We start from the raw sequence: 72,089 nt of genomic DNA, 5'->3' as shown, positions 1-72,089 counted from the left end.
AAAATACAAACTGAAATTTAAAAAACAAGAACACAAGAACAGAGACCCAGAAAATTAGACCCAACAACATGAATTCAAAATTAAACCCATTGAATCAACTTCCTTTCCCACTTAAAATCAAATCAATAATGCTGAAAACCCATCAATTTTTCTGGTTCTTCCCCAAAGATTCATAGCCAAAATCATAAAATCAAAGAAACCCAGAAATCTCAAACACTCAAAAACCCAGAAACCCTAAAACTCAAGGATTAAGTGTGAAACCCTCCACTGTCACCACCATGAAGCTGCAGATGCACTGATACCCATAACAAAAATTCAAAGCAAAACCAAAACTTACATCCAATTTGAGAGAGAGAATCAGAACACCCAAAGACCCATTGCCACCAAATCGCCACCCACATCAGTATCAACCTCCCTAAACCCATAGTGAACCCATCCCCACAAACAACACAACAATCCTCCACTGCCGCCACCATGAATCTTGCATCAATACACACAACAAAAATTCAAAGAAAAACCAAAACCCACATCCAATCTGAGAGAGAGAATCGAAGTGAGAGAGAGAGGATTAGAATGAGAGAGAGAGAGAGAGAGAGAGAGAATCCACCATCGCCGCCGCTCCAAAACACCACACCGTTGCTGCCGATCTCCAAAACACCACCATGAATCTTGCATCAATACCCACAACAAAAATTCAAAGAAAAACCAAAACCCACATCCAATTTGAGAGAGAGAATCGAAGTGAGAGAGAGAGGAACGGAATGAGAGAAAGAGAGAGAATCCACCATCGCCGCCGCTCCAAACCACCACGCCGTCGTCGCCGATCTCCAAAACACCATGCTATTGTCGCTGATCTTCCAGTCCATGCTGCTGATTTCGATCTCCAGTCCATGCCGATCTGAGAGAGACACTGAATCAGAGAGAGGGGAGAGAGAAAGGCAGATGAGAAATGAGAGAGAGGAGTCACCATGTGATTCAAAGAAGAGAGAGAAAGAAGTGATATTTTAATTGAATTTGTGTGATTGAATTCGTGTGATTGGTCTTATTTTCTGTGTCTATGTTCTTGTGTTCTTGTTTTTTAAATTTGAGTTTGTATTTTTAAATTTTCTTTTTTTATTTAGTTAAAATTTACAAATTATTTACCAAAAAAAATAGATGCTAACGTGTCAGGGTGATGTGGCATTTTTTATAGTATTTTAATTCTTCCGGTTGCCACTTCAGCAATTTCCGTCGGTTGATTGACGGAAAGGACCAAAATGGAACGTGTAAATTGGTTTTAAGGACTAAAAGTGGAAAAAATAAAATGTAGGGACTAAAATGGAAAAAAGCCAAAACATAGGGACTAAAAGTGCATTTACGCCTAGATTTTAAGGGTATTTTATGTGGTAGCTATATGCCCATATGCGTTGCATCTACTCTCTCACATATTGGAAGTTGTAACTTGTAGGGCTTACAACTTTTAAGGCTCACAAGTTGAGAGTGGTGGAATACATATAATCGTTGCATGGGATAATTTTCTCACACATCTCAAGTTCAAACTTCAAACTACAATCACTTGGCAATAAGGCCAAAGCTCACAATTTTAATTTCTCAAGCTAGAAAAACAACAATTATAATTTGGAAAATTAACTCAGTGTTTGATTATATTAAGGTTGTCTAGCATCTGACCAGGCCTGATAAACCCTCTCGACCCAAAGTCATCCGACCTGTAATGCATCTAATCCAAGCGATGGATTGATCGACGACGGGTACAATCTTCCAATCTGATCAAGATCAGGTCGAGTGGTAGTTCTCCCCACCCATATATCAACTATGACCAACCCGCCATATACATTCGTAGTTCTTCCATCTCTAGTGATTCACAACTCATTATAATGATGAAACCCACAAATTCAATGAAGATCTCCACAATGTCGAGATCTCCACCAGATTCAATAAGATCTCCATCGATCTGAGAAGATTTGGTGCGATCTACCTTAGATTCCCATAAATCTCTGCCACGCATCACGATCTCGAGGAGGAGGATGTGGCAACTTCGACCAATCTAACTATTGCAAATGTGAAGCTTTTGTGGTCGACGACTTGTGATTCTATCAGTCGGCGAGGTGTTTGTGATTTTGAAACTTGATTTAGTTGGGTCGAGTATGGATTGATGGACAATCCGACCAAACCCAATCCATGAACACCCTTAGTTATATGCAATTTAGTCAAATAGAACTCCAAGTGATGGGGCTGACTATTGATATGTAGGGAAAAAATAACGGATTACTCAATGTTTAGATAATGAAATATTTAAAAGAAAAAAAAAGTATTGGTAGGTGGCTACTAGCTATGTGGCAGCTTAGATAAGACTGGGGGAAAAAATACAGATAGAACAACATTCTGGGGTTTATGGTTGTAATCCCAAATTTACACTTGGTTTTCTCTTCGATTTGGGGAGATTGATTTGAGGTGGGCCCGGATGCAAAACCGTTGGGTCCTCTCTTTTCTCTCTTGTAAACAACATGAGTTTCTCTCCACTTGTCTGATGTCTCTCATGTATTTTCCATTCCTTCAGTTTTCACTCTAATCAAATGGATTCTTAGATTGATAATATAAAAAGATAACATAGATTTGGTTCATAATGACGGGGTTGGACTGCCACTGGCATGGCAAATGGCTTTATTATTATAATTATTAATTAATATTAAGTTGTGCACCCATCCATGCAATTTGATTTTTATTATTATTTTTAAATGTTAAAAAAATGGCTCGATTAGGTTTACCTGTAAAATAAATAAATAAAAGAGGTTGAGTCACAGGTCAACCTATTTTTACTCTGTATCAAAAAAAATATGGGTTCAAGTTATGTCTTTTCTTCCAAGTTTGGGTCAAGTTGTTGGGTCATAACTCATTTTGCCATGCTTATGCTCACCTGTCATTATGGTCGCCATCAATGGTTAGCACATTTTCTATTAGTCTTTTGTTGATTAAAGACCGTTTGAAATATAGATCATGTGCGTGTGTAGGGTTCAGAACGGAATGGAAATGGTGATTGGTGAGTGAGTGTTAAGTTTTTAGCTCAACTATTGCTTTAGTCTGTAAGGGAGAGAAAATGTTGTTAATGGGTCCAAGTTGATGTGGACAACATTTTGTTGTGAGGTCCATAGTCTTCATAAAAATTAGGGTAATATACTATTTTGACCCTTAAATTTCAACAAAAGTTTGTTTTTCGTCCCTAAATTTTAAAAAGTTTTTTTTTTTTTTTCCATCCCTAAACTTTGTAAATAGCTTTTTCAATAGTTTAGAGACAAAAATATGGATGAAAAAAAAAATTCAATAGTGTAGAGATGAAAAACAAACTTTGAGTAAAATTTATGGATATAAAAAAAAAAATCAATAATTTAGGGACGAAATATGAACTTTTCAATAATTTAGGGACCAAAAATGAACTTCTTAAAAGTTTAGGAATGAAAAACAAATTTTTAGTAAAGTTTAGGGACCAAAATAGTATTTTACCTTAAAAATTATCCTATAGCCAACCAATTTAGTTATTTATTTATTTATTTATTTTTTGACAAAACTCCCAAGATAAGAAAATTGGATTGCATATAGTGAAATGTGAAGCAGATTTTCCTAGACTCCAATTGATAAATTTTAATCCAAATTACCAACTTAATTAATTAGATCAATAATTATACAGTGGACTTCAATTTTTTTAATCCAAAATTTGTACCATGATTAGAGAGATCTGATTGGCATGGCTGTTGCTTCAGATCAACACGGCATGCATTAGAAAATGACAGATTCAGATTTTCTAGAGTTTCTAAGGTACTTTACCAAATAGATTTCTTTAAAATTCTGTAACATTAGCATTCCACTGAAAATACTCTTAAAATAATAAAATAATATTGCAAAAAAAAAAAAAAAAACCCTTCCCTCCCCATGGAGATCTGCCAATTTGGTTTCCACCTCCAACAAAATTATAGACGATTTTTCCTTCTTCGGCAACTTTTATATGTGCTTCGTGCTCAACCCCTCACCTAAAAAGTTCCAATTTTTAATGTCAACTGTAATCTCTTTCCCCCTAAATTCTAGATTCTTTCTTTCTTTTGGTTTTGAAAACCCTTTCTTTTGGTTTTGAAAACCTTTTCTTTTGATTTCTTTTAAACACAGTTGTTTGTTTCTCATTTTAAGATTTTCTGGTTTGGAAAATGAAATCAACCTACCACATTCAATATCGTTTGTTCTCTTGGGACCAAACAGGGGGATTGGTTTGTAACGTTTGTTCCTATTAATTTTAAGTTTTATTGTACTGAACAAAACAATCTCAATGGATCTGAATCATCTGATAAAGAGTGATGGTTTTTTCTTTTCTGAGAAACAAACACACACAAGGGAGAGGAAGAGGGATGGGAGAGGAAGAGGGAAAGAAGTTCTAATACAAATGCACATCACAAACTTCACTAAAAAATCTTGATAACTTTTAAACGAGTGTAAGGCAAGTTATACTATACATTGATTGGGATAAAATAAACTTTCTTTGATTATGGGTTCTTTATATATATATACACACACACACTAGCCTCATTACATGCGCTTTGCACGTGTGATAAGAGGTTTTTTTTTTTTTTTTTTTTTTTAGTGGTCCTATTTTGTAGAAAAAAAAAACTTGTGTTTTTATTTTATATATATATATATATATATATTTTGAGAATCTAATTTATAAGTGAATAAAACAATTTGAAAATTAATGGGCCTTATTTTTTAGGTCATGTTTTACAATTTTAGTAGGAGTTAGAATTGTATTTTTACCGGATTATCCTTTAATTTTATCTCGAACTAAAGAGTGTAGAGTCATTTTTGAACAAAAAAATGAAGCATTTTTAAACATAATAGTGTGTGTGTGTGTGTGTGTATATATATATATATATATATCTTGTGTGATAAATATCTTAAAGGGAAATTTGTTAAAACAAGTTGACTCCGTTTTTTTTTTTTTGGAGATCGTAGTCTTCAAAAATGTAATTTTTTGAGATGGAGTTTGGTGATTAATATTATTTTGTTTGTAATATTATTTTATTATTTTAAGAGAATAGTTAGTGAAACGTTGATATATCAAAATTTAAACCTTTAAATCATACCCAAAAAAAAAAAAAAAAAAATTGGTTAGGATTGTGGAAATTTATTCGGTGGATTACCCCGAAAACGACACACCGCTTCTATAAATGGACAATGAAGATTGAAGGCAGTCTTTGTCGTTGTGGATAAAGCCTACACGCATCCCAAGGACAAATCACACCAAACCCAAAAATAAAATATAAAACCAAAGCCAAAATCTCAGACCCATCACCGTCCCATTTCGATAAACCAAAAAAAAAAAAAAAAAAAAAAATGGAGTGGTCCGAATCGGAAAAGCTTATACTGGTAAAACGCGAACCGAACGGGATCGCATACGTGACGATAAACCGTCCAAAGTCACTGAACTCGTTGACCAAGTCGATGATGACGGACATGGCCCAAGCGTTCAAGTCCCTGGACCGTGACGGCTCGGTCCGGGTCATAATTCTATCCGGGTCGGGTCGAGCTTTCTGTTCTGGCGTGGACTTGACATCGGCAGAGGACGTTTTCAAGGGGGACGTGAAGGATTTAGAGTCCAACCCGGTGGCCCAGATGGAGCGGGCCCGTAAGCCCATAATTGGAGCCATTGGTGGGTTCGCAGTCACTGCTGGGTTCGAAATCGCGCTCGCTTGTGATATTGTGGTCGCTGCTAAAGGTACCAAGTTCATTGACACGCATGCAAGGTTAGTATTATTAGCTCAACCTCAGCTTTTCCTTTTCTTTTTCTTTTTTTGAAAATTTGTGATTCGAATCCGTATGTGTTTAGGGACGTTTGACGCTTATAATGTATCCTTACATTATTTAAAAAGGTTATGAGATTAAGAAATTAAGATTACGTTATATATTTTGTAATTTTAAATTATGATAATGTTAAAAAAGAATAAAATAAATAAAAAATCTTAATCTCACATCAGCACATAAACAAATGCTCCCTTAGTGTTTTGTTATAAGGTTTGGGATCCCGCTATACTAAAAACCGATTGATATTTTGGTTTAATGATAAAGGGTAGAAGCGACGCATAAAACTTTAATTAAAAAAAAAAATTCTGTACTAAATCTAACGAAGGTCTACTAGATTTTATGTTTCAATTAAATCTCAGCTTGCCACGTTAGCAATTCTGAAAAAAGATTGTGAAAACTTTTGTGTCATAAGAGTTTAGAATAAAATGCTATTTTGCCTTCTTAAACTTCACCAAAAGTTTGTTTTTCATACATAAAATTAAAAAGTTCTTTTTTTCATCCTTAAATTTTGTAAAGAGATTTTTTAATGGTTTAGTGACAAAAATAGGGACGAAAAATAAATTTTTGGTAAAGTTTAAGGACGGAAAGTATAACATTTTTTATAGTTTAGGAATGAAACACGAACTTTTCAATAGTTTAGGAATGGAAAATGAACTTTTAAAAGTTTAGGATAAAAAACAAACTTTTGGTAAAGTTTAGGGACTAAAATAGGGTTTTACAATAGATTTTATTGCTCAAAAAGGCTTAAGAGTCAAGACAACATTTTTCATAATTGCTAACATAGGTCCGTGTTATTTTTATCAAGTAAGGATCATAGTGGCATGTTGTGTTAGCAATTGTGAAAATAGTTGTGGAAATATATGTATCAATAGATATAAGGATAGAGAACATTTCTGTACTACTAAAATGGCCTATTATGAGTAGTGCATAATAAAAGTGGTGTTAGTAGTTGACCCAGATGAAACTGATGTTACTCTAATCACAATAGTAGTTGTGAAAAAAATTTGTCTTCCAACCATTATTACTCTTTATATTTATTGAATTATAGTAGCTAGGTAAAAGAGCACACTATATATGAAGGGACTTGGTGTTGACATTTGCAGTTGATATGATTCCACAAAATCCATTTTCTGATGAATTTTATTGGACATGATTTGCTTATTTGCTTGGTAGAGTTGATGTTTGAGTATATTCTTTTTGTTATATACAGTATTTCTTTTTGTTATGCTTGATTTTGGATATATTAGATCATATGGGTTGCTATCTCAAGTGGTACGCCAGTACCAAAAGCAAAAAATGATAACGCAAGAAACAATTGTGTAATTACGATGAATATAGTCCAATGACAATTTCCTTTATAGTAGGTGCTGCTAGTGCATTGTATTGATTGTAAGGGACTCAAGCCCTTGTTGATTGAGAGGAAATAATAACTGAATAAGCCCCTTGGGCCTCGGCTACTAATGTTATAATAAAAGGCACTTCATTCTCAAAGACAAAATTTGTGCTTCTGGGAAATGGGATACCTAGATATGATTTTTTTTTTTTTTTTAAATTATTATAAATGAGATACTTAGATATGTAAATGAATGTGTACATGCAAAATTGTTCCTTGCAGGTTTGGAATATTTCCTTCATGGGGTCTCTCTCAGAAGCTTTCGCGCATAATTGGTCCCAACAAAGCGCGTGAGGTTTCCCTAACAGCAACACCACTAACTGCAGAAGTAGCTGAGAGGTTGGGCTTTGTCAACTATGTTGTTGAAGAAGGTGAATTGTTGAAGAAAGCCAGAGAAATTGGTGAAGGCATTTTAAAAAATAATCAAGACTTCGTGTTGAGGTATAAATCAGTCATAAATGATGGCCTCAAGCTGGATTTGGGTCACGCTCTTGCATTGGAAAAGGTAATATGTCTATTTTATTGGTATACGTTTAAGAATGATATTATATAATGCATTAATATGAAATTGGTGTTATCCTTATGATGATTTACATGGCTCCTATCTAGCCTCTCTCTCTCCTTGTTCCATTTTCCTTTCTATACTAATAAACTGTTTTTGAAATTGATGATCTTAAAGTTGTTTTAATAGTTGGAGGCTTTCACCAAAATTTTCTAAGGTGCTGAGGTCTGCCTTTACCCTGTTCTGAAGCATGGGCTTAATTACATGCATTTTCTGTGTACTGTATTTTAAAAGATCACGTTTCTTGTAACGTACTTCTTTTTTAGTGGTGTGTGCGTGCATATCAAATTTGTGTTGGTGTAGCTATTTCAGGCTAATAGATGTTTTGTATGGAGCTCATGTTTCTTGTGACATCAATTTTTCTCTGTGGCGTCTACAAGAATATCAAAACAGTGTCAGACTAATAGATGATATGTACGGAGCCCATATTGCTTGGAACATCACTTTTTCATGGCTGTGAGCATTTCAAGTTTGCATTATTTTAGGTGGAATGACCAACCATTGCAATAATTAGAAGAAGAGCCTCTTCAGCTCTGGCTTTGTATTTAGCTAAGCAAGAGAGATGTACTCAGTTTCAGTATGTCATTATTTTCTGTTCTGCACGACTATATTGAAAAATTCTTATGTTTCTGTCTTCCTTGTTCGTGACTAGTTGGAATGTTGTATCTGTTAAGAACCTAGTTTGCAATTTATTATTTCTCCTACTGTTTTATAACTAATTTGTGTGCACCACTGCTATTTTCAGGAGAGGGCTTATGACTATTACAACGGAATGACCAAGGAGCAGTTTGAGAAGATGCAGCAATTCATAGCAGGTCGGAGCTCAAAGAAACCTTCTTCAAAGCTGTAGATTTTCTGATGTGCACATCCTCTGTTGCAAAATAACTCCCAAAAGGTGGGAAATTATGCAAGGTGGGAAATTATGAATCCTTAATTGCAGTTTCTTTTCCTCCAAATTCTTGGAACTTCAAAGTTTTTTGTATCAATAAATGTTTGGTCCAATTGTGAACTTCAATATATGATGTGCACAAAGCTGACCTACCCTATTCAAAAAATAGGAAATAAGAAAAAGAAGGGCAGTATAAGGGATGTTTGGTACATGCACTTAAAAACTAAAAATATGTGTTTAAAAATATGTGTGAAAATACACATAATGTTGTTTAAAAACTAGAAACATGTGTTTGAGTGGGTGTACCAAACGGGGCTTAACTCTTTAGAAAGAAGAAAAGAGATGGTACAACTATGTAAGTAAACTAGTGGTGTTTATTGTTAATAAAATTGTTCAAATCTACGGCTATTATTTTTTGCTCAGTAGTTTGACAACTATTATTATTACTTGTTGGGGGAAATCGGATGGTATATACCAAAATTAAAACTTATTGAAAATTTGATGCAAAAAAGTCGTAACATATATTAAATTCATTTCCTTTTTCTTTTTTTCTTATTTTTTTTGGGGGGAAGACTATCAATATTATTCAGAAATAGGAAATGAAATTACATCATGGAGAATTTTCTTAAAATATATATATATATATATATCATCATCATCATCATTATCATTATCATCGTGGAGAAGAGTTTATTCTAGAAAACAATGACTTTCTTCAATCAAAGATGGGCAAGTTTGTTGTCTTGACTATGAACATGGGGAAATTCATCTCTACGATAATCATGTAATGTGGATAGCATGCCATGGATAACTAGGGCCACAAATGAAGAAGGTGGGGATTGTTATCTTATATATATATATATATATATATTATATAACTGAAACTTCTAAAATTTCCACAATTTTTCACATCAGCATAATATTAAAAAAAAAAAAAATGTAATAAAACTTTTCTAAGCCCGATGCTCTGCCTTTCCCTTTCACGATGTTCTGCCTTCTCTTCTCTACATTCCTCTACTAGCTCCTCCTCAATCAGACCCACAGAAAACCAACAGCAAAGCATTGCATTGCATAAAGACTCACAGATTCCTCAATCAAAACCCACCATTACCCCCATACCCACAAACCAACAACCATCTTCTTCCTTAGAACAGAGGTTGATCTCCTTTCTCAGAACACCCATTTGCCATAAACCATCCACATCCAACTTCTACAACCCAAAAACAACGCCCCATTTGTTGTGGGTCTCGTCCAGCCCATGGCCACAGATTCCTCAATCAAAACCCACCAATGGAGCTTACAGTCCCATACAAACCAAACCCACTTTTATTTTCTTCAGCTCCACTCACACACAACTCTCACTCTTCTCAAGCTCCCTAAGAACCCCAAGTCCAAAAATTCCCACCACTGACCTAATTTTCGTGTTCTAGCTTCTGTAAACTCAAATGGGTCTGATGGGTTTTCATGGATGTCTGACTCGATCAATCCGGCGTGGCTCTATTGTAGGGAAAAGAAAAGAAAATTTTTTAAAAATGGAAAAGATAGGAAGGCGATACGGAGTGACAGCTAGAGAAAAACTTCTAGCAACGTGTATGTAAATACCATTCCAACTGTCTCCCAATAGTCTTAATAAAATATGTATGTGTTTTTTTTTTTTTTTTTGGGCGAAAAATGTGTTATTTATTTATAACTTCTACTCGAACAATAACTCTTAACCCCAATGTGACTCTATTTAGTATATTTTTTTTTCCTTTCTTTTATCTCCAACAACAACTCTAACCCCAACGTGATTCTATTTAGTATTTTTCTTTTTTTTTTTAAATATTTTATTTCAAAAAAAAATTGTTTTTACAATTACTTGAATTTGGTGTGGTTTAATTTCTAGACATTTTCACTATTTAACCCAAAAAAAAAAACCAACTTACAATAAAAGAACTGCCCAAACTGTTGGAAATTTAGATGACATTTCATTTTTCAATAGGCACATTTTCAGTCAAAAGACACCTTTTGATATATCTAGTATGAAGAGTTATGATATTTCAATAAGAATCTTTTGTAGGTACTTTTTTATTCAATAAACACATTTCCATTCAATAGTCACATTTTCGACCAATAGACATTTCTTCGATTAACAGGCACATTTTCAGCCAGTAGACACTTTTTGGCATATATAATATAACCTATCTTTTATATACCTATATATACAACATTTTGTCTCTTATTCCTTCTCACAAAAAAACTAATAAATAAAACAACATTACTTTCTTCTACTTAACTAATAAAACTTTATGCTATTTCTTTCAATATTAATTTTTTTTTTTAATTTCACACATTTTTACTTACTACTCCAACTCAAAAATTATGGTTTTTATTTTTTTTCCTTGAAACTCATTCAGTAGTTATTCCCGTGTATTGCATAGGTTAGCAACTAGTAGCATCTAAAAGCTAAAGCGTAATATTTATTATTATTACACTCTTGTTAAGCCACATCAACGGTCACATTATCTACACATTTTCAACATTCTCTCTTATATTTTAAACTCTTTTATTTTCTTATTAACGTCCAAACTTATTGTTATATTTTCTCTTTCTTTTTACATTTTCATCTTCCCACTACTATCTACCTTAATATCACTTTTCCACTATCCCTTTTATCATTCTTTATTTTTTGCTTTTCTTATTCCCCTCCTCTTATTATAAATTTACAATTCTCTTTTCCATTCTATACATAGTTTTCCCAAACACAAAAGATTATTTCTCTCTCTCTCTCTCTCTCTCTCTCTCTCTCTCTCTCTCTTTTGGGTTTTTTTTTTTTCTTGTCTCTCTACTTTAGTTTGATGAATTTTTGTATTATTTGGAACTTTACTTTAGGTTGATGTGATTAAGTTTAGTGTTTTAAAGTTGTTATCTTTTTTACTCTGTTTGATTTTATAGATGTTATAATATTGCATTATAGAGACAGTATGTATTAGATTTTCCTAAAAAAAAAGTATATAATAATATAGTTATTTTATTACATAATATGACTTGAACAATTTGATGTTTATTACTTTTTTTTTTCTTCTCATATTATTTTCTATAAATTTCTTATTATTCTTTCTCACATTCTCTTGAAAAAGTGGTTAATCTCTCTCTTAATTTTTTATTCTTTCTTGCAACTCTACTTTATATTGATGAATCATTGTGATTTTTAAAACTCTACTTGTAGATGGGAATAGGACCAATGTGGACCAAATAAAACCAATGTGAACCGGATGGACTAAAGTGGACCAAATATAACTTTAGTGGACAAAATGGACTAAATAGGGCCAAATTGGACTAAAAATGACAAAATTGACCAAATAGAACTAATGTGGACCGAATAAGACTATTGAATATTTATCATTTTTATTGCACTTTTAGGGTTCATATTTCTAATTTCTAATGACTATTTTCTTTGTATTTTTTAACTCAAAAATAAAGAGTTTAGCTCAAATATAATAAAATTACAAATTTTTCAACCCAAAAATTAAGAAAAAAAATTGAAATTTTGTGCTGAACTTGAAAAGAAAACCTACAAAAGAATCAACTCAACGCCTAATTAGTCTAAAATGGAATGAAGGGACCAAAATTGACCAAGTGGACCGAATTGAACCTAGTGGAGCAAATTGGACCGAAGTAGACTTAATTGGACCAAATAAAAATAGTTTAATTTTTAAGAAGGACAAATTATCTTTAACAAATTTTAGAGAAAAATTATATATTTTATTATAGTACAAAATAATTATTTAATCCTAAGCATTGTTTGGGTTTGCCACTAGTGGGAAATAAACAACAAGTCTCACCTACCAAAAAAGAATTGAATTATAAAAAAGAAAAATGTTGTGAAAATACACCCACTAGTGCAAGATTAAAGAAAGAGAGAAGAAAAATAGACACAAGGAATTTATGTGCACTGGTAGTGACAGAGAAAGTTTCACCATAAAATAAAGAGATTACAATAGTAACACAAAAACACTCTCACAAGACCCAAGCTCTCACACAAATAATAAAGCATCCTATTGTATTTTCACTTGTCTTGTAGTGCTACACTTTCTCACACACAATATAATTAAATAAAATTGTAGCATAGTATATATATATATATACTAACCAAGTCGAGCAATCGATCCTAATGTAGGGTCACGTTTTGTGGCCCAAGTCCAAAATGTAAGAAATGTTGGCTCAGTGAGCCCAGCACAATAAATTTGTAGAGAATGGGTCAAAGAACTAGGCCTTAATGAATTTGACAATGGTTAGTATGGGTTCAAAAAATGATCAAGCAAGAACGAAGAACATAGAACTGAATGAATTCACTGTCCGAGGAGGTAAATCTCCCTACGAATCAATTAAAATGAATACAAATATAACTTTGATTGTTACAGTATTCTTTCTTTCTTTTTCTAATCCCTCTCTCATAAAGGGTCTCTACATTATATAGATCCCCTTGGACCATCTTAATCCTACACTTATTGATCATTTCAACCCTTACTTGAGTGTCTGTCCCATCAGACACCCTCTTTGACTTTTTGTGAGTTGTGGTAACCAAGGCAATACTGTTTAGATGTTTTCTCCACATAAATGCTGCCAAAAAAAGCTGCAGTGCATTTAATGCGGTGGTAGTAACTTTCCTTTAGATATTTTTGGGTTTCCTTCTTTCTCATATGTTCATAGGGCCCATCCCTATCACTGGAGCTTCTTAAAGGATCACTCTAAGCGCTGGAATACATACTTGAGCTGTGTTCATCATATCCGAGGAAGTGTTCTTCCTCGGACCGTCTTCCATTCATTCCTCACTTATGAGATTATAAACTGGAATCCCTCATAACTATTTATTCATCCTCGGACCATTCACGTTCTCGGCCAAGGCCCAAGCCCCAATATATAATTTGGGCCCTTAACCCTACACCTAATAGATACAACTAGGACTTGATTTCTTACATTGCTAGCCACGAAACCAAAACCAAGTAGGACTTGATTTCCTTGCTTTCCACGGCTGAAACAATCCTAACATAATTACATAAATAGGATTCGGTCACCACCGACTCAACAACAACAACAATAATAATAATAATAGGTGTAACTGACCAATATATATATATATATATATATATAGTTTTGGTCGTGGTGATGTCCTTACTCCGAAGGACACTTTGGAGGCAGTTTAAACATAGTATAATTCTAATTATTAGGTCATTGCACTGCCAAAAACAAAACAAATCTTATCTGATCCTATCCCATATATAAGAATAAGATGAGGAAGGACGAATTCTCTCCCATATATAAGAATATATGTGAGGAAGGACGAATTTTAGGTTGAGAACGGGTTTTAGCCTTACAAAAGAAAGTGCAGGAGAGCAAACATTTTGAGGAAAGGCATAATATAATATCTTCAGGTATGTGATTTCTAAGTTTTCATTAAACTCTTTGAATCCATTGGATGCTTATTGTTATATTATAACCTGTAAAGATGATTAAAACTGAGTTAGCTGAATATGCATGGTAGAAGAGACTTCTGCCTCTCCGAAATTGTGGTCCATGTAAATCTTAAAAAAAAAAAACAAGTTTCAACCTTAACTAGGCCTTGCAGTATATACTATATATGCAGTGTCTGTGTATGCTTTTCCTTTGAAATAACTGAGATTAACTAGTCTGTGTGTGCGTTCTGTATTTTTAATATAATTTTTACAGCTGGATTTTTTCTTTGGTTGTTGGTGAAAAATACATATATATATATATATATCTTCATCCAATGAAAAACAATTTACATATACTTTGTTGCTATAGAGAATGGAATTTATCGTGCTATTAATAAAACTGCATAATTAGTATTGACCACACTTTGATGTAACAAACAATTTACTAATTTATTCTTTGATTGGCCTTTTAATTTTTTTTATTTCTGTATCTTAAAATCATAAGGGTACGGTCGTTCACAAAAATTGAAAACCAAATAATTATCTTTTTCTTCTATCTCAATTAATTAACAATATCAGGAAATATTAAAGAGGCAGCTGCCACTGCTAACGCTATCAAGGAAGCATCAGCAGAGAGAATGAAAGAGTTCAAACAATTTGACATTGTCTTAGACTATTCGGATCATTACTTTGCCTCCTCAAATTTCAGCTTGTTTGGCAAGAAGAAAGACTGCGTCACAAATGCTAATTGAAGCGTCCTCAAGAGGATCATGCAAGAATGGAAAATCCTAGAGAACAATCTGCCAGAAACTATCTATGTTCGAGTCTATGACCAAAGAATGGATTTGCTACGAGCAGTTATTGTTGGGGCTGCTGGAACACCCTATCATGATGGCCTTTTCTTCTTCGACTTTTCGTTTCCTTCTGACTACCCCAATAGCCCTCCAAATGCATTATCATGCACATGGCATGAGGCTGAATCCAAATCTGTATAGCAATGGAAAAGTTTGTTTGAGCCTCCTCAACACATGGATTGGTGAGAAGGAAGCTAGGTGGAACCCTCGTAGTTCCACAATTCTCCAGGTTCTGGTGTCACTCCAAGGACTTGTTCTTAATAGGAAACCCTTCCACAATGAGCCGGGTCGTCCTAGATTTCCTAATGAAAAGCTATCAAGGAGTTATAACAACAAGATTTTTCTTTTATCTTGTAAGACAATGTTGGTCTTGTTAAAAAAACCTCCAAAGAGTTTTGAGGGTTTTGTCCATCAACATTTTTGCACTAGTGCAAACTTTATATTACAAGCTTGCAAGGCATATATGGAGGGTCGTGCAATAGTTGGCTACTATCGAGATTATGGATCTCATTCCTCCTCTACCATTGAAGATTCGGCAGAATTTAAGGCACAAATGGTAAAACTCTATCCGGACCTTAAAACCGCCTTGACATCAGTGATCACTACATGGGCTTTGATCACTAATGACATGAAGATTGCAGCTGTAGTCTTTTACAAGGATTTTTTGTGGGGAATCGGGCTGAGTACTATGATTTGTTTGGCAATTAGACTTTTAAGATTCTATGAACCAGGTTTCATAGCAAATGTTCTTGACGCAGCTAGCAAGTGGTTTTTGGGACACTAGCTAGAGGGTGGTTGAATAATTTAGCGGATTATGATGACATATTCAGGTCTAGAACCTTTTTTAGAGGATTATGATGACATAATTTAGAGGATTGTTTTCTTTTGATTTTGTTTGTTTGTTTGTTTTTTTTTTTTTTTAATTATTATTATTATTATAATTGAATAGTTGGAGAAAATGGGCTTTTGCCATTTTTATAAAAAAAAAAAATTTGGGGTTAGCTACTCCTATTTTTCTTTTATTTATTTATTTTATTATAGCATATATTAAGAATTCTATAATTACAGCAATGACATTGTCCCATATTGTTAATATCTTTTAGTTACTCTCTCTCTCTCTTTTTTTTTTTGTTGATAATTCAATAATAACCAAGAGGAATTTCGATTGTTATTTAGTAATTTTTCAATATTGCTCCAGTAACCCTTGTTCTTGTCATTGCAATAGGTTTCAACCTTCTTGGACGTTTGACTTGATCTCTTCCTTATATTAACTAAAAGTGAAAAAGTATNGGTTGGGACATGATAGAGATAGAAGTATATAAGGAAAAGAAGGAGCATTGAGAAAGGGATTGAAACATAGGTATCAAAAAGACATAAGCAGAAAAGGGAAGAAGAAGAAGAAGAAGAGAGAGAAAGGAGAGTGAATAGTATAACTACATGTACAAACTTAGCCTCCTCGGGCGAGCTTGTGGAGGGATATATATCCCTTTATTTTATAAGATTAACATTTTTTTCTCTATCTTGATCCTCGGGCAGAGTCCCCTCTTGTTGTTTGTTTCCCTCTCTTACAAATCCTATTTATTTGGGCTAAAGTTTAACTGTGCAACTCACTGTTCTAAGTGGGCTTGGGCCACAAGATTTTTTGGTCCTTACAATTGGTGCCGTTTATGGAAATAACAAGTTGTGGTGGATCCGTCCTGAGTACTCATGGCTAACGTAGGCCAAGATAGGGAGGAGTTAGTTGGCTCCCTGAGGGAGAACCCGTTTGTTAACCTAGAGCGAAGAAGAGATAGGCAACATACCTCAAGCGTTATGGTGGAGTCTTACCACACTGAACATACTGAGCAGAGTCATTCAAAGTCTAGGAGTTATGCCTTTCATGATCTGGAGACGCAAAGGTTACAGTAGTAAATAGATTGCATGTGTAGCATGTTGAGGCGTAGGGAACGTAAAAGGAGAAGCCCCTCTCCCCCACCAAATGATGGTTCTAGAGGAAGTAGGGATAGTTCTTACCACTGTAGGTCGGGAACTCCTTCTAGTGCGTCCTATTTAGCTTTTTCGCGTGAGGATAGATGGGAGAAGAGTAGTCATGACTGTAAGAAAAGGGCTTCCCACCATGGCGTGGGGAATGATGCAATGAGTAAGGCCCTACAGCAGATCTCTAAATCACCCTTTGTCAGAAGGATTAACAGGACTAGGCTCCCTCATCGATTTTCTTAGCTGACGTTTGCCATTTACAATGGAAAGACTGATCCCATGGAGCATGTCAGCCACTTTAATCAAAAGATGGCAGTTTATGCCAACGATGAGGCCCTAATGTGCAAAGTTTTCCCCTCCAATCTGGCTATGCATTGGTTTGACGCCTTAGAGGAAGGATTGATGGGATCTTTTGAGGAGCTGACGAGAGCTTTCAAGGCTAGATTCATAACATGTAGTAGGGTCCCCAAACCTGTAGATTCTTTACTGTTTATGGCGATGAGGGAGGGAGAAACCCTTAAAACTTACTCGGACAGATACTGGGAAACCTACAATGAGATTGATGGAAACTTTGAGAACATGGTTGTGAGGACCTTCAAGGTCGGGCTACCTGTCGAGCACGAGCTAAGGAAGTCATTAACAATGAAGTCTGCCTTGAACATGCGCCAACTAATGGATCACATAGATAAGTATAAGCGAGTAGAGGAGGACCTGATACAGGGAAAGGGCAAGGTTAAAATGGTCCTCGAGAGGAGGGATCCTCGAAGAGGAGGATACCAGGGCAATCACCCCCGAGGGGAGTTCCCTAATCAAGCGCCATCCACAGGAGCTCAGTTGGTCAACTCATTGTTTAAAGAGGCAGTATATCACATACAAGAGAAAATTAAGAATGAGCTTTATTTCAAATGGCCCAATAAGATGGGTGGGGACCCGTCTAGAAGAAACCAAAGCCTCTATTGCCATTACCACTATTGGAAAATTTAGACTCCGGTTGATAGAATTTATAAGTTTTAAACCCAAGTTGTTAATTAAATTTATTATGAATAAACTTTGTTAAATCAAACTAACATTAATATCATGTCAATATCATGCAGTGGAAAAAGAAGAAGAAGAAGAAGAAGAAGAAGAAGAAGAAGAAGAAGATATGATGACCTAGGAAAACCAATGAAACAAACTAGTTTCATAGTAAAACAATTGGGGGTATACCTTCCCGTAAAGCAATCCACTATAGTAAAAAGAAGTTTCAGATCTAGTACAAAACTTTTGTCTCTAGACTCTACAATCCCTGTAGATGAAATTACAGTAGAAACCTTCTACTGCTTCAGAACCTCTAAACTCTTCAATATATGAATGCCACCCTTTTGCACGGATCTCAGTACATGACTAACCAAAAGATGCATGGCTCCCAGTATGTCCCGAAATTTTTTCAAAGTGGAATAGGAACACCCTGAACAAAATTCCTGAAGTCGCCACTGCTGTCGAGCCTCATTAAACCTCGATAGATAGCTATCTGTCGAGCAGCTATTGATATATCTATTAGCAGCTGTCGAGATATCTATCCAACTTTAATGAATAACTTCTCTTTACTTGTTTTTTGGTCCAATCATCATGGCTTTAATACTAGATTTGAACAACATATTTCTTGAAGTACTAAACTCATCCTAGATATACCAAATTGCAAGTAAAGTGCGTTTTGTCAAAGGATTAGCCAATTACATAAAATATATCCTTAACAACCACCAAGACCGAGGGCATACTACGAAGGATTGTAAAAGTCTGCGAGATCACCTGAGCCAGTTGGCGAGGGCAGGGAAGCTCAACCGGTTTCTACATCAGCCTACAAGGCAGTTCGGTCACTTAGGAGCTGAATTTCACAAAGGTAGCTCCCTTCTGCCAATACGAGGCGCCATTAATGTGATCCTCACTAAGCCAGGGAATAATGGGACCTCAAGCACTAGGGTTATGTCAGTAGGTGTGGGTTGTGACATGGAGGCCAATGATCAGGCTCCCAAAAGAGCAAGGGTGATGGTTACCCCTACCCTGGGTTTTTTCGAGGAGGATAAGCAAGGAACTCTCCAACCACATGGTGATGCTCTAGTGGTTACTATTAGGATTGGGGGCTACGATGTGAAAAGAGTGCTAGTTGACTAGGGAAGTGGAGCAGAGATCATGTACCCAGATTTATACTGGGGGCTAAACTTGAGGCTCGAGGACCTAGATAGGTATAATTCACCGCTAATGGGTTTTGATGGCAAAATGGTGGTCCCCTATGGAATGATAAGACTGCTGGTACAAGTTAGGGATGTGGAGGTCTAGGTTAACTTTATAGTAGTAAAAGCGTTCTCCCCTTACATAGTTATCTTGGCTAGACCCTGGCTTCACGCCATAGGTGTCGTGCCCTCAACATTACATCTGGAGGTCAAATACCCTACTTAAGGGAAAGTGGGAGAGTTGATGGCTGATTAGGCCACGGCTAGGCAGTGCGTGGTGTCAGCAATAATGTGGCGGCCTTCAGGTCTTGTTGCGGTGATTAAAGATCCAGTCCTATAGCAACTAAAGGGGCCTGCAAGGGGGCAGCAGATCGAGACATTAGGAGAATTATCAGAGGAGTTAGAAAAGGTGATAATAGGGTTGGATCGGGAGCAATATTTTCAAGTGGGATCTCAATTGCCACCCTTAGAAAAGGGAGAGTTGGTGAAGTTCCTGAAGGTAAACATTGATATTTTTGCATGGAATGCTTACGACGTTCCAGGAATTGATCCTGGATTGGCGTGTCATCAGCTAAATGTAAATCCCAAGGTGGTGCTGCGTAAACACTGTAGTGGTTAAAAAGAAAAACAGGAAATAGCGAGTGTGTGTGGACTTCACTGACTTGAACAAAGTCTTCCCAAAAGACCCCTTCCTCATTCCTAGAATTGACCAACTGGTGGACGCCACAATGGGGCATCCTCGGATGAGTTTCTTGGATGCCTTTCAGGGTTACCATAGATACCTTTGTCATTGTCTGACGAGGAGAAAACGGCCTTTCGTATTTCCAATGGGAACTATTATTATCGAGTGATGCCCTTTGGCTTTAAAAATGCAGGATCCACGTATCAAAGAATGGTGATGCATATGTTTGAGTCATAGATTGGGAGGAACATGGAAGCATACATTGATGACATGGTAGTTAAGAGCAGGTTGGTATGAGAGCATTTGGCCGACTTGGGGGAGAATTTCTCGATTTTGAGAGAGTATAAACTACGCCTAAACGCATCTACGTGTTTTTTTGGTGTCAGTTCGGGCAAATTTTTTGGATTATATGATTACTCACCGCAAAATTAAAGTCAACCTAGAACAGATTAAGACTATTAACAGTTTGCATCCTCCTCGAAATCCCAAGGAGGTGCAGAGGTTGACTGGGATGGCAGTAGCCTTAAATAGGTTCATCTCTCGATCTACGGACATGTGTCATCCTTTTTTCGAGCTACTTCACAAGTGGAAGGATTTTCGATGGACCTAAAAGTGTGTAAAGGCTTTCGAGGACCTCGAACAGTACTTGTCCAATCCACTAATACTTTCCAGGCCTGATAAGGAGGAAGTGTTGCATGCATACTTAGCAGTCACAGACTACGTTGTTAGCCTCATCCTAGTCAGAAACAAGGATGAAATTTAGAGGCTCGTTTACTAAGTTAGCAAATCCCTGCAGGAGGGTAAGACACGTTATCTTCCCATGGAAAAGGTAGTGTTGGCCGTAGTGCATGCCATTAGGAAGCTTCCTTATTACTTCCAAGCCCATACCATTTTGGTGCTTTCCCAGCTCCCTTTACAAGCTCTATTGAAGAAATTGGATTATAGTGGCAGGATTGCTAAATGGGAAACCAAGCTGGGAGCCAATGATGTCAAGTACATGCCTCGGACTGCCATAAAAGGACAGATCCTAGCAGACTTTGTAGCAGAGTTCACCGAAGGTGCCCTTGAGAAGGAGGAGGCAGTTATAGGGGTATTAATCACGTTAGCCACTGTTGTTCCTCCATGGAAAGTTTATAAGGATGGAGCTTCCAATCAAAAGGGGGCCTTGTTAGTAGGAATAACTATGGTCAGACAGCTGGGAGGAGAAATGGTTGAGTTGTACTCGGATTCTAAAATGGTTGTGGGCCAAGTCAATGGAGATTTTGAAGCTCGAGATCAGAGGATGCAAGGGTACCTTGCTAAAGTGCAGAATGCCTGGGCTCAGTATAAGGGTTTTATATTGAAGCAAATCCCTAGGGGACAGAACTCTTATGCAAATTCTCTAGCAATATTGGCCACTTCGCTAGAGTCAAGTTTTCCTCGGGTTGTTATTGTCAAGGAGATGGATAGCTTAAGTCTTGCAAGGGTACCTTTGGTAAGGGTGTACAACCTCCATGTGGGGCTGAGCTGGATGGACGCTATAGTAACTTTTTTGAAGCAGGGATTGTTGCCTGAAGACAAGTGTAAGGCAAAGAAGGTATGTAAAAGTGCCCCTCGCTACTAGCTGTCTAAGGAGTTGAAGTTTCACAAACGCTCTTACTTAGAACCATATTTGTTGTGCATACATCCAGAAGCGGTGAAACCTTTTTTGGAAGAGTTGCATGAAGGCATATGTGAGAGTCATATAGGAGGAAGGTCTTTAGCACATAGGGCCCTCACCCAGGGGTACTGGTGGCCTAGCATGTGAAAAACCTTTCAGGATTATGCGAAGGATTGTGACCAATGTCAAAGGTATGCCCCAAATATTTATAAGCCAGGGGGAATATTGAATCCATTGTCTAGCCTTTAGCCGTTCGCTTAGTGGGGCTTAGATATAGTGGGACCCTTTCCCCGAGCTATAGGGAATTGAAGATGGCTCTTCGTCGACACGGACTACTTTACCAAGTGGGTGGAAGCCGAACCCCTTGCCAATATTAGGGACGTGGATGCTAAGAGGTTCATCTAGACGAACATTGTCACCAGTTTTGGAGTTCTTCACACACTGATCTCAGATAATGGTCTTCAATTTGACAGTAAAGCCTTCTAAAGATATTGCAGGAAGTTAGAGATTAGGAACGGCTATTCTATGCCTGCTTATCCTTATGGGAATGGGTAGGCTGAGGCCACCAATAAGGTTATAGTGTCTGGCCTGAAGAAAAGGTTGGATGACGCTAAAGGAAAATGGGTGGATGAACTGCCTCACTTGTTGTGGACTTATCATACCACACCCCAAAGATCAACGGAGGAGACCCCTTTTTTAATGACTTATGGGGTAGAGGCAGTAATTCCTCTTGAATCTAGATTTCCAACTCTGAGAACTAATTAGTTCAATGTTTAAAAGAACAACCGTTTACTCCTAGATAGCCTGGATATGGCCGAGGAAAGAAGAGAGGTGGCAACGGTAAAGATGGCATATTACCAACATAAACTTAAGCAGAGGTAGATAAGGGGGTGAAGTTCAGGCCATTGGCTCCTAGAGACCTAGTCTTCAGGAAAGTGGTGGAGACGGCCAAGAACCCTGCTTGGAGCACGCTGTGGGCCCTAACTGGGAAGGGCCATATAGGATCACTTCCATTGATGGCATTGAGGCCTACTACTTGGAAGATTTGGATGAAAATGTAATTCCCCACCCTTGAAATGTAAACAATCTACGACGTTATTATTATTAATAATTTTTGTTACCCTTCATATCTTGCTTGGTTATATCTTATTATGGATGTGTTTGCTAAGACAATTGGTTCATTAAATATTCTAAGTGTTAAACAGAACTTAGACTTTCTTTGGCTCCTCAGGTCATAAGCCTATGGTAAATTAATATTGTAGAAAATATTCTAAGTGTTAAACAGAACGTAGGCCTTGTCTTGCTCCTCGGGTCATAAGCCCAGGGTAAATTAACATTACAGAAAATATTTTAAGTAAATTAACATCGCAAAAAATATTCTAAGTGTTAAACAGAACCTAGACCTTGTTTGGCTCATCGGGTCATAAGCCTAGGGTAAATTAACATTGCAGAAAATATTCTAAGTGTTAAACGGAACTTAGGCCTTGTCTGACTCCTCAAGTCACAAGTCTAGGGTAATTAACATTGCAGAAAATAGTCTAAGTGTTAAACAGAACTTAGGCCTTGTCTGGCTCCTTAGGTCACAAGCCTAGGGTAAATTAACATTGCAGAAAATATTCTTAGTGTTAAATAGAACCTAGGCATTGTCTAGCTCCTCGGGTTACAAGCCTAGGGTAAATTAACTTTGTATGAAATATTCTAAGTGTTGGATAGAGTTTGAATCTGACGTAGCTCCTAAGGTCACAAATAGGGAACTGAGTCGGCCTTGAAAAAGGTTGCTTGAAGGAACAGAAAAATAAATGTTGTGGGCATTTCCTCAAGTTTCTGAAGTAGTGCCAGCAAGTTTTCAAGTGTTGATTGATAAAATTGCTTAAGACCCATTGGTTAATTTACTCTTTATGTTATGATAAAGTAGAAAATTTTTCATGGTGTGATTGTTATAAAGGAAGGAAGGTAACATAGTACGTAAAATGACTAGCATAAAGTAAACAGTAAAAAAAAAAATGTACAAGTGTAAAAGATAAACGAGCAAGGTTAACTTCAAACTTTTTTCATTAAAGATAAGTGAACTGTGATACAATGAAAAAGGGAAAAAAGGGGCACTTGCTATACAACAACCCATTACAAAACTACCTAAGTATCTCCTAAACTAAGGCTAAGCTAGGTAGTTGGCTCCTTCTTCTTGGTTCCCTTTTTCTCTTGCTCTTTTTCCTTCTTTTTCCTTTTCAATTGCGCCACCTCGGCCACTTCCTCTTTGGTCTCCACGTCCTGCACATCAGCAAGAGGTGGCAATTATTTTTTCTTTTCTTTGCCCTTGGCCGAAGTGAGAGAGGGAACGTGATCGGGCTGAGTCGAGGAAAAAGGGGGAGCAGAGCTGGGGTCTGCTAGAGGTTGAGGGAGAGTGGGCACTAAATGCAGAGCAGGAGGATAGTACACGTTATCAGGAGCCTGAAACTCTGATTCAGTGCTGACCCCCGCAGTGTTTAAGACTTGGCCCCACACCTCCAAGAAAAAGGCACGAGCAACATCTCTGAGTTGGGCAGTGAGGCTCTCAGCTACCTTGGTCATGCCCACGTTATATGCTACTTGCTCGGTTTGAGCTTTCTCAACCTTCTTGGTCTCTAGTTGCTTCTTTATTTTTTTTAGCTCCAAAACTGTGAGAGCCATTTTATTTTCGGTCCTCTTCTGGGCCTCCAAGGCATCAGCTGCCTACCTCTCATAGCCTTTGAGAGTGGACTTAGCGTTCCTATGAGCCTTTTCCACTTCAGACAGCTGGGCAAGAGTCTTTTTCAACTTCTTGTCCACCTCTGTGTGGGCTTTTTCTGTGGCCTCCTATCCTTTCTCAGCCTTTCTTGCCATGTCCAGGGAGTGGTTAAAAGCGGTTTGGATGGCTTACCCAAAAAAAAAAAAAAAAAAAAAAAAAAAAAAAAAAAAAAAAAAAAAAAAAAAACAACAACAACAACAACAACAACAACAACAATGTAAGTATCATATAACGCATGAATAAGCTAACTGTACGGTTAGATGGGATCAATCATGTACCTTGGCCAGGTCCTGCTTCAGAGCAAGGAAGACCTCACGCTTCCTAAAGGATCTCAACTCTGTCGTGTCCTCAAGCAGGCATAATGCTTTCTTCAGGCATTCTGCCACCAAGCCTGAGCTACCCTTTTTGGGGTCCCTCAGGTTGGCATCATCAAGCACTAGATTGCCTGAGCTTAGGGTAAAGATGGTCCTCCAGATAGAGGCCTTCTTGGGTTGGTCTCCTCGAACCTCTTTAGGAGTCTCGGTGTGTGCGGGCTTCTTTGGCTGCCCTTTCCCTACTTGGGCTTCCTTGACTGGGGGTTCAGCAATCTCCCCTCTTCAGCATCCTCGAAGCCCTTGCCTCCTTGGCCCTGTTTCCTCTTCTTGTTCATGGCATTAGCGGGTGATGTGCGTGTTACGGTAGGAGTAGGAGGGCAGGGTGTCACTACTACAGCTGGGGAAGAGCCCCCAGCATGGGTTGTTAGTAGGGTAAGCAAATCTAGGGTTTTCTCTTCAAAATCCATTTTCGCTGAACTACGAGCTGTTGATGTGCTAGGAGCATCCTTGCGGTAAAAAAACCTCGAACTCTTTTTTTGTTACGTCTTGATGGATGGGCTCGGGGATGGACTCCTTGGCCTTGTCATCTGATGGGATGGGTGGTTCTTGAGAATAAAGAAGTCTGGCGGCTAAAGGAGCAGGGAGCTGAGCATCCTGAGTCCATGTTGGCGTAGGTTCTGAAAAAAGAAAATCCGGTATGGCTACGTCAATTAAGGCTAAGCGGGGATCCCTGGCTTTAATAACATTCCTCGGTCTCTGAAAGCGCTTGGTGGATGACTTGTAACCAAGAATGACGTGAGTTGCTCGAAGTTATCCGTCCTTGTGTAGGAAGATCTCTGCCTTGAGAATCTGGTTTAAGTCCTTAAAATTCACCAAGTGCTTGGCTGGGGCAATGTGGTGTTCGTCTACCAGATAAGACAAGAGGGGTTGTTAAAGAAGACGCTAACACTATTAAAGCTATGTAAAATCCTATGTGTGACCACGATCTTTAGGAACACTACTTGGTTTCCCTTCTTGGGTAGGGCAGTGCATTCCATCATGCCAGCCTCTCGAGATAATAAGAAAATCCTCGTACATGCCTTTTCTTGAGTTAGGTAGGAAGGAGATTAGTCTAATGGTGGGAATCCTACACTTCATGTAGTATTTGGTTTTTTTCCATTTCTGGCAGTTGTATACCCAGTTTACATCGTGCCAGGTAAGGTTAGTCCCCATTCTACAGTTTAACACATCTACACACCCGAGGATCCTAAAGATATTTGGAGAATATTGGGTTGGGGTTAACCTATAATTTATTAGATAGTCCCTGGTTACCCTCCCCATGGGAAGTTCCATCCCGCCTTCGATGAAGGCAATCATAGGAATGACCATGGATTTGGGAGGTCTATTTAAGACCAACCACTCATCCTCTCCACAGTGTTGGATTTCAACACTGTTGGGGATCTTGTATTGTGTTCTAGAGATTGCTCTAGCCTCGGTAGTGTCCACTAACTTAGCGTATCTACCCATGGAGTTTTGTGGTGTGAAACGTTAAACTTGTGAAAAAAGAAATAGGGAAATCAACACACCTATGAGTTAACGCAAAAAGTGCTCCTTGAGAGTTTTTTCTTCAACTTAGATAGCCAAAATGTTCAAAATGAATCTCAACCAACTCCAAGTTTTCCTTTTATAGGAGTGAAAAAGTGAGCGGTAAAATTCCCGCCCATAAATGGGGGGTAATGAGGACTGTAGGATCTTGATTGAGCCGTAGAACTTGGGGAGACAAGCAGTCGCCTGATGCCATAAATGTGAGATCGTGGATTCCAAAGCATCAGGAGCGTGCAGAAGGTAGGTGAAAGGATGGTTAATATGTGGGAACGCATATGGCACATGCATAGTTTACCTATGAGACTAAAACTTCGCTTTTGTCTCATAATCAAATAGCAAACAATTTAGGGGGCTATTATGGGTGCCCGAGGAGAGGATGAAGTTGAAGAGTTGAGCATTGGTGTGGGAATGCCAGGGCCATGGCGCTGAGGAAGAAAGCCGCCGAGGAAAGAAGAAATGAGTAAGGTACTTATAGTTTTCTAAGTGGGAGTGGAATCTGAAGAGAGAGAGGAAGTTAGTGGAATTAGGGAACTTCTTGTCTGGTGTAGCCTGTTGCATCGCATTAAATGGTGGGCAACAACTTTATCAGCCGCATTGATGAGGAAGTGACCTGACAGTGTAAGTCACACTAAGCAGATTCTTCCACCATTTTCTTAGATGTTAAAAGCAACAAGGTCATGAAAGAGAGATGTTAGGTGAGAATTGATGGTTGGGAATGATAGAGGTAGAAGTATATAAGGAAAAGAAGGAGCATTGAGAAAGGGATTGAAACAAGGTATCAAAAAGACATAGCAAAAAGGGAAGAAAAAGAAGAAAAGAGAGAGAAAGGAGAGTGAAAGTTAACTACTGTACAAACTTAGCCTCCTCGGCGAGCTTGTGGAGGGATATATATCCCTTTATTTTATAAGATTAACCTTTTTTCTCTATCTTGATCCTCGGCAGAGTCCCTCTTGTTGTTTGTTTCCCTCTCTTACAAATTCTATTATTTGGCGCAAGTTTAATGTGCAACTCACTGTTCTAAGTGGGCTTGGCCCAAGATTTTTTGGTCCTTACAGTAGGCTTCTCCAATAGGTTCGTCCCCATCATCCTTATTATGGTTTTGCTTATTTCTAGTGCCTCTTTTACCTAATATATGGAGCACATATTGTTTTTGTTGGTACATTGTAAGAAAATCCAATAACTTCTAGGTTTTACTTGCAACAACTTTGTCAGCGCTGGCAACACTTCTCATATTCTGGTGGCATCTTTGGCATCATTTCCACCAGCTCCTTGCTATTCTCCACCAAGGGAATTGGTGTATGGGCGATGGGTTTGCCCTTGTTGAAGGGTGTGCATAAGTGAGAAATGAATTATATTGTCAGATGGCATGTTTTTACTATTAGATTTATTTATTTATTATTATTATTGTTATTATTATTATTATGAGAAATGCTATGCAAACAACACTTTCATAATAAATCTTGAGTAATAGGTTATTATGGGTAGGCAACAAAGTAATTTAAGGTAATTTAAGTTGTGGATTCAAATTAGAACCAATAACAACTTATCACTTATATATGATTGTTGTGAAAATATTGTAGACGTAGCACTTTTTTATTTTTAATTGCCATGTATTCTCAATTTGAATAAAAATGGGAGATAATGAGATGATTTTCAATGGGAGAGGAGCCAGACTAGGTGGTTATATAATTGAGTTACAAGACTTTTGGCTAATTGAGTTATTAGACTTTTGGTTACTCTTATTATTCTTAGCGAGACATACTACAAATTTTACTATAGAAGTTTACAAATTGATGTGTAATTAATTAAAAAATAGATAAAAGTTACATTTTACCTCCAAGTGGTTTAACAATATCACAATTTAATGCACAAATGTTCAATTGCTACGCATGGCCTCCTAAGATTTGGACTAAATGAAGTAGTAAGGGTTCCAAAGTATTCCAAATGATTTCATTTTAATAAGTGGCAAAATGAGTTCAAAAAAGAAGAAGTGGGAAAATAAAAAGGTTTCTGCGACTAAATTGTGATTTGGTCAAACCAAAATGGATAATTTGTTTATAAAATGTAAAATTTGTTATTATCTAATGTTGGATTTAACTACTTAATAAATTCACACTCACACATGAATATTCTTACAATTTTATTAAGTAAATTTAGTGGAGTGGATATCAAATTTTTAGGGATCCTACTTTTTTTTTTTTTTTTGAGAAAGTTTAGGGATCCTAGCTACTTGGTTGTTGTTGTTGTTTTTGGTGCCAACAATGCAAATGACACCGTGCTTCTAGAAACAATAACAAAAAAGTAATAATAAAGAAAGAGAAATTACATATGATAGAAGATATAAGAAAATAGAATGTAGGTGTATTATAAACCTGATTATTTAAACTAAATAAAAGAAAAAGTTTTTTAAATGTCCAAAATAAAGAAACTTTTAAATGTCTAAACCAGATGTAAATATTCTAGTTGTAACTAAATCTTTTAGTATCCCATGATATTCAAGGTCAAATCCCCCTCTCTTATTATAACTATCCAAGGAGAAAATTGGCCTTTGCCCATTTTGTGCAAAAAATCAAGTATTTTGTCCCATTTCCCAAACTAATTAGGGAAATGCTCCTGTTTTGAAGTTCGATTTTCTCAAAATCAAGTTTCAACGTCACTATAGGCTCCTTAAAACGCCACTATAGGTATGGGGTGATCAAACTTAAAAAAAAAAAAAAAAAAACCCACTATAGGGTCCTTAAAACGCCACTATAGGGCTCTAGAATTTTTTTTTTTTTTTTTTAATTTCAGTTTGTTATAACTCAATTGTCCAAAAATCAAGTTTTAAATTAAAACTCGATTTTTAGAAAATTGAGTTTCAAAATAGTGACATTTTCTTAATTAGTTTAGGAAAGAGAGCAAAATATTGAAAAAAAAAAAAAAAAAAAAAAAAAAAAAAATTTGAAGTTTGGTCCTGGTGATGTCCTTACTCCGAAGGACTCTTTGGAGGTAGTTTAAATAGAATATAATGCTAATTATTAGTCCATTGCTTACCAAAAACAGAACAAATGTTATCTGATAATAATTCATAACTAAATGATGAGGAAGGACGAAACCTGTGATTCTGTGAAGAACGGGTTTAGACTTTAGCCTTACAAAATGCCTTTTGGAGAGCATGATTTTGGAGAAAGCATAACGCCTTCAGGTATGTGATTCCTTGGCTTCATCAAACTCTATGAACACATCTTCATATATTATAACTTATTTGATGATTAAAATCGAGTGATCTGAAAATGGTAGAAAGACACTATAATATTCTTCTTCTCTGAAATTGTGGCCCTTGTAACTATCAAAAAGAAAAATAAAAAATTTCAACCTTAACTGTGCCTTGCACTATATATATAGTGTCTGTGTGTTTGTGTGTTTTTTTGCTTTGAAAGTGTGATCTATGTAAATCTCAACTCAGAAAAGTTCAATTAATGTACACTAGTGCGTGCATGCTGCGTGTGTCTGTGGTATTTCTACTTTCTATATTGCTTGCACACATTTGTAAACCAACATAAGCGATGCCACTGGAGCTGAGAGAATTCCTAATAGACTAATTGATAAAGTTTTATTTCAAACGAAATAAAGAAACCCAAGCTTCAGGTCAAATTTAAAAAAAAAAAAAAAAATTTCTCTCTTTAAATAAAAAAATTACTGGTTTGATTTTTAGATTATTGGTGAAAATTACAAATCTCTCCATACAATGAAAAAGATTCATAAATTCTATTTTGCTATAAAGAATGGATAAATTTTATTGTGCCCTTAAATCTTAATACAATTTTATAACTTGTATTGACTACACTTTGATGTAACAATTTATAACTTTTATGCTTTGATTGTACTTTTTAATATTTATTATGTTTCTGTATCTTACAATCACAATAGGGTCATTCATGAAAGCCAAATAATAATCTTTTTCTACAGTCTCAATTTACATACACTTTGTTGCTATGGAGAAAGAAATTTATAATGCCCGTAATACAATTACATAATTTGTATTGACCACACTTTAATGTAACACTTCATAACATTATGCTTTGAATGTACCTTTCTTTCTATTTCTGCGTCTTAAAATCACAAGGGTCACTCAAAAAAATTGAAAACCAAATAACCATCTTTTCCACAGTCTCAATCAACACATACGGCGAAATCAAAGAGGCAGCTGCCACCACCAGTGTAGCATCAGCAGAGAGATTGAAAGAGTTCAAACAATTTGACATTGTCTCAGACCATTCGGATCATTACTTTGCCTCTTCAAATTTGAGCTTGTTTGGCAAGAAGAAATATTGCTTCACAAATGCTAATAGTAGTGTCCTCAAGAAGATCATGCAGGAATGGAAAATCCTAGAGAACAATCTGCCAGAAACTATCTATGTTCGAGTCTATGACGAAAGAATGGATTTGCTACGAGCAGTTATTGTTGGGGCTGCTGGAACACCCTATCATGATGGCCTTTTCTTCTTCGACTTTGCATTTCCTCCTAGCTACCCCAATAGCCCTCCAAATGCACATTATCATGCACATGGCATGAGACTGAATCCAAATCTGTATAGCAGTGGAAAAGTCTGTTTGAGCCTCCTCAACACATGGATTAGTGAAAAGGAAGCTGAGTGGAACCCTTGTAGTTCCACAATTCTCCAGGTTCTAGTGTCACTCCAAGGACTTGTTCTTAATGAGAAACCCTACTACAATGAGCCGGGTCTTAGTAACTCTCCTAATGAAATGTTATCAAAGAGTTATAACAACTATATTTTCCTTTTATCTTGTAGGAAAATGTTAATCTTATTGAGAAAACCCCCAATGAGTTTTGAGGGTTTTGTCCATAAACATTTTTGCACTCGTGCAAAGTTTATAGTACAAGCTTGCAGGGCATATATAAAGGGTTGTGCAATAGTTGGCTACTATCAAGATAATGGATCTCATTCCTCCTCTACCATTGAAGATTCAGCAGAATTTAAGGCACTAATGGAAGAACTCTATCCGAACCTTGAAATCGCCTTGACCAAAAATACAGCTTCAGTCATTAAATCGGCTCTCACTACTGACATGAAGAATGCAGCTCTAGGCCTTCACACGACCATTGAAGATTCAGCAGAATTTAAGGCACTAATAATGGAAGAACTCTATCCGAACCTTGAAATCGCCTTGACTAATAATACAGCTTCAGTCACTACATCAGCTCTCACTACTGACATGAAGAATGCAGCTCTAAGCCTTCACACGACCAACAATGTAGGCTTGCCCCAGGCCAATTCATATTCCAAAAAAAATTGGTGGATTTTTGGGTTGGGATTCGTTTTTTATTTTTATTTGTTAGTGATGTTTCGTTAATTCTGTGAACAAGGTTGCAAATCTTCTCGAGAGAACTGGTAAGTGGTTTATGAGATACTGGCTAGAGCTAGGGTGGCTCAATAATTTGGAGAATTATGATGAAAAATTCAGGACTATAACCTTTTTCTTTTTTAATTATTTTTTATGGTTGCTACCTTTCTTTCATTTTGACATTGAGTACTAGAGTATTTACATCCAGTTTAAAATTTTAAAAAAAATTTCTCTGTTTCAGACATTTAAAAGCTTTTTTTTTTTTTTTTAAGATAACCAATTTTACAGGACACCTACTTCCATCCTCTAATCTTCTACAATTCTTTTTAAATATTCTTTTTTTATTCAATTTTTTTTTTTTTTAATTTTTCCTCATTATTTGTTCCAACAGCAAAGTGTCATCTCAATTGTTGTCAACAAATGAAAAAAAGTTGGAGCTCCAAAAAATTGATATTCATTCCACCATTAATGAGTCTTTTCAATAAAATTGTTAGAACATTCATGTGTAAGTGACATAATTAACAAAGCAGTGCAATCTCACATTAGATTATAACAGATTTGTATTTTTTAGACAAACAAATTCCCCCTTTTGGTTTGATCCAATCACAATTTAGTATCACAAACCTTTTCATTTTCCCGCAAATTAAAATGAAATCTTTGTGATACTTTGGAATCTTAACTATTTTACTTTAAGCCAAATCTTAGGAGGTCAAATGTGTCGATTGAGAATTTGAGAGTCTATGAAAATCATCTCATTATCTCTCATTTTTATTTAGACGGAGAACACATGGCATATAAAAAAAAATTCTAATGGTAAAAACAGGTCATGTCACAATATAATTTATTTCACACTTATGCACACGCTTTGGCAAATACCCCTTGCAAACCCACTGCCTATATACCAATCGGAAGCAAATAGCAAGGAGTCATCGGAAATGATGTCGGAGACACCATAGGAATCTGAGAAGCGTTGCCGGCAGGAAACCATTGAAAAAAGCTGGAAGTTATCAGACTATGACACTGTGCAACAGCGAAAACAGTATGTTCTATGAGGTACTAGGTCTCCTGGTCTTCTCCATCATGATCTGGAGGATTCAGGAGCATAATATACCAGAAATAAGCGAAGTCACGATAAGGATGATGGGGCTGGACCTAGTAGAGAAGGCTACTATAATGAGAAACCACAACCAAAGAGGATTCAAAGACTCAAAGATTTATAACTAATTCTAAGGATTCTAATAAAAGGGAAATGTTTGACTTTATTTGTAAGTCATCATCTTTCTTCTTCAAAATGTTGTTCTTCAAAATCTTTCATCTTTATTTGTAAGTCATCACCTTTTGACACTCACATCCAAACAAAAACAAAACAAAACAAAAAAAAAAAAAATCTCCCTTCTATTAAAAAGTAAAATCATATGGGGTCACTTATTTATTTTTATAAATACTTTCTCGTGTTTGAATAATACAATTTTTTTCTTGTTGTCTTGGTGTACACTTCTATTTAATGTAAGAAAGGGATCAAACGTTCAAGAAGCTTGAAGCCCATTGCACTATTTTTTATGGGTCTGCTGCAAAGGACATTGGTGTATATGGGTTTGCCAAGGGAGGTTACTGAAAAGTGTGGTGTGGCTAAGAGAGAAATAAATTATATAGTGATGTGACTTGTTTTTTACCATTAGATTTTTAATATATCGTATCCTCCATCCAAAATAAAAATAAGTGATATTGGGAGGGGAGTCAAATCTTGCTCTTCTTTATTAAAATTAAGAGAACTAGTCAAATGTTTTGTAGTTGAATTGACACCTCTCTACATACAAAGTGCTAGAGAGGAAAGAGTTCAAGCTGCGGGATTAGCAACATGTTGTAATTGTTTCTCAAAAAAAAATTTAAGAGAACCGAATCATTTTTCTCTCATTGTGGTTATTATCAATTTTAACAAAATAAATAAATAAATTTAAAAGTAACTAAAAGAAATTGACAATAACAATATGGGATGATGTCATGTTGTGATATGGTGATGTCGTTGCTCCAAAGGACTCTAAGGAGGTAGTTTAAACAGAATATAACGCAAATTATTAGGAAATTTATCAACAAATTAAAAACAAAACAAATCTTATCTGATCCCTAACAAATAACAATATATATGATAAGGTAGGACGAAGCCTCTGGAGAGAGGGTTTAGATTTACAAAAGAAAGCGCAGGAGAGAATAATGATTATGGGGAAAGCATAATGTCATCAGGTATGTAATTCCTAAGAGTTTCATTAAACTCTTGTGAACATATTGGATGCTTCTTCATATACAATAACCTGTTCTGATGATTAAAACTATGTTTGCTGAAAATGTTATTGTGATCCAAGTAAATCTCAATAATTAATGGACTTCAACCTTAACTTGGCCTTGTAGTATATATATACAGTTTTTTGTGTATGTGTTTTCTTTTTTTTCTTTTTTTCTTTTTTTCTTTTTCTTTTTTTTTTTATATGGTAAACCTGGGAAATTCATTAAGACATTAACCAACAGAAGATAATATGAACGCTACACAGTTTTGTACCGGTTAATGTAAAAATATGTCATGTTATTTATCCCACAATCAATCAAAAATGACCTAATTCATATAAATAAATTTCACTTTTATGCAACAGAAATTTAAATTCTAAACATAATTCAGTGGTTCAAAGAATTTTAATGGTTATATTGAAAATGGTCCTAACCCTTTTACTCAAAAAAAGAAAAAAAAATCATTTTTGCTTTATTTTTCTTGTACGGTATATAAACAGGTTAAAATGGGTTGTAACATATCAATTTACTTAATAAATAAGTTGTGTTCAGGCTAAGGGGATTTGGCGTAATTAATAAAAAGGTCAAGGTTAGAGTTAAGCTATGTATTCAAATACCATATCTCCATTGTTTCTCAAAAACCAAAAAAAAAAAAAAACCTTATCTCTATACGACACAAACACCACTCAAAACATGATATTTGAAAACCAATATAAACAATGCCATTGGGGATGAAAAAAAAATCCCCAATAGGCTAAGAGCATTAGCATTGATTGTACTAAAAAGTCATATTGCTATTTTTCGTACCATCAATACTAAAAAACAAGTTGCAATGGTGGAGGAAAAACTAAAAAAATTTGATTGTTGAGCTACAGTGCACATGCACTATAGTTAAGATGATAAAAAATATATATTGTTTATTGTAGTAGATATATTATTTTATTGTGTTGTTTATATTATTTTATTATGTTGAATGTTAAAATAAAATTACTAATGTTAGATAATTTGTAAAGTAAAATAGTAAAATAGATAAAATAACTTTTTGTGGTGCCAAATTGTTAAATTTTTGGCATCACCAACATTGATGCTCTAACTGATAATGTTATATCTAAAAAAAGTTTTAAATTAAAAATAAAAAAATAAAAACTTCATATCAAACCAAAAATTGATCTTCGTTCGGTTATAATTATATAGATAAAATGTTGCTATGGAGAATGGAATTTGTCATGCCCGTAATATAATTATATTGTACTGAACACACTTTAATTTAACAATTTTTAACTTTATGCTTTGATTGTATTTCTTTTTTTTCTTTTTCTTTTTTTCTTTGGGTTCTATTTCTGTATCTTAAAATCACAAGGGTCACTCACAAAAATTGAAAACCAAATAACCATCTTTTCCACGGACGGTTTCAATCAATATGTCAGGCGAAATAAAAAAGGTAGCAGCCACCACCAACGCCACCAATGTAGCATCAGCAAAGAGAATGAAAGAGTTCAAACAATTTGACATTGTCTCAGACTATTCGGATCATTACTTTGCCTCTTTGAATTTGAGCTTTTTTGGCAAGAAGAAAGATTGCTTCACAAACGCTAATAGTGGTGTACTCAAGAAGATCATGCAAGAATGGAAAATCCTGAAGAACAGTCTGCCAGAAGCTATCTATGTTCGTGCCTATGAAGAAAGAATGGATTTGCTACGAGCAGTTATTGTTGGGGCAGCTGGCACACCCTATCATGATGGTCTTTTCTTCTTCGACTTTGCATTTCCTCCTGACTATCCCAATAGCCCTCCAAAAGCATATTATCATTCACATGGCTACCACCTAAATCCAAATTTGTATAGCGATGGAAAAGTATGTTTGAGCCTCCTCAACACATGGAATGGTGAGAAGGAAGCTAGATGGGACCCTTGTAAATCCACAATTCTCCAGGTACTAGTGTCACTCCAAGGGCTTGTTCTTAATGAGAAACCCTACTACAATGAGCCAGGTCGACGTCATTCTCAAAATAGAAAGTTATCAAAGAGATATAACAGCATGATGTTCCTTATATCTTGTAGAACAATGTTGGTCTTGTTGGAAAAACCTCCCAGGAGCTTTGAGGGTTTTGTCCATGAACATTTTTGCACTCGAGCAAACTTTATATTACAAGCTTTCAAGGCAAATACAAACTGTTCTGCAGCTTTTAGCCACTATCAAGATAATGTACCTCATTCCTTCTATGAAGGTTCAGTAAAGTTACATCAGAAAACAAAACTCTATCTGGAACTTGAAACCGCCTTTACCAAGAAGGCAGCTTCAGTCACTAAATTGGCTTTCACTGATGACTCAAAGAATGAAGCTCTAGTCCTTCATACCACCAACAATGAAGGCTTGTACCAGTCAAAAGAACTTTGGGGGTTGATCGGGTTGGTACTTGCTATTGTTTGTTTGCCATTGTTATTTTCAGTATTCTTGGAACTTGTAGGCTAGAAAATACATGTTGTTGATGGAGTTGGAAGTGGTCAATGAGACACTTGCTAGAGGATGGTTGAATAATTTTATCTCTAACCTCTAAATGTCTTTCCCAATCCTAAATAAAATCATAAGTAACTCCATAATTTTTTTAAAATACTAAATATTTTTAACACATACTCGAGAAGATGAGAGAATTTCTTAAAGAAATTAACAGTAATGTATAATTCGTTTATTTATATACATAGTTTTTTTTTTTTTTTTGGGTTAAAAGTTTCGCTAATGACAACAACTTCCACTAGCTAAAAAAAATTAACATGACTATATATTTTAAAAATCTAGTTATTAGATTAAATGTTATTTATATTTTTAATACGCATGTCAAATTTCGTGTCAATCGAATCTTATTTATCATTTGATCAATTAACTTATTTTTTGAGCATAATTTTAAACTATAAAAATTTGAAATTTAAACATTTAATTAATAACATAGCTCTTAATTTTTTATTTTTTGAAAAATTTTGCAAGCATGAAGAATATAAGAATAATATATGATCTAATGGTAAATTTGTTAATATTCACATCTAATAAAAAGATATTAAGTGAAATTGTAACTATTGACTACAACTAAGTATATAGCCAAACTTTTTCCCTATTTTTGTTGTGCTTTGATTTTTTTTTTTTTTTTTTTTTTTAAAGCATGTAATTATGTTGTATCCATTTTCAAGTTAAATTTTTTTTTTTATAATTCTTTTAATTATGTGGCAAAAAAAATTAAGTTTTTGTATTTATCCAAAACATTAATAAAGCAATAAAGGAAAATTTTATAAAAACATTTAAGCCATTGTTTCTTTTTTAAAAACGGTTGCAATTCAATCTAATCACTTGCAATTCGAAAGGGATGCCATAGGTTGCTTTGTGCCGTAGTAACTATCTGTAAGTATCCTATCTAATTAAGTTCTCTGTATATTGATTTGATTACGATTAATTGTCTTATGCTCTCTATTGGGTTTTGCTTCTGTCATTAATTTTTGCTTACTAAAAGAAAGAAGAAAATTAGAGAGATTTCCCTTTCGTAGTATATATATAATGCTAGTTGGTGAAAAATATGCAAGTATTATCATGTGCATGATGATTGGCAATTAGATGTGTTTTATTTGCATATATCGGGCCATTTGACGGCCTCATTAAGCACTTAGTGGTTTGTATAAAATTCGTTTTGGGATCTTGCAAGTTAGCACCTCCTTGGGATTGCTAGCTCATGCAGTTTATTTGATAAAATGCATGCTATTCTTGGATTTATGATTGAATCTTGCCAGTGATTTTTTATTTTGTTTCTCCATTTATAAAATTTTCAAATTGTGTTGGATTTGTCGCTGAAAATCAACACCCTGAAATACACAGCTTAAATTCTCAAAGAATGTAACTAATTTCGGGGGTAAAAAAGACAGTCCAATTGGATTGGATATTGGTTTGGTGAGACAGTGGTGGGGTTTAACCCAAAAAACAAAAGGCATGAACGGGGGCTAAAAGCCCATAACATGCAAGGAGAATTTCAAGTTTATAGAAAACTTTGAATTACAAATTATTTAATGCTAATCAGAATATCTTTTTTTTTTTTTTTTGATAACGCGATAGTTTAGGGTAGAGTATTTGAACCCTAAATCACTGTTATAAATACCAAAAAATGCCAACTCATTGAGTTACAAAACTCTTGGTAGAAAAGCTTTTGTTAAATAATACAAAATAATTACATCAACCGTTTTCAAGTCTAAAGAAATTGCTTGCATTTAGCAACTGAACAGCTCTATCTTGATGAATTTAATTAGCAATAGGATAACTCCACCATGATAAATTTTAGAACCAATTACTACAAAGGGTCTTAGTGAGCATAGGAGAGGGAGAATAGGCAGCATAATCATCAACAAAGTTAAAAAAAAAAAAAAAAAAAAAAAAAAAAAAAAAAAACTTTGGATGTCTATGTTGGAAACATTAGGGGTGTCTACTAGTTGAGTTAAAAGACTCTTGGCTAATCATCTAGAAATACATTTCAAAAATAAAATAAGAAAATTAAATTCCATATAATTAGCAATAGTAATCTAAGCAACACAGAGAAGCTGATTTGAGAGCTTTATCTACATGTAAAGAATGATTTGAAGGGTTTGTGACTTTGTGTGCCATTATCTCATTATCACAATCACATGATTTTTTTTTTTTTTTTTTTTTTTTTGTTTAAGAAAAAAGGCAAAAAGATAAATGGCTTTGAAAGTGGAGGAGGATTGGAACCATAAACATTTTCGTTAAAAACATCATTTTGTGTCATTTGAGTCACAAGGCTCTTGACAATTGACATATGTAAGGTTAAAGGCCCAAATCATATATTAGGCATTGGGCCTTGGCCGAGAGCAGTAGTAGTCCAAGGAGGAATGAATAGAAATAAATGGTTCAGACTCATGGCTTAAGAAGCCGAATGCAAGTGGGATGGTGGTCTGAGGAAGAATATCTTCTCGAATAAGCTAAACACAAATCAAAGGTAGATCCTATAAATCAAAGTGACCTTCCAAGAAGCTCCAGTGATAGGAACATGCCTCACGAATATGCGAGAATGAAAAGAACCTAAAATATCTTGGGGAAAGCTGCTACTACCGCATTAAATGCATTGCAGCTACTTTTCTGACCACATTTATGTGGAGAAGACCCCTAAATAGTACTGTTTTGGCTACCACAACTCACAAAAAGCCAAAGAGGGTGTTTGATGGAACAGACACTCAAGTAAGGGTTCAAATGATCAACAAATCTAAGATCAAGACGGCCCAAGAGGATCTATATAATGGAAGATACCCTTCATGAGAAGGAGGTCGAAAAAATAGAGAATGAATACTGTAGCAATCAAAATTGTACTTGTACCCAACTGTTATTCATTTATATAACAAATTTTTCTCCTCGAACAGTGAGTGCAATTAGCTCTATTCTCCTTGTTCTTGCTTGATCATCTTTTAAATCCACACTAGCCGTTGTCAAATTCATTAGAGTCTAACTCTCCAACCCACTTTCTACAAATTTATTTTACCGGGCTCACTGGACCAAGATCCCATACATCTTGAGTTTGGGATTGGAACTATAAACATTTTTGTTAAAAACATCATTATGTGTCATTTGAGTTACAAGGCTCTTGACATATTTTTTAGTGTTGTATGGGAAACTTTTATTTAGTTTACTAGGTTGATACGTGTAAACAAGACTCACTAGGCTTGTAAAACACCCATATCTCAAAAGATTTATTGGTGCAGCATTTAATTTGTTAATGTCATTCGTATTTTGCTGGATTGTAGTGTTGATTTCTTTCTTTGCCTTGTTTTTCTCTCTTAGATTTTTTGAGCAGCATTGCATTTTGTTTTTATTATACTTCTCCCTTAGTATATCGATAACGCTGGTGTATTGGGTTTGTTTTCTTTCTAATAAAATTTTTCGTTGGTTAAAAAAAAAAATAAATAAATAACTCTTTCTTTATAAAGCCATAACATTGTGATTGCAAGAGTCTTATAACTCAATTGGTATATCTGAGTGTTCCGACGAAGATGTCTAAGATTCAAATCGCCCTTCCTTAATAATTGAATTATAATAATAAATTATAATAGTCCAATTATTATAATATATGTTATAATGGAATTATAATATCTATATATATATATATATATTTTTTTTAATTATTGACTTGTTTGCAGTAATTTATTTTCTTTATTTTGTTTAGATATGAACTTTTAATAATATAATGGAATTATAATATCTATATATATATATATATATTTTTTTTAATTATTGACTTGTTTGCAGTAATTTATTTTCTTTATTTTGTTTAGATATGAACTTTTAATAATGTGTAAAAGTAATCAAAATAGAAAGTAATAATCATGTCAATTTATCGAAAAAATCATAAGATCAAAAATTATGTATAACTTAACAAAATAATCATAAACCATAGTTTTGTGTTTTTTATTTTTTGTTTGATGCTTTTTTTAATTGGTAAATTTGAAGTTCTCCAATTAAATTCAAATACATTTTTATATTTAATTTAACTTTTCTTAGAAAAAATAATAAGTTTTGTATTGTATTAATCAATACATCAATGTATTAAACTTAAGTAGAGTTGAAATATAGTTCCACTATTTCAATGTAACTTTTCCGTAAGGAACTGAAAATTAATTAAGTCTAAATTTTCAAAAACCGTAGCCCCATTCAAAAACCATTAACCTAGTCTAAATTTTACCAATGATACATTCTCATGCACAAAGTACTTGGGATTTAAAGGGAAAAATTCGTGCATGGGATTCAAGGGGAGAGATTCATGCTAAGGGGTCAACAACATTTTAATGTGTACTCCATATTTTAGAATACCATTTTGGTCCTGACATTTTAGGGTCACTATCAATTTAGTCTCTGCATTTTGGTAGCAGCCAATATAGTCTCAATTATTATCAAATTGTAGTTAATTTGATTCTTATCTTCAACTCATTAATGGAAAATTGACGGCAAATTGAAATTAACATTGACCAAATTGACTGAAACCAAAATATGTGGACCAAACTGACCATGATCCCTAAAATGTAAATACCAAAATAGTTTTTTTTTTTCCCTATATATTTTTAACCATCTAAAAAAATTTATATATAAAAAAAAAAAAAAACTAAAACCCACTCATATTCAATTGTTAGTCCAAATTAACATCATTCTTTTGTGAACACATATGGCTTTTGGGTTTTCGCAAGTTAATTTGAAGATAGTTCTCTCATAAAGTTAAAAATTAAAAAATAAAATAAAATGAAAAACAATACCTAACATGTTTAATATTTCTTGAACACTTCCGAAAACTTTATTTAAATATTCTACGGAATGGAGTGCAAGAAGTAAAATAAATTTATATATATTATTTCTACTCTAGCAAATCGGAATGGAAAATTTTAAAGTGTCAAGTGAAAACAATGTATAAAATCATTTATATAAGCTAAAACGGAATAGTTTCTTATAAATAATTGATAATTAATAATTGGAGAATAAATGTGTATATATATATATATATATGAGATCTGTCCATCCCACACATTTTTCTTAATAGGAAAATAAATAAATAAGAGAGTAGGAGATAGTACTTTTAAGTGTGTATAATGTGGGTTCCAGTTACCTCAACTGGTAAAGTCTCTGATGGTTGTATAAGAGATTTGGGATTCAATCCCCGCTTACACCAAAAACTGATTAGTGTCTTAATCTAATAATAAAGAGTTATCATCAGGAGCGGAAGCCATAAGTTGAAACTCTCTCTCAAAAAAAAAAAAGTGTGTACAATGGTAGAACAAGGCCTTGAACCAAATCTCCAAGTCACTCTTCATACGCAAAATCTTGGGGGTTAAACTTCCTCGACGATTCACTCTGCCCACTTTCACCATGTACAATAGTAGAACAAACCCCGTGGAACATGTGAGCCACTTCAATCAGAGAATTGTTGTCCATTCCAAGGACGAAACTTTAATGTGCAAGGTTTTCCCATCCAGTCTGGGACTCGTTGCGATGAGATGGTTCGACAATCTGAAGGTAAACTCCATAAGTTCCTTTAAGGAGCTCACCTAGGCGTTTGGTTCCCAATTCGTCACCTGTAGCAAGGTTCCTCGGTCCTTGGCTTCCTTGCTATCCTTAAGCATGCGAGAGGAAGAAACCCCAAAAATGTACTCGGACAGATACTGGGAGATATTCACGAGATAAATGGTGACTTTAACGATGTGACCATCAATACTTTTAAGATCGGCTTCCCGGCCAAGCATGGTTTGAGGAAATCCCTAACTGGCAAACCTGTCACTAATGTGCGTCAATTTATAGACCGAATTGATAAGAATAAAAGGGTTGAGGAAGATCAGTAGTAGAGAAAAGGAAAGGATAAGGTTATCACTCATGAGATGAGGGATTTCAGATCGGACCGATATAATAACAACCGACCACAAAGAGATTTTGCTGGGCAGTCAGGATTTACCAATCCTCAGGCAGTTAATGCTGTGTTCCGAGAGTCGATGCATCAAGTTCTGAACAAGATTAGGAATGAGCCATTCTTTAAATGGTCAAATAAAATGACAGGAAACCCTGCAAAGTGCAACCAAAACCTCTATTACCAATACCACCAAGACCATGGACACACCATGAAAGATTGTAGAAGTTTGTGCGACCACCTAGACCAGCTCGTCCATGAAGAAAAGTTAAAGCAACTCTTGCACCACTCTAGTGGCCATGGGGGCCAGACAAACTCAGAATCCTAGAGAGATGATTCTTCAAGACCCTCTTTGGGAACGATAAATATCATTTTCACTGCTCCAGGAAGAACTGGTTCCTGTCCTTCTAAAGTGATGTCTGTGGCTCGGCTATCTGCCGAGGACGCTAATCCAAAGCTAAAAAAGATTGGAATGAAAATCCAACCGGTTCTGGGCCTCTCGGATGAGGATAAGATCGGAACCATCCAACCCCATGATGATGCTTTGGTGGTCACACTCAAGATTGGGGGGTATGATGTAAAGAGTGCGTTGGTAGACCAGGGCAGCAGTGTTGAGATTATGTACCCTGACCTGCACAAGGGGCTAAATTTGAGACTTGAGGACCTAACAACCTATAACTTACCCCTGGTAAGTTTTGATGGAAAGGTTGTCATTCCGAAGGATCATATTAGATTGTCTGTACAAACTGGTTTAGAAGTGGTGAAGGTGGATTTCATCTTAGTGGACGCTTATTCACCCTACACAGCCATTATAGCCAAACCCTAGCTTCATACCCTGGGAGCCGTTTCTTCTACTCTGCACTAGAAAATGAAATATTCGTCTGAGGGCCAAGTTAAGAAAATCCTGGGAAATCAATCTGTGGCTAGACAATGCCTGCTGGCCGTCATCTAGCATCAGCCCAAGGCTAAGTCCTCAGCCCATGCTGAGGAGGGCTTATAGTAACTAAAAGCACCAGCGTTGCCTGTCGACGAATCAGCCAAGGAGGCGAAATGTGAAGATTTGGTAAATGTTATTATTGGTGACGATCCAGAGAAATTCTTCCTGGTCTAGGCTTAACTGCCCACTCTAGAGAATGAAAAGTTGATAAAGTTTTTTAGAAGAAACATTGATGTGTTTGCCTGGAATGCTTATAAGGCCCCAGGAGCGGACTCGAGCTTCATCTGTTATCATCTAAACGTCAATCCCTTTATAGCCCCCAAAAAGCAACCACCTCGGCACACGTCCAAGGATCATGCTAATGCTGTCAGAGACAAGGTGACGAAACTTAAGCAAGCAAAAGCTATCAAGGAGGTGTTCTACCCAGAATGGCTGGCCAATACTGTGGTGGTGAAAAAGAAGAGTGGAAAATGGCGAGTGTGCATAGACTTCATAGATCTAAATAAGGCTTGCCCAAAATATCCCTTCCCTATGCCTAGAATAGACTAGCTAGTGGATGCAACTGTAGGTCATCCTCTGATGAGCTTCCTAGATGCCTTCAAGGGTACCACCAAATACCGCTAGCCCTAGATGATCAGGAAAAGACCGCTTTCATTTTTCCCGTTGGGAACTACCACTACAAAGTGATGTCATTCAATTTGAAAAATGCTAGGTCTACCTATCAGAGGATGATGACTAGAATGTTCGAACCCCAACTAGGCAAAAACATCGAGGTCTATATAGATGACATGATGGTGAAGAGTAAGGTGGTGTCTGAGCATGTAGGAGACCTCGGAAACATCTTTAAAGTTCTTAGGAAACATAAGTTGCGTCTAAACACTTCCAAGTGCTTGTTTGGTGTGGGATCAAGTAAGTTCTTAGGCTATATGGTAACCTACAGGGGAATTGAGGTTAATCCCGATCAAATCAAGGCTATTAACAATTTACAATCACCTTGGAATCCCAAGGAAATCCAGAAACTGACCAGAATGACCGCTGCCTTAAGCCGGTTTATCTCTCAGTCAACAGACAAGTGTAAGCCCTTCTTCCTATTGATAAACAAGTGGAAAGGCTTTGAATGGACCAAGGAGTATGCATTGGCTTTCCAGCAACTTAAAGAATATCTATCTCAGCCACCTATCATGTCCAGTCCTGAAGTGGATGAGGTCTTGTTTCCCTATATTTCTTTGGCCTCTCATGCTATAAGTTTAGTGTTGGTACAAGTTGATCGTGGTATACAACAGCCAGTTTACTACGTGAGCAAGTTACTGCATGAGACCAAGGTTCGTTATCTACCACTAGAAAAAGTCATCTTGGCAGTAGTGTATGGTACACGAAAGTTGCCACATTACTTCCAAGCACATACAGTTGTCGTCCTCACTCAGCTTCCACTTAAAGCCATACTTCAAAGTGCTGATTACACGGGAAGGTTTGCTAAAGGGGGCACAGTCTTAGGGGCTTTTGAAATTAAGTACATGCTTTGTACCTCTGCCAAGGGCCAGGTTTTCACAAACTTGGTGGCCGAGTTCACCAAACCCCCCATTAGAAGAAGTAGAAGCGACACAGAACATGGATGGAAAATCAATTGACACAATCTCCTTGCAAGAACCATTATTTTGGAAGGTATATGTTGATGGTGCAGCAAATCAAAAGGGGTCCGGAATTGAGCTAGTGCTGGTATCCCCTGAAAAAATCACTATTGAGAAGTCATTAAGGCTGGACTTCTCAGCCACAAATAACAAAGCTGAATATGAGGCTTTGCTAATGGGAATGGGCATGGTTCAAAAAATGGGCGAAAAGGCAGTAGAGATATTCTCAAACTTAAGATTAGTCGTCGGCCAAGTGAAGGGAGAATTTGAAGGGAGAGATGGAAGAATGCAAGGGTACTTAAGTTAGTTCAAACGTCTACAGTCAAGCTTTGAATCTTTCAACCTGTTGCATGTCCTTAGAAGCAGAAACACACATGCTGATTCCCTAACCACACTTGTAACCTCCTCAGCACAAAGCTTACCCCGTGTCATCCTTGTGGAAGACTTGCACAAGCCCACAGAGCTGAACAGAGAGATGGTTTCATGTTCACCATGTTAAAGTGGGGCCTAGCTGGATGGACCCCATAGTACTATTCTTGAGGGAGGATATCCTACCCGAGGAGAGATCCAAAGCTGACAAAATACGAAAAAAGGCTTATCGGTTCTGGCTGTCCAAGAATCAGAAATTGTATAAACACTCTTTTTCTAAGCCGTACTTGCTATGCATACACCCCGAAGTAACAGAGCTACTCCTTGAGGAGTTACATGAAGGGATTTTTGGAAGCCACAATGGAGGCAGATTTTTGGCGCACAAAGCCATCACTCAAGGCTATTGGTGGCCAAATATGCAAAGGGAAGCACAAGAATATGTAAAGAAGTGCGACCAGTGCCTGAGATTCGTGCCAAACATACATCAACTAGGGAGAGTCCTTAATCCTCTATCCAGCCGTTGGCCATTCACTCAATGCGGCTTAGACATTGTGAGCCCTTTCCTCAAGGCAGCAGGAAACAAAAGATACATGCTGGTCGACATGGACTACTTCATTAAGTGGGTCGAAACTGAGCCCCTAGTAAACATTAGAGATGTGGACGCCAAAAAGTTTGTATGGAAGAACATCGTCACACGATTCGGAGTCCTTCATACCCTTATCTCGGACAACGGCCTTCAGTTTGATAGCAAATCTTTCAGAAGATACTGCTATGACTTGGGAATTACAAATATATACTCTGCCCCAGCTTATCCCCAATGGAATGGACAAGCCGAGATTCATGCTAAAGGGTTAACAACATTTTAATGTGTACTCCATATTTTAGAATACCATTTTGGTCCTGACATTTTAGGGTCACTATCAATTTAGTCTCTGCATTTTGGTAGCAGCCAATATAGTCTCAATTATTATCAAATTGTAGTTAATTTGATTCTTATTGTCAACTCATTAATGGAAATTGACTACAATTGAAATTAACATTGACCAAATTGACTGAAACCAAAATATGTGGATCAAACTGACCATGATCCCTAAAATGTAAATACCAAAATAGTTTTTTTTTCCCCCTATATATTTCTAACCATCTAAAAAAATTCAAAAAAAAAAAAAAAAAAAATCTAAAACCCGCTCATAATCAATTGTTAGTCCAAACTAACATCATTCTTTTGTGAACACTATGGCTTTTGGGTTTTCGCAAGTTAATTTGAAGATAGTTTTCTCATAAAGTTAAAAATTAAAAAATAAATAATAATATAATAATAAACAATATCTAACATATTTAGTATTTCTTGAACACTTCCGAAAACTTTATTTAAAAATATTCTACGGAGGAGTGCAAGAAGTAAAATAAATTTATATATATTATTCTACTCTAGCAAATGGGAATGGAAAAATTTTAAGTGTCAAGTGAAAACTATGTATGAAATCATTTATATAAGCTACAACGGAATAGTTTCTTATAAATAAATAAAAATTGATAATTAATAATTGGAGAATAAATGATATATATATATATATATATGAGATCTGTGACCGTCCCACACATTTTTCTTAATAGGAAAATAAATAAATAATAGAGTAGGAGATAGTACTTTTAAGTGTGTATAATGTGGGTTACAGTTAACTCAACTGGTAAAGTCTCTGATGGTTGTATAAGAGATATGGGTTCAATCCCCGCTTAGACCAAAAACTGATTAGTGTCTTAGTCTGATAATATAGGACTATCATCAAGAACGGAAGTCATAAGTTAAAACTCTCTCTCAATAAAAAGTGTGTATAATAGATCCCAAGATTTCTTAATCTTAGTTAGAGATGATGTGCAAATCCCACTTTCTATTTATTATAATAGTAGAGACAATTTCATCAAAATAATAATAATAACAGGAGAGACAAAGATAATGATTTTAAAAAACTGAGAGCAAACTATATCTAATATGGAATATATTAATATAGAGACAAGGACGACCCAGAATTTTAAACTAGCGAAGGCTAGAAAAAAAAAAAAAAAAAAAAAAAAAAAAAAAAAAAAAAAAAAAAAAAAAACTCCAAATAGTCATCCATATAGTATTAAAAATTATAAATACTTAAAATCGTTGTTAATTTTTAAATACATTAAAATGCAATTATTTACCATCAAAGACAAACAAAAACAAAATAATGTCTTTTTCTAATACTAGGCTAGCTAGGTTTTTTTTTTTTTTTGGTTGAAGTTAGAGCATTCACATCGGTGGTGCTAAAATTTTAGCTTTTAGCATATCAAAAAGCTATTTTATCTATTTTATCACCTCACTTTACAATACTCCCAATATCAAATGTTCTTTTTTTTTTTTATAACTTCATTTAAAATAATATAAACAATTCATTTAAATAATAAAAGAAGCGATGAAATTTGAGTTTTTTAATTGAATGAAGAGATATAATCTTAATAAAATATTTTATTTATTTTTAACAACTTGCTACAGTCAACTGGTATTTATACCAATTTACTGTAATTGCAAAAAAATTAGTTTTAACTTCTCCAATAACACATGATTTTTTGTTCTTTGGTAGTAAAATAGTTTTTTTTTTTTTTTGCCAAAATAAAATCACCATTGTGAATATTTTTATTTTTTTTTTAAGTTTTTTTGTTAAATAATTGCTATTTAGGTGAGGCTAGTTAGGCTTATTGTAGAGAAATGGGGCTAAGGTTTTGGAAGGGGCCTAACTACAGAAATGAAAAGTATTATAACTAAAAAAAAAAATTTGGATCCAGGGAAGCTCGAACCCCCTTGGGCCTAGAGGCAAACATAGGATTTTAAGCTAGCGAGGGTTAGAGTAAAAAAAAAAAAAAACTCCAAATAGGCATCCATATAGTATTAAAAAATTATAAATACTCAAAATTGTTGTTTCTAAATACATTAAGATACAATTATTTACCAACAAAGACAAACAAAAACAAAATAATGTCTTTTTCTAATACTAGGCTGAGTAGGATTTTTTTTTTTTTTTTGGAAGTTAGAACATTCACATTGGTGGTACTAAAAATTTTAGCTTTTAACAATCAAAAAGTTACTTTATCTATTTTACCACCTCACTTTACAATACATCTAACATCAAATGTTATATATTTTTTTATAACTTCATTTAAAATAATATAAATAATTCATTAAAATAATAAAAGAAGCGATAGAATTTGAGTTTTTTAATTGAAGGAAGAGATATAATCTTAATAAAATATTACTCTAGTTTACTATAGTTGCAAAAAAATTAGTTTTAACTTCTCCAATAACACATGATTTTTTGGTTCTTTGGTAGTAAAATAGTTTTTTTTTTTTTTTTTTTTGCTAAAATAAAAATCACCATTGTAAATATTTTTATTATTTTTGTTAAGTTTTTTGGTTGGATAGCTGCTATTTAGGTAAGGCTAGTTAGGCTATTATGGAGAAAATGGGTCTAAGGTTTTGGAAGGAGGCCTAACTACAAAAATGAAAAATATTAAAACTAAAAAAAATTGGACTCAAGGGAGCCCGGGCTCCTTTAGGCCCCCATCTAGGTCCGTCCCTATATAGAGAATCGTACCCACTCTTTCATCAATGCAAAATTTTATTTGTAAATAGTTTCAATCGTTTAATTTTCAAATGAGAGGAGTATGAACGCAAACAATTTTTTGACATGTAAACTTCTTCGGCTGAGGGATGGTGTGTGAAACTGTGAATGGAGAGTCTAAAAGTTATTCCACACGATTCCGTAGCAACATGGTAATCATTCAGAAAATAGCCGATCTCCGAAGAAAATGAAAACGTAAAATTGATGAAGTTTATCCTTGCATTTCTAGGTTCCTTCAACCAAATGTAGAAGTATCGTGCATTGTCACACACTCCGTGCTCGTTTATTATATATTGATTTGCGTTTCAACTTTCAAATTACCATAAAGTATTGGGAAAATCTAGCCTCTACTAATAATTTTCCTCTTTCACCTGTCATTGATGAGAACGCCAAATAAAATAAAAAAGTATTTGCTACGTTTAGTTTTCGACTTGAGAGGGATGGGTTCAAAACCTAAATGTTTCCGCCAAGTAAAAATATCTTGTGTATGCATATACCATATACATTATTTCCTTCACAACAATTTAGTGTCACATAATTGTGGGATTCATATATCATAAGAAAGATAATGAATATGTCAAATACATGAAGATGCCTAACTTTTGCTTTTTAGGAATGATTTAACCTATGACTTTTGTTTCTAATAATTGCTCTTTGTTAGCAGATCAAGACAATAATTGATTTTTTACGTAAGTAATGATCGAAACTCAGATCTTTTATTCAACTTTACCAATTGAATTAACTGAAACCCACATGAGATGCCAACTAATCACACTATATGGTCATCGGCCAAGCAAGATTTGGATCCAGTGCACTATTCAATTACCCCTCAATGTGAGAGAGGAAAGTTAAACAAGTAAAAAGGTAAAAGTTCTATAAAAAAAATATTAAAATTAAATATTAAAAAAAAATCCAAGTGCTAGGATTAAGTGTATGTTTGCGTTTGGAGTTTTGCGCATCCAGAGTTTTTAGTGGGTCCCGTACACTATTTACAGGACCCGCAAGTACATTTTTTTCATAAAAATAACTTTAAAATTAGGTCTCACGATACTATTCACATATTTAAAAATTATTTTGCTACAATGTTTTCAGTTTTCAGCAATAAACGGTATCCAAACAAATCCTAAGGATCCACTTATTTTGCTGAAACTGAAGACTTTTTGCTGAAAGTATTATAAATAAAAGTAAAAGTTAGCTGAAATAGTACAGTGGAACATTTGAATAGTACTAAAAAGTACAATGGGACTCATGAATAATAGTAAAATTAAGCTAAATAGTAAAATAAGTGAATCCCAAAGTTTTCAGTTTCACTTTTCTTTATCATACTCGATCCTCATGTACGTTTTGTTTACATTTTCTTTACCACTAAAACAAAAATTAAAATGCAATGATGATAACCAACACTTTTAAATGGTAATTTGGATGGTAAACTAAATACTATATATGAAGTTAGTTCACATAGTAGCACCACCCTCATAAATAGCGTATTTGGCAACGGCTCTTTTATATGTCTTTTACTTTAATCAAGCAGTGGAAAGCTAAAGGCCGATCAATGTGCTTTCTTGCTTGTTAAGAATATATACATCATGGAGGCACACACACCTTACACATAATTGTTGTCCATATATTGTATTTGTGGGAGAGAATATGCACGTACCAAATGTATGAAATATTTATTGCACTTCAATCACATATATAAATGCCCATCTCCTAATAATACATAATGGATCATAGATAAGTAGATACTCTCTTTCTCTGCCCACCAAATATGCTCTCCTATATTGAGAAAACCTTTTTGGGTTTACCCTCACATTTATCAATTCCATTTTTCAATGCTCATAGCAATTTAGCTGCAAAATAGAATGGAATTCGTCGAAATTATAGAGAAATTTGACTCGCATGAAATTCATATATTGGTCAAGCCATTTTATTGGCATGAATCATTTGCTTGTCAAAACAAGTTGAATTTAAAGGATAAGTGATAGTTTGCCCAAGCTACCACGGCACCTAATGAGTAATGACAAGACCATGATTTTTATAATTCCTTTTTCTTTTTTTCTAGCTTTGAAAGTTAAATTAACTCAAATAGAAAAGTGCCGAGTGAGAGGAGCTATATCCATATATTTTCACCCGATTTGAGATTAATTGAATAATATTCAGAATAGACAAATACTCTATTTTTTAAATTTTATAGTTGGGACTTGGGGGTTGAGACATAAATGCGTCAAGGTTTGTCGAGTATTGAATATTCAAATTTATCTAGATAACAAATATAAAATTAATATTTAAACTTGATTTAAACTTTTGAATCAAAACTTGATTTAAACTTGAACCAAGCCTACAAATTATGTTTGAATTTGTGCTTATCATATGGTTCAAAAGCTTGAACTTTCTTGGTTTGGCTTGATTTATTAGTCAATCTAAGATTAAGCTCAATTTCAGCTTTTTAGCTCAAGATACAATACATGTACATTATCAAACTCAAGCATTATATCAAACCCATTTGATTTAGACATGTGATCCCAACTCCCAATTAATTAAAAGAGTTTAGTCAAAAATTAGTTTTTTTTTTAAAGCCCATATGCATATCAATTTTATTATTAAGTATTAGCAAAAAATAAAAATCTTATTACTAAGCTCATAAACCCGCCTAAGCTCAACTTGTTCTTTATCGAGCCCTATTGCCCTATTGTTCATGACCATGTTCATGAACTTTTTTTTTTTTTTGCTTGGACTTGACTCATTTATAAAACTAGCCTAAAACTAAGGCTCAAATTTGACTTGTTTATAAATAAAAAAATATTAACAAATTTTTTTATCGAGCCAGGTTAAATGACTTAATTCATTTACAGACTTAGTTGAAGAGGAAAAATTTGAACCCTAAACATCTCACTTAGAAATAACAAGAAATAAAGTACTTGGCACAAATACCATATTTTTACTTAAAAGGATTTGAGTGGAAGATTACACAAGCTTTGAAAAATAATTAGTCTTTGGATACAAATAAATTTCACAATTTCTTTTATAATAATTGAGGTAGTATGTTATAATTGATATACAATTAAAAATGTTGCCAATTATAAACCCAAATGAAAGTGATGTTAAACCAACCATAACTTATCATCTCGAATTGTGAAATTTTTCGTGTCATTAGCATTGCTCTTTAAAATTAATCGAGTTTAACCTAAAGTGAAATTCACATTACAGATACACTATATTCTTCCAGGAAGAAACAGGCAATAGTACCCACAATGTTGAAAAATACTCCACATAAGAACATGAACAGTAGTAGGCAAGTAAATCACCAGTCTACCCATTCCATCAAGCCAACGACCCTACCAAATAAGATAATGGTCTGGTCCCACATTTCTGTTTCAGTTTAACCCAATATTGGGTCTATTCTCTTTATTTATTTATTTTTAACATAAACAGGATATATTCTCTTTTCCCTCAAAGGTAATGCTGCATTGGGGTTGATAGATACCCCATTTGTTCTATATTACAAATAAAGGAAAGTTGGATCCAATGAATGGGTTTTTTTTTTTCACATTAATTTAATTTTGATAAATTTTAGGAATTGTTGAGGCTATCATATGGTTTTCAATCATTGTCATATTTCTACATACATGAATTTGAAAACTTTAATCTTTCTCAAAAAAAAAAAAAATTGAAAACTTTAATGAGCATCCTAATCATTCAAAAGAAGCTTATGCGAAACATATATCAAACCTCGCATAAAGTTTGTAACTCAAAAACATATAAAAGTGCATTATAAACAAAGCAATAACCAATAAGATACTAAGATTAGCTAATTGCCTGGACGTTTAGAAAAAGGAACAATGACGCTTAACATAATTTAAAGTCTATGCGCTGATTAATACAGCATTAACGCTGAGATTCAAAGAGATTTGATTAAAGTGACTCATCAATTGCCAGCATCAAACAGAAAAGATACACCAACCCATAAGATTAAATACATGACAAGAACTCACTACAAATTCACAAACTCTTCATGATCATTTCACTACAGATATGCTTAAAAGGGCATTATCAGTAAAGTGGGATCAATTAGCTCCTATGGAATCATGAATCTCTTTCACTTTATCTAAATGAAGATGATGGAAATTAAATCATAAAGGCATACCCAACATAAGGAGGAGGTATCTCATGGTTCATGCCTTCATGTACTAGTCCCATACTTCCCTGAATCTATCCTATCATAGTCCATAGAATTTACATACATGTGAGTCTCATGCTGTGAGAGAGTGATTTCATAAAATAAAATAGTATTCTTACCATTATTATGGTGGAGATACTAATAAATCAAGAACTTATTGGCCTAATTCTTTCTATTGGTTTTAAAATAAAAACGGTTAGATTCATGATATGCACATGAATATTAATCTAACCACTAAAAAATAAAAATAAAAACTAGCGCGCGCACATATATATATATATATATATATAAATTTATTAAAGAAAACTATTTATTCACATACAATAAACTAAGATTTTTAGCATAAGAAAAAGAAACAAGTACTTGTTTAAGAGTTGGCCAAAATAGCTAATTATTTTTTTTTCTCAAACTATCTAGTTAGTAGTTTCAGTTTTGAAACTATATTATTTAGTAGCACCTCGAGTCTCTTAGACTCGATGTCGGTACATAAAAATCGAGTTTCTAACACTCGAGGTCCAACAAAAAAAAAAAATTATATATTCTAAGTCTATAACCAGCGAAAATACCAAAAACAAATTCCAAAAATTTCAAATACATGCATCTCAGATCAAACTCAGATCAGAGGGAGGGAAAGAGCTCAGAGGGAGAGAAGGAGCTCACCTCACCAGTCAGGCGCGGCCGCGGCTGGCGCGCGGTCTGGGAGCCTGGGCGTAGCGCGGCCTGGGCCGCGCGACGCCCAGGCCGCGCGACCCAGGCAGCGCCTGGCTGGTGAGGTGAGCTCCTTCTCTCCCTCCCTCTTATCTGAGTTTGGATTGAGATGCATATATTTGAAATTTTTGGAATTTGTTTTTGGTATTTTCGCTGGTTATAGACTTAGAATTTATAATTTTTTCTTTTTGTTAGACCTCGAGTGTTAGAAACTCGATTTTTATGTACCGACATCGAGTCTAAGAGACTCGAGGTGCTACTAAATAATATAGTTTCAAAACTGAAACTACTAACTAAATAGTTTGAGAAAAAAAAATAGTTAGCTATTTTGGCCTTTAAGAGCCTAGGACAATTTCGGGCATTCACAAAACTAGTTGAACGGCACAAAAACCAACAAAAATGAAGTAACCTTATCGCTTCGCAGGTAAAGGTGCAAAATCCGCACCGCATCACACCTCTATATATATATATATTAAAACCACACCATACCGTTTTAAGATATTCAAAAAACTGTCCCACACTGCACCCTAGAGCATCCGTTAACCTTCTCCATCATTTATTAGTTTATCACAATTCTTTTGATTGAAAAAAAAAAAACTATTAATTACAAATTACAAATTACAAATTATCACCTCTCATCATACTTGTTGAATCCGTGAGAGTCCATCCCCATCAAACCACCATCCAAAACAATCAATCCATGGATCACCGATAAACTTTCATCACTAAGTGGTGGACCCACTTACTCCTAGTTGTTAAAACTAAGGATAACATAAAAACAGCAACACAGTCCCATTCCCATAACATCTCTTTTTCTTTTCCATTATTTATGATAACTTTTACTTTGTCTCACTCAACACGCATCATCATATTCATATACATAAAACATTAAAACTCTTAAAGCAAAATACAAAACCCTCCCCACACAATCATTCAACAAACAAACACTCTCAAACAATGTCAACAACAACAACAAAAACAAAATCCACAACCTGTAACGGCGAGATAGAAGAAGAGCTGAAGAACGCGTTGTCGTTCAAGCAATTCGACGTCGTTTCAGACGACTCTGACCACCACTACCTCCACTCCCACAACAACAAAAAGGACGGTCGAGATTGCATCATCGCACCGTCCAGTCAGACCCACAAGAAGATCGTTCAAGAGTGGCGAATCCTCGAGAAAAATCTCCCAGATTCGATCCTCGTACGCGTGTACGAGAATCGCGTCGATCTCCTCAGAGCTGTAATCGTAGGCGCCGCGGGTACACCGTACCACGATGGACTCTACTTCTTCGACTTCTCTTTCCCACCCGATTACCCGACCCGACCGCCCCATGTCTACTACCGCTCTCACGGGCTGCGACTCAACCCGAATATGTACGCTAATGGGAGAGTGTGTTTGTCACTGCTGAACACGTGGACTGGTAAGAAGAGTGAGAAGTGGAACCCGAATGAGTCCACTGTGTTGCAAATCTTGGTCTCGATCCAAGCTTTGGTTCTGAATGAAAAACCGTATTTTAACGAACCGGGTCACTCGATGTTGGGTCGAGCTATATGGGAAAAGAAGTCACAAGCTTATAACGAGGATGTTTTTGTGTTGTCGTGTAAGACAATGTTGTTTTTGCTTCGAAGGCCACCGAGGAATTTCGAGGTTTTCGTGGGCAACCATTTTCGAGATCGAGCTGATTCGATACTGAGAGCTTGTATTGCTTATATGGATGGGTTTGTGAGAGTTGGTTATTATGAGAATAACAATGATAATGATGGGTCGTCGTCGTCGTCATCATCATCGAGTGTGGAAGTGTCTGATAGATTTAAAGCTTCGATGGAGAAGTTGTATTCGGAGCTTTTGATTGCGTTTCAGAGAAGTGGAGCTTCAGTGGGGAATTTCGTCGAACGGTTGAAGGTCGAGAAGAGAACGACGCCGTCAAGGGTTCCTCAAGTGGCTGTGAAAAAGAAGAAGAAGCAGCCTGGGATTGCGAAGAAAGTGATTTGGAAATTAAAGAAGGTTTTGGGAGTCGGTAAAAGTAAAGCAGGTGTGGCAGCAAATGGGATAGTGGGGACTTAATTGGGATTTTTATTCTCATTGTAGGGGCACTTTAGACAAGGTAATATATATAGGACTTAACACTTTCATTAAAGGGTTTTCTTTAGATTTTGAATGATGATTATGCAACATAATTTACTGACAGGAACAAAATTTGATGCTTTAATAAATGTTTAAAACACTTTATTATATGAATTATGCTTTGAACACTATTTTTTGCACAATTTTGTGTTACAATTCGCGACATGGTGAGTTGTGATTGGTAAAAATATGTCAGTGGACTATGTAGAGACACACCTTTATCAATCAAAGTTATATACAAAGTTATAACCATAGCATAATTCTTATTATATAGATGGCAGTCATGGCACAATGTTTCTTTCTCTGCTTTTTAATTTTTTAATTTTTTTTTTTTGTGTGTCATAAAGATGTGTCTTATCTTATGTTAATGTTTTAGTTGAAGTCTTTGGGTTAAGGAATGACTTTGAGCTTAGTGAAAATGCGTAACAGAGTGTGTGCTTGAATTTAGCGGTTAGTTTATTTCTAAAAAAAAATGTTTTATTGGCTCATGTGTTGATGAAATATGCATTATAAGTAGTTAATATATATATATATATATATTTATTTATTTATTTATTTATCAGAAGTAGTAGGTACTAGATAACACATAAATAATATAATAAATAAATAATTTTTTTTTTGTTTTATATATAAAGTTGACATTCATTTGAAAAATATGTGATAAATTTTTAGTATTTGTGATATTGTTGTTTTGCCTTTGAACTCATTAGATGATATCATAAATTTTTAATTTTAATGTCATAAGAGATAACATCACAAAAAATAAATCCAAACCTCTCAAATAATTAATATAGAGCCCAAACTTCTCTTTGCTGGTGTACAACACCCAGGAACATTTTATTTGATGTTGTGGTTTCAGTTCCTTTTTTATTTAGAAAATGGGTGTGCATTGTCAAGTAGCATTGGCCCGTAATTTGTTCGAAGTTATTTATTTGTGTCTTTTCATTAAGCATTCTTTTTTTTCTTTTTTTTTCGTTTTTTTTCTTTTTTGAGGAACTTTTCATTAAGCATTCACTTGTGAATTAATTAGAGTGGCAGTAGTATACTTGCCTTTCTAGACATTATAGTATAATATTTAAGCAGCCTCATACAACTATTTTTGAGTATATAAAATAGGGAAAAATTAACAAATGTCCTAAGATATTTAGTTTAAGAAATATTTTTTTAAAAAAAATTATGACTAAAGGAAAAAGTAATTAATTTTTTTTTTGACGGTTTTTATATTTCATAAAAAAATTTAAAATAATTTATGAACAATTACCCATTAACATGACCCTATAAAAAAAATCTTTTCATATTTGTAAATAATTAGCCTTTCAATTGACAATGGACAGGTAAAAGAATATGACATAACTTTTTGTTCAGTAGTATCTTTAAGATTTTTATCATGATTAGTAACCATAAAACATTAAATAAAAAATTAAATCTTTACATGGGCTAGGCAAAGGGTGTGATGATTCGGAAGTGGAACATATAACACAACAGATGTGTTCCACACTTTTCCTCAAAGCTTTTTCATCCATTACATGGAATTTGTGTATCTTATTGTCTTTTTTCTTTTTAATCTCATAATATAGGTGTTCATAATTCTTAAAGCACTAAACTAATCTCTTAAGGTGTGTGTGAGGTATTGTGTCTCACACACGTAGGGTATGAAGAATAATTTCAAAGTAATCCCTTGAAGGTGGTCTCTAAGTGTTGATTAGAAAACATGAACCAAGAATTTTATAAATCATATGAGACTTAAAAATTACTAGACCAATTCCCTTACTTTGTTGTCGTGGTTTAAATTCTTCATGATTCATAAAATAGTAGACTGTATCAGCAACTCACAGGCATCAATTTGGACCAAATTAAAATAGTTACACTTATATTGCCCTAGATTATGAATCTCAAAAAACCAAATATTATAGCAAAATTTACGAAGTGAAGAATTTCTTGGAAACAAAATGGGAAAAGAAAAGAGAGAATTCACTGATTAACCAATACTAAACCAAATAATGGGTCAACTGTCCAGGTAAAGAATTACTCCTTCACAATTACAAGTTGCAGAGGAAGAAAAAGGATAAAAACCACAAATCCAAGAGATTCCTTACCTAAATACTAAAAGGGAAATATTAGAGCATTTGTTAATAATCCATTTACAGAAAGTTTTTATGGGAAAGAAAAAAAGTAATTAATGTTTTAATAGCTTTTTTTATTTCTCATAAAAGCTGTATCAAAATTTTCCTAAAATGAATTATTAACCAATGCCTTAAACTCGTTAGCATAACCCATACTAAAATGTTGTTAGCTTCTTTGTAGCTTTGTCTTCAAAACTAGGACATGATGTTAGGAATCTTATATTTATTGTAATATACTAATACTTCTTGNATATTTCATAAAAAAATTTAAAATAATTATGAACAATTACCCATTAACATGACCCTATAAAAAAAATCTTTTCATATTTGTAAATAATTAGCCTTTCAATTGACAATGGACAGGTAAAAGAATATGACATAACTTTTTGTTCAGTAGTATCTTTAAGATTTTTATCATGATTAGTAACCATAAAACATTAAATAAAAAATTAAATCTTTACATGGGCTAGGCAAAGGGTGTGATGATTCGGAAGTGGAACATATAACACAACAGATGTGTTCCACACTTTTCCTCAAAGCTTTTTCATCCATTACATGGAATTTGTGTATCTTATTGTCTTTTTTCTTTTTAATCTCATAATATAGGTGTTCATAATTCTTAAAGCACTAAACTAATCTCTTAAGGTGTGTGTGAGGTATTGTGTCTCACACACGTAGGGTATGAAGAATAATTTCAAAGTAATCCCTTGAAGGTGGTCTCTAAGTGTTGATTAGAAAACATGAACCAAGAATTTTATAAATCATATGAGACTTAAAAATTACTAGACCAATTCCCTTACTTTTGTTGTCGTGGTTTAAATTCTTCATGATTCATAAAATAGTAGACTGTATCAGCAACTCACAGGCATCAATTTGGACCAAATTAAAATAGTTACACTTATATTGCCCTAGATTATGAATCTCAAAAACCAAATATTATAGCAAAATTTACGAAGTGAAGAATTTCTTGGAAACAAAATGGGAAAAGAAAAGAGAGAATTCACTGATTAACCAATACTAAACCAAATAATGGGTCAACTGTCCAGGTAAAGAATTACTCCTTCACAATTACAAGTTGCAGAGGAAGAAAAAGGATAAAAACCACAAATCCAAGAGATTCCTTACCTAAATACTAAAAGGGAAATATTAGAGCATTTGTTAATAATCCATTTACAGAAAGTTTTTATGGGAAAGAAAAAAAGTAATTAATGTTTTAATAGCTTTTTTTATTTCTCATAAAAGCTGTATCAAAATTTTCCTAAAATGAATTATTAACCAATGCCTTAAACTCGTTAGCATAACCCATACTAAAATGTTGTTAGCTTCTTTGTAGCTTTGTCTTCAAAACTAGGACATGATGTTAGGAATCTTATATTTATTGTAATATACTAATACTTCTTGTAGTTCCATCTAATACTTCTTGTAGTTCCATCCCTTCAATTAGTCATTAGTCTCAAGACAGGATTGAGTTAGTTAGTTAGTTACACATGTTTCATTACTAAGCCAATAAGTTTGGAACTTAAGTTCTATAAATAGTGTATGTAACAATTATTTGAGTTTTTTATAGGAAGTGAATACGTCAAATTAAATCAATTCTCACACATTTCCCTACAATTCTCATGACCAATTTTTTGACTGATTGATGAACACATCAGATTAAGTCCAATATTCCCCTTTAAAGTCGGTTTGTTATAGACTTTTGTTTTTGTTTTTGTTTTTGTTTTGTTTTGTTTTTTTTTTTTTTAACACCAATTCTTATAAGAGAGTGCCGCATTATTGTCATTGGAGTAATAGAATTCAAGCCGTGGCAGAGAAATTGAGATTTCTATTGCCATGTGTTTTTGGGGAGAGACTTTTTTGGGTGGCATTAGTTCAGATAGAAATTGAGGTTTCTCTTGTCATGTGTTTTTGGGAGAGAGTTTTTTTTTTCTTTGGAATGTATTTAGGATTTGGATTTATTAAAATATAAAATATTGCTAAAATTCCTTCTTTCATTAGTCAAACTTTCACATAGAAAGTTTCAATTGTTAAAATAAATTGGTATCAGAGCTTATGTCAATGGCCCTCCCAGCAAAACCCACAAGGGGCACAACACATAACTACGAGGTAGAAGGAAAGCTGAACGCGTTATCGTTCAAACGATTCGACGTCGTTTCAGACGATTCAGACCACTGCTTCAGCAAGAACGGTCCAGATTGCATCATCAAAACTGCCAGTAAGGCCCACAAGAAGATCATGAAAGAGTGGCGAATCCTAGAAAAACATCTCCCAGATTCAATCTTCGTACGCGTGTACGAGAATCGCATGGATCTTCTAAGAGCAGTAATCGTAGGCGCCGCGGGTACACCATACCACAATGGACTCTACTTCTTCGACTTCTATTTCCCACCAAATTACCCGACCCGACCGCCCATGTTTACTACCACTCTCGCGGTTAAAACTTAACCCGAATCTGTACTCTGATGGAAGAGTCTGTTTGTCACTGCTTAACACGTGGCCTGGTAAGAAGTTCGAGGTGTGGAACCCAAATGAGTCCACCGTGTTACAAATCTTGGTCTCGATCCAAGCTTTGGTTCTAAACGAAAAACCGTATTTTAACGAACCGAGTCATGGATATTTGGTCGGGCTATATGGGAAACAGGTCGAAAGCTTATAACGAGGATGTTTTTTGTTGTCGTGTAAGACAATGTTGCTTTTGCTTCGAAGGCCACCGAAGAATTTCGAGGTTTTTGTGAGAAACCATTTTCAAGATCGAGCTGATTCGATATTGAGAGCTTGTATTGCTTATATGGATGGGTCTGTGCGAGTTGGGTACCATGGGAATAACAATGAGAATGATGGGTCGTCGTCATCATCATCATCATCATCATCATCTAGTGTGGAAGTGTCTGAGAAATTTAAAGCGTCGATGGAGAAGTTGTATTCGGAGCTTTTGGTTGCGTTCCAGAAGAGTGGAGCTTCAGTGGGGAATTTCGTCGAACGGTTGAAGGTCGAGAAGAAAACGACGCCGTCAAGGGTTCAAGTGGTCGTGAAAAAGAAGAACAACAAGCCTGGAATTTCGGAGAACGTCTTTTCGAAATTAAAGAAGGTTTTGACCTTTCTGGATTCGGAAAAGGCAAAGCGGATGTGAATAAAATGGGATAGTGGGGACTTAATTGAGAAGGTAAAGTTGTTGGGGCATTTTAGACAAGGTGAATTGTGTGTGTGCGCTGTGAGAGAGAAGAGAAGACTTTTACTTACACTTTCATGGTTTTTCTTTAGGTTTTGATGATGATTATGCAACATAATTTACTGACAGGAACAAAATTTGATGCTTTAATAAAGGTTTAAACACTTTATTATATTTGGGTTCCAATTAACTCAGTTAGTAAAATCTTTGATGATTAAATAAGAAATCTGTGGTTCAATCTTCGTCTACACCAAAAACTAATTGGTATAAGAGTTATTATCAAGAGTGAACGCCATAGTTGAAATTATTTCTAAAAAAAAATAAACACTTTACTATATGGATGGTACAATGTTTCTTTCTCCCCCCCCCCCCCCCCCCCCCCCTTTTTTTTGTTTGAGTATGATAAAGATGTGCTTATGTTAATGTTTTACTTGAAAGTTTTTTCATCATTACTCTCCAATCTCTATGTATAAATTTCGATTGTTTTTTTCACTTTGAAAAATGTTGAGTTTTATAAACTCAAAATTTTAATGAAATATTAGCATTATAAGTAATTGATTAGTGATAACACATAAATAATATAATAAATAAAATTTTGAATTGTTTTTTGTTTTATATTTAAAAGTTGACATGTCATTTTAAAAAGTTTATGTAGTAAAATTTGTGGTATCATTGTTTTTCTTTTGACTTCGTTGGATGATTTCATACATTTTTACTTGAGATAATTACAATAAATCTACTTGTGGTCAGGCAATATTCACTTTGTCTATTCATGGTTTAAGAATGTTACTTTACTCACTGAAATTTAGTTCCATTTGTATCTCATAATTTATCTTTGTTCAAAATATAAAATAAATGTATTTTTGCTCTCTTTTTTTAAGTCTCTTTCCTCCTAAAAAAATACATAATTATAAATTTAAAAAAACAAAACAAAACAAGAGAGCACAAGATCAAAAGTTCTGCGGGTAAAATAATTTATGCAAATCTTATAACGTGGCTCAAAGAACTTCAATGAAACACAAGATCAGAAGATTCAAACCCAGGAAAATACTGATCCAAATCCCTTGACTCAAAGTCAAACAACCATATACATAACCAAAAGCCCTCTCATTTTTCAAACTCAAACCGTAATCAACAAGGATTAGAACCCAATTACAGATCAAACAGAAAATAGAAACAAACCAAAGAGAGGAACTTTCAATCACATGCATCGGTGATTGCATGTGTACCAGAAAGAAAAAAAATTCAAACCTCTCTGAATAATTATATAGAGGCCAAACTTCTCTTTGCATGTGTACCACACCCGGGAGCATTTGATTTAATGTTATGGTCTCCGTTCCTGTTTGATTTAGAAAATGGGTGCTCATTGGCAAGTAGCATTGGCTCTTAATTTGTTCTAAGTTATTTATTTGACTTTTTCATTTTTGTTTTCGGTACCTAGTGCTATAAGAATATTTTTTTGAAATAGTCATTCACTTTTTTTTAACATAAATAATCATTTACTTGTAAATTAATTGGAGTATACTTGTCTTTCCATACATTATAGTATAATATTTAAGTAGCTTCGTACAGCTATTTTTGACTATATAAAAAATCCTTCATATTTGTAAATAATAAGCCTCCCTGTATCTTCTATCTATATTATCTCAAAAAAAAAAAATAATAATAATAATAAAATAAAATAAAAATTTGTCAATAAACGGATAAAAGAATGCGACATAACTTTTTCTTTAGTAGTATCTTCAGTTTTTTTTTTTTTAATAGCTTCTTTCTTCTTCTTTTTTTTTTTATTCATGATTAGTAACCATAAAATATTTAATAAGAATTAAAATTTTTCATGGACTAGGCAAAGGGTGTGATGATTCAGAAGTGGAACACACAGCACAATGATGTGTTCCACACTTTCCCTCAAAGCTTTTTCATCCATGACACGAAATTTGTGTCCTTGTTTTTTTTTAATCTCATAATGTAGGTGTCCATAATTCTTAAAGCACTAAATTAATCTATTGGGTGCGTGTGTGGTATTTCACACACATGGGGTTTAAAGAGTAATCTCAAAGTAATCACTTGAAGGCCGTCTCAAAGTGTTGGTTAGAAACCATGAACCGAAAATTTATAAATCGAGACTTAAAAATTACTAGACCAACCCTTTTACTATTGTTGTCGTGATTTAAATTCTTCTTGATTCATAAAATAGTAGACTGCATCAGCAACTCACAAGCATCAATTTGGACCAAATTAAAATAGTTACACTTGTATTATCCTAGGTTATGAATCTCAAAAAAGCCAAATATAATAGCAAAGTCTATAATGTGAAGAATTTCATGGCAACAAAAAGAGTAAAGAAAATAGAGACTCCACAAATGCGAGAAATTCCTTACCTAAAATACTAAAATATTGTTTTTTTTTTTCTTTTATTGTAGCTTTGTCTTCAAAACTAGGAAATTAGGTTAGGAATCTTTTTTTTTTTTTTGTTAATATCCTAATATGCTAATACTTCTTGAAATTCCATCTCTTCAATTAGTAGTTACTCCCAATATAGGATCGAGTTAGTTAGTTAGTTAGTTACACATATTGGAATATCCCTTCAATTAGTAGTTACTCCCAATATAGGATTGAGTTAGGTAGTTAGTTACACATATTGGAATAAGGATAGAGTTAGTTAGAGCTATGTGCACAAGTAACACTATAATCACATAGCTTAATTGGTAAGACTGCTAGATCACACGCTTAAGTTGCTTAATTGGTAAGACTGTGAGAGCACGCGCTTAATTACTAAGTGAGTAGAAGTGAGTCATGTAAGGCCAATAGGATGAGAGCTTAAATAATGCATGTATCTTAAAGAAGAAATCAATTAATTACTTAGTACATTTTCTCTCTCTTTAAGTATTTCATTATAGAAGATAACTAGTCGCTAACCTTGCGATGCACAGGAAAATACCAATTTTTTTAATTAAAATAAATAAAAATTAAGATGAACCTCCAAATGATGTGACATTAGTATTGGAATATCATCGATTCTTAGTAGCACATTCTTAGTAATGGAAGTTTCACTGGGTGAGCAAGTTTATTTTTCAATTTCATTTATTTATGTATTTAATTTCTTCCACTAAATAGTCAATGTATTCATTATATTTTAAAAAACGTTGAAGTAAAGTTGTATCCTCTAATAAGTAAATATAAGAGTTTAATTCCTCTTTGTTTAAATTTAAAACCAAATTGTGCATAAAAGCAAAAAAATTTCCTTTGTTCCAATACGTCTTTAGTACCAAAATCACAAATTCATTAAAACCAAATTATGCATAGAAAATCTTAAAGATTGAAAGACAATTTTAAAGTGTTTTTTTGTATCTTCTTCCTTCGTTGCTTTGTAGTAGTCCCTGAATATGCCCTTTTGTTTTCCTTGAGTACATATGTTGGTGTGAGTTGCACATTGCTTTGAACATCAAGTTTTTAAAATTTTGTACAATCACCATCTTCATCAATTGATAAGTTGTTGCTACATTCATTTGAAGTATCGCTGATGTAAGCCTGACAATAGAATAGGTTAAGGAATGTATTAGAACACATACATCTTAAATATCATATTTTTAATTTTGCTAAATTAAAGAATACTTACTTCTGTCATTTTATCAAGCTGAATTGCTTTGTCAATTTCTTCAAAAGAGTCAAAACGTTTCTTGACGGTGTAGAATTCCCATCCGTAGTTGAGATTATAGTCATTTAGTTGTATTTGGAAAACAAATTGTTTTCCTTTCAGATTTTCTATTTGCACAGGAAGAATGACTTCATCGGGATCCTAACAAAAGTAACATTTTTCAAATTGTACACTCAAGTAAAGTTTAGTAAATATTAAATACTAATTTTATCTTCCACATTCTCACCTGTAAAGATTTGTTCAAAAGGTCTTTGGTTGATATGTTGAGTAATTTTTCTGCTTTTGAATCAAATAAAATGAATGTGGCCATTCCTGAGCTATCTTCAACCTTTAATTGAATTCTATATATGACATATATAATTTCAATATCATATTAGTTGTTGTGTACTTTAATATAAAAAGTAAACATTTTCATTTTGTGTATCTTGGGATTGGGAAGCATGCCTTTTTGTTGCAATTTTCACACCATAAAAATTGTTCTCTTGACTTTACCTTTTTACGACATACTTAGCAAGAGATAAAGTACCAACCTGAATTATCTATGTCAATGTTTATAATCTTTCCCTGACAGGTAAAGATAGTTTCCTAGAAATTGAATTTAATGTCAATCAATTTATAAAAGCAATGTTAAGGACACAATGTTATTGTTGAAGGTATATTTATTTCTTACCTCATTATCAGAGTCCGACATAATTTTTTTTTATTTCACTTATGCTTCTTCTGTTGATGTTCATCTCTTCTTGAATTGTTAATTGTGGTTTGAATTGCTTTGGCATTTGTACTATTGGTTGGTTATTTTCGACCAACCTATTATATTACATAAAGATATTAGACATAGTATTGTAGAGACTGTAAATATATTAAAAATGTGAATCCAAAACAAAGTACTTACTGATCTTTGAATTCAGCAGTCTCAGGAATGTCCAAATCAATATAAACTCTTGTTCCACTTGTTGATGATAAGTTATACTCTCCTGCAATGCATGGGATTCATTAGAAAAAAAAGTACGTTGAAGTTTCAATTGAATCATTACTGTAACAGAGATTTGGAGGAGATAAACAGAAAAATAAATAATATATAAAATTATGTTACCTTTATTAGTTGGTTTCTTGAGTCAAAGATTGGTAAAAACTTCTTTATACACAATATTTTTTTGTTTTAGACTTTTTTTTAGTCTCATCGTTAATGATGAGGAATTTTAGTCCATTTCTGCTTGTAACTCTAGACACTACAACATACAATTGCCCATGACTAAAAACAGGTGTTGGCAAATACACTCCAACATGTTTCAATGATTGTCCCTGGCTTTTATTTATAGTCATTGCAAAGCATACTGAAATTGGAAATTGTCGTCTCTTTAAAATGAATGGCCGTTTTGAATCACTTGGAGATAATGTTATTCTTGGAATGAATACACATTTGCCTATATTAATGTCAGTTATGAATTCTGCTTCTATCACCCATGTAGCCAATCTTGTTATAATGAGTCTTGTTCCATTATAAAGACCTTCATTCTGATTAGTGTTTCTAAGCAACATTACAGGCAAACCTATTTTTAATGTCAGTTTATGGTTTGGCAATCTTGGAAATCTCAACGTGTTCAAAAATTCAACAGTATACAAGAGATATTGGTCAGGAACATTTGAAGAAGCCTTGCATATAGAATCTGAACTTAGATATTCATGAACTTATCCATTTAAGGATGACACAATGTAGTCATTTAGTTCTTCTACAACTTCATTTATAGGGGCGAGAATTGCCCTATCCTATAGGTAACTTGGATCTGTGTATTTATTTTCCAAAACTGGATATGTGTTGTCAATAATATCTTGCATTGGATTCTTTGAAGGTTGGATAATCAAATCACTGGGAATTGAAATGTTGTAATCCCCATCTCCTTCTCCCAATTCACCATTACCTATTTTAAGAATCCACTCACTAAAGTCCTTTATAGATGATGTTTCTATTCCACTCATATTGTTCTGTAGAAGCCTCATATTTGTTTGGAGTTTAAAGACATGACAATCATTCCATAGATATGACTTGCTAATTGAGGATTGGACTATATCTTCTCGTCTTCCCTTTCTCACAACTGGAAGTATTTGTCGAAAATCAACCCCTAGAACTACAACTTTACCACCAAAAGGTTTTTCAGCATTTTGAGGATCTTCAATTTGTAGTATATCTCGTAATGGACTATATCTCGTATAATACTTGTTTTTGAGAGAAGTTCCGCTGCTTGTGTTCTTTGCTTTATGTCATAGGTAGAGTCATCATTTACATTAATTGGTCTTGAGTGAGTAGTCCTTCCACCAGGAAGCAACAAAGCAGCAATTCCTGAAGATGCAATAGCAAGAGCAATTTTGCCTTTTGATCTTATACCAGACAGGATGGTTCTATAAAGATACATTTTACCCGTTCCACCATGTCCATAGACAAAAAATATTCCCCCTCTTTCAGTAGCAACAGCTTCCATTATAAAATTATAGACTATTCTCTGTTCATTGTTTAGGCTAGAAATTAGGATCTCATGTTCTCTTTTCAAACTTGATACATCATACGACATTTCTTCTTGAATAAGTCTATTCCCATTCTGAATAAGATCCATATCTGGCTAGGGCATTTGTGGATAATATCTAAGTGATCTTCCATATTGTTAGAGGATTTGTTCAATTTCATACAATCCATAATTTCTCAATTGGTCATCTGATAAGATTAGTTCTGGGAATTGGAGGATACGCCTTTGCCTATTTAGTATATCTTCTGTAATTAGTTTCTAGTTGGATTCCCAAAGATTTAATGGATTAGCTACTTCACAGAACAATAGCATTGTAACAAATAGTTGACGCAATTGTTGCCCATTGGCCCAACTCGAAGCTTCAATTAGGGTATCATGCCATTCTTTGTCATCATCAAGAAGTCCAAGCACATAACAGGCTTCTTTATAAGTTGGATAAGTAACATCATTTATAGTCCTTAATTCTTTAAAGTTTCTTGGACCTTTGACAATGTTAAGCAACATTCTCAAATAAAACCTTTCAACACTTGAAGGATGTGCATAATACACTCTTCCAATACAATATTTAGATTTCCTTCTTTGCCATTGCTTGTCATTATTATGCCATACCCATTTTGTAGGAAATTCAGCATAAGTCAACTCTCGAGCATCTTCAAAAGCCTCATTTGTTTTCATCCATTCTGTAAACTTTGTTTCTTCAATACCAAGTATATTTAAAACATTATCTAAGCTTGTATTTTCCAGATAAATGATGGGATGTTCATCTTCCAAATGAAAATTTAATCTTTCAACAGGTGGATATCGAAACTGAATTGGAAATTCAAATATTCTCCAACATGCTTCAGAAGCTAAAATATATCTACAATCCAAGTATGCTTTTGTCTCATCAACAACAATGTTGGTCTCTTGTCCATCACTCCCAATATTTGGCAAATTCTCTTCTACAACAACTATTGCTCTATCTGATCCCTTGTTTATATATTTAAACAAATATTTGATCGATCGAGATCTATTTCACCATTCTACATTCAAATGGGATTGGCACTTCACCAAAAGATCTACATTATAAGGTACAACATATCGGTTATCCAAAAGAATTCCATTCTTCTCTATTGTTTTTCCATCATTTCTCCTTCTATATACTGGAAAGCCTTCTTCATCAATTATTGTTTCTTCATAAAATCTTTTTGGAAAATGTTTTGTACATTTACCATTTATCATGCACAGTGATTTCAATTTTCCAGATCCACATGGCCCATGCATCATAAATTGTTTTACAGCTACATTAGCAACAGGATCCTCATCTGGATCTGGTATCTCAGCCATAATGATACCATCAATGTCTGTTGGACTTGGATACTTATCCTTTGGATCCAAGAATAGAAGAATATGTGCATGTGGGAGTCCTCTTTTTTGGAATTCAATTGTATGCACAATTGCAATAACTCTTCCAAAATGAGATTTATGCCTCAAATCATGTAATAGTTCATCCAATTTTATCTTAAAAACCCTTGCTACAATATCGGGCCGATCCTCATATTTCAGGCCTTCTATAAATTCTAAGGAATGATTGATTTCTGGCCATTTTGGATTGCAAGTAAATGTAAGAAATAAATCTGGGTAACCTGCCCATCTACATATCACCATTGCATCTTGATAATTTTGAACCATGTACCTTGGACTTCCAGTAAATGAGGATGGTGGGACTATTCCTTTGCCTACAGTAACGGGATCTATATCACCACGAAGAACAACATCTTTCAAACCATAGTACAACTTTGACCTTAATTTTTTTTTATTGAATCTAACCCATTGTAGTCTTTCTTCTTCGATAGAAGTGTATGCATCCACTATATATTGTTGAAAAAGCCTTCTACCAAGCAATAGTGTCTTGCCCTCATGAAAGCGTTGTTGAAGCCTATAAGCATAGTATTCCCTCATTGTTATTGATTCTCTTTTTCTAGAATTGCTCCCATTCAAATTCCTATAAGGTATACCAAGCATATACCCGTCCTCACCATACGGAAAACGTAATGGATATTGTAATGCCATAAAGCTTGGATAAGTTCCATTTATACGTTGCAATCCTAAACTTCGATTCTCAACAATAATATCTCTATCAGAACTTTCAATATTAAAATCTCCAACAATAAGAGCAGCTATCTCAGACATTACAGGTAAGTCATATTGCCTTTCACCAGAATTGCGACTTCGTATTAAATGAATTCTGACATTATGTATATCTGATTCATCAAATCTGTCCCTGACTATTCTAAAACATCTAACTAATTGGTTGCACTGGTCTAACATTTCCATCAACCTGGTAACAATATCTGGATCCACATAATTTCTATCATCTTCATATATAACTGCATCAATTCTATTTTTAACTTCATTATCAGTTTCATAAATATAAAGTTGTGCATACTTAGGTTTTTGGCCACGACAGGAAGAAGTGATCCAATTCTATGATGAGTTTGACCATTTACACGAAACACATATGGACCAAAACCATTATTCATTGATCTATCAACATTACCGCCCAAAGAAGTGAAAGCAAAGAGAGAGTTGTAGATTCTTATCCCTAGTTGAAAGTTTATTGATCTCTGATCATTATTAATATTGAGTAAGTTTCCAAGAAAGGGTGGAGGTTCTTTCAATAGAGGGAGTTCAACTCTTCCTTCAAAACAGCACAAACTAAACTTTGGTTTTGCAAGCGTTTTTGACTTTATAGTTCTCTCTTCATACCAAAGTTGAGCTCCACAATGTTCACATACTATTGTTGGAGGTCCTAAATCCAATGATTATGTAAATTTTCCTATGACAACAAAAACAAAAATTCACTTTTTCTTCCTAATTTTAGAACTTTTTTGGGAGAACTAAAAAATGTAGCACTTACGTTGTTTTCTGCTTTCATCATTAATGCTATATTGTCTACGTCGAATACTCCTTTCAAATGGCTTGTCATCTCTTGTTCTTGTTTGGCCTAAGTTACATACTAATTATTAGGTTACATACTAATTATGAGTTTTTTAAAGAAAAATATTTTTTTAATATCTCAATATCGTACCCCTTCTATTTCTCTTTTCAGATAAAATTAATCTTCGTCTCAATCTTGCATAGAAAGCAGACTCCATGCTTGGGGAATATACTAAAATCAAAGCATTCACAAAATTTTAATTCATAAATATAACTATATAGCAAAAGAAAAATTGAAGAAAAATATAGCATTCACATACTAACTTCAGAATTTAAAAAAAAAAATGATTATTTGATAAAATACAAATTGTACATAGAAGTTATTAAAACGATGGAAATCTTGAGATGAAACAATTAAACCAAACACAAAACCAATTTTGAGATAACCAAGGAACTTAAATATGCAATCATATTCCAATTTCAAATTCTCTCTACAAACATATTACCAATAAATATGCAATAAACAGTACAGAATAAAGGAAAGACTGGTAAATACCTGACTTTCCTCATCTTGTAGTTGTATTACCAAATAAGCCAGATATCAAAATGCTAAATCCCTACCTGCAAAACAGTAAGAATCCAATTTTCAGCCAAGAATCGTTAAAATAAGAGAAATAGTGCAGTGCAAAAAGTTTGAAATAGTGTAGTGTAGAAAGTTTGAAATAGTGCAGTTTGATTACAAACATCACCATCATTACTTTCAGCCATGGAAAAATCCAAGCCATGGAAATATCCAAAATAAACATATTCCCATAAATAAAAAAATTATCACCATAGACATACACAAATTAATACAATAAGCAATATACTACCACCCCATTACACTGTACACATATATCTAACAACTTCTTTATCACAAACGCAAAACAAAAAGGAGAAAAAATCCATTGCACCATATTGAAAGACCATTATTAAGAAAAAGAATCCAAATTTGTGAACAGAACACTACAATATACTATGATATTAAAACTCCAAGCATAAAAGCAGATTTAAAATTTGAGAATGCTCTTTAAGAGTGACAATCCACATGTGCAATATAGACCACTCCAATAAGAGCAATTGATGAATTTTGAATGTTTCCTAAATCCTATATTAGACCTTGTTACAATAGTGCAGCCAAAAAAAAAATTGTACAATTATATCAACTATTACCAAAACTATCTAAATGTTGTTTTCTACAATATAAACCTATCCCACCATCAATACCAATCCCAATATCTAACACATCAATCATAAAAAATTCAAACCCATACCAATCCCAATACCTAACATATGAATCATAAAAGAATTTCAAATACACAATCTCAAAGAATTAGAAATTAAAATTACCAATCCCAATATCTAACATATGAATCATAAAATAATTTCAAATACACAATCTCATTGAATTAGAAATTAAAATTCCATATGAATTTCGAATTTAAATCCCCAAACTATACACTAAAATCAAGTTTTGAAGTGGTAGCCACATGAACCCAAATAAAAATTCACAAATAATGTAATGAATAACTAACTGAAAGCTCGAAAATGTGTTGAAAACATAAGAGCTGTTTAGACCCCCCAATAAAAATTACGGCTCGATAGATTTTACACTAACTTATTACAAAGTGCGGAATAGTGTAAATACGAGCGGATGAACAAGTAAGCTACTCTAATCCATAAACTAAGCAACACAGCAGTATAATGGAATATAAAAGAGTAGGGAAGAGAGATGCAAACACAGAAAACACCAAGACGTGTTCTCGAAGAGGAAACCGAAGAACTCGGTGAAAAACCTCTCCACCGCCCTCTAAGCGGAAATCGATCCACTAGACAATCAGTTGGGATACATGGGTTAGCAAGAGACCCTCCAAGC

The 72,089-nt window shown here is 34.4% G+C and overlaps 6 protein-coding genes and 1 pseudogene across 6 annotated transcripts; all 7 read left to right on the top strand.

Annotated features, from left to right (window-relative positions):
• Nucleotides 1-5,290: 5,290 nt before the first annotated feature.
• Nucleotides 5,291-9,096, top strand: LOC112002213 (probable enoyl-CoA hydratase 1, peroxisomal). Its single transcript, XM_024034367.2, has 3 exons — nt 5,291-5,783; nt 7,457-7,739; nt 8,542-9,096. The coding sequence occupies exons 1-3, from the start codon at nt 5,374-5,376 to the stop codon at nt 8,644-8,646; spliced, it is 798 nt and encodes a 265-aa protein (XP_023890135.1). The 5' UTR covers nt 5,291-5,373; the 3' UTR covers nt 8,647-9,096.
• A 3,859-nt stretch (nt 9,097-12,955) lies between these two features.
• Nucleotides 12,956-15,758, top strand: LOC112002160 (putative ubiquitin-conjugating enzyme E2 38; annotated as a pseudogene).
• Nucleotides 15,759-17,230: 1,472 nt separating this feature from the next.
• On the top strand, nt 17,231-19,102 carry LOC112002184 (uncharacterized). The gene is made up of 2 exons (XM_024034334.1): nt 17,231-17,915; nt 18,687-19,102. Exons 1-2 carry the CDS (start codon nt 17,231-17,233, stop codon nt 19,100-19,102), a joined length of 1,101 nt encoding a protein of 366 aa, XP_023890102.1.
• A 10,180-nt stretch (nt 19,103-29,282) lies between these two features.
• On the top strand, nt 29,283-31,739 carry LOC112002161 (putative ubiquitin-conjugating enzyme E2 38). Its single transcript, XM_024034319.1, has 4 exons — nt 29,283-29,328; nt 30,295-31,400; nt 31,513-31,537; nt 31,732-31,739. The coding sequence occupies exons 1-4, from the start codon at nt 29,283-29,285 to the stop codon at nt 31,737-31,739; spliced, it is 1,185 nt and encodes a 394-aa protein (XP_023890087.1).
• Nucleotides 31,740-33,685: 1,946 nt separating this feature from the next.
• LOC112002150 (putative ubiquitin-conjugating enzyme E2 38) lies at nt 33,686-36,243 on the top strand. The gene is made up of 2 exons (XM_024034310.2): nt 33,686-33,731; nt 35,198-36,243. The coding sequence occupies exons 1-2, from the start codon at nt 33,722-33,724 to the stop codon at nt 36,241-36,243; spliced, it is 1,056 nt and encodes a 351-aa protein (XP_023890078.2). The 5' UTR covers nt 33,686-33,721.
• Nucleotides 36,244-42,170: 5,927 nt separating this feature from the next.
• On the top strand, nt 42,171-43,022 carry LOC112002162 (uncharacterized). The gene is made up of 2 exons (XM_024034320.1): nt 42,171-42,423; nt 42,583-43,022. The coding sequence occupies exons 1-2, from the start codon at nt 42,171-42,173 to the stop codon at nt 43,020-43,022; spliced, it is 693 nt and encodes a 230-aa protein (XP_023890088.1).
• An 11,443-nt stretch (nt 43,023-54,465) lies between these two features.
• Nucleotides 54,466-61,110, top strand: LOC112002163 (uncharacterized). Its single transcript, XM_065759796.1, is given in 5 exon segments — nt 54,466-55,723; nt 59,314-59,377; nt 59,957-60,319; nt 60,322-60,342; nt 60,345-61,110. Coding segments are annotated over 5 exon segments (2,250 nt in total). The 5' UTR covers nt 54,466-54,616; the 3' UTR covers nt 61,040-61,110.
• Nucleotides 61,111-72,089: the final 10,979 nt, after the last annotated feature.

The sequence above is a fragment of the Quercus suber genome, unplaced genomic scaffold (genome assembly GCF_002906115.3).
Source record: "Quercus suber isolate HL8 unplaced genomic scaffold, Cork oak 2.0 scaffold_342, whole genome shotgun sequence".
Classification (NCBI taxonomy): domain Eukaryota; kingdom Viridiplantae; phylum Streptophyta; class Magnoliopsida; order Fagales; family Fagaceae; genus Quercus; species Quercus suber.
Note: the sequence above shows the minus strand (reverse complement) of the source record. Positions and strands in the feature narration are given on the sequence as shown.

Bases quoted from the DNA above. Each gene is read 5' to 3' on its own strand.
- LOC112002213 (XM_024034367.2), top strand. From the start codon at position 5,374: ATGGAGTGGTCCGAATCGGAAAAGCTTATACTGGTAAAACGCGAACCG. The intron at 5,784-7,456 runs GTTAGTATTATT...TGTTCCTTGCAG, and splicing joins TTCATTGACACGCATGCAAG to GTTTGGAATATTTCCTTCAT. The intron at 7,740-8,541 runs GTAATATGTCTA...TGCTATTTTCAG, and splicing joins ACGCTCTTGCATTGGAAAAG to GAGAGGGCTTATGACTATTA.
- LOC112002184 (XM_024034334.1), top strand. From the start codon at position 17,231: ATGGAGCATGTCAGCCACTTTAATCAAAAGATGGCAGTTTATGCCAAC. The intron at 17,916-18,686 runs ACCACTATTGGA...ATATCCTTAACA, and splicing joins CCAAAGCCTCTATTGCCATT to ACCACCAAGACCGAGGGCAT.
- LOC112002161 (XM_024034319.1), top strand. From the start codon at position 29,283: ATGCCTTTTGGAGAGCATGATTTTGGAGAAAGCATAACGCCTTCAG. The intron at 29,329-30,294 runs GTATGTGATTCC...TCTTTTCCACAG, and splicing joins AGAAAGCATAACGCCTTCAG to TCTCAATCAACACATACGGC. The intron at 31,401-31,512 runs GTAGGCTTGCCC...TCTGTGAACAAG, and splicing joins GCCTTCACACGACCAACAAT to GTTGCAAATCTTCTCGAGAG.
- LOC112002162 (XM_024034320.1), top strand. From the start codon at position 42,171: ATGAGGGATTTCAGATCGGACCGATATAATAACAACCGACCACAAAGA. The intron at 42,424-42,582 runs GTTTGTGCGACC...TCACTGCTCCAG, and splicing joins CACCATGAAAGATTGTAGAA to GAAGAACTGGTTCCTGTCCT.